At 38.5% G+C, this 72,089-nt stretch overlaps 3 protein-coding genes, 1 long non-coding RNA gene and 1 pseudogene across 5 annotated transcripts in view; all 5 read right to left on the bottom strand.

Moving 5' to 3' along the window:
* LOC149117222 (uncharacterized) overlaps positions 1-4,657 on the bottom strand; it is a 10,082-nt gene extending 5,425 nt beyond the window's left edge. The window contains exons 1-3 of the mRNA XM_089282896.1: positions 4,533-4,657; positions 4,395-4,415; positions 3,805-3,846 (exon numbers count right to left, since the gene is read on the bottom strand). Coding sequence (XP_089139022.1) covers positions 3,805-3,846; positions 4,395-4,415; positions 4,533-4,611 — 142 coding nt within the window. The 5' untranslated portion in view covers positions 4,612-4,657. The remainder of the gene's footprint in view (positions 1-3,804; positions 3,847-4,394; positions 4,416-4,532) is intronic.
* Positions 4,658-11,507: 6,850 nt separating this feature from the next.
* LOC149117221 (uncharacterized) lies at positions 11,508-13,443 on the bottom strand. The gene is made up of 2 exons (XR_016205597.1): positions 13,136-13,443; positions 11,508-12,257 (listed from the first exon to the last, which is right to left on the bottom strand). It is a non-coding gene; the product is annotated as an uncharacterized LOC149117221 (long non-coding RNA).
* Positions 13,444-32,432: 18,989 nt separating this feature from the next.
* Positions 32,433-45,433, bottom strand: LOC110043770 (uncharacterized; annotated as a pseudogene). Its single transcript, XR_016204541.1, has 14 exons — positions 45,229-45,433; positions 45,088-45,108; positions 44,473-44,514; positions 44,105-44,125; positions 43,466-43,654; positions 43,258-43,287; positions 42,681-42,826; positions 36,468-36,555; positions 36,330-36,350; positions 35,753-35,794; positions 35,293-35,313; positions 34,030-34,221; positions 33,291-33,320; positions 32,433-32,582 (listed from the first exon to the last, which is right to left on the bottom strand). The product of XR_016204541.1 is annotated as an uncharacterized LOC110043770 (transcript).
* Positions 45,434-55,888: 10,455 nt separating this feature from the next.
* LOC110043946 (melanocortin receptor 5-like) lies at positions 55,889-57,186 on the bottom strand. Its single transcript, XM_020749454.2, has one exon. It carries the CDS (start codon positions 57,130-57,132, stop codon positions 56,191-56,193), a length of 942 nt encoding a protein of 313 aa, XP_020605113.2. The 5' UTR covers positions 57,133-57,186; the 3' UTR covers positions 55,889-56,190.
* A 4,175-nt stretch (positions 57,187-61,361) lies between these two features.
* LOC149117220 (uncharacterized) lies at positions 61,362-61,926 on the bottom strand. The gene has a single exon (XM_089282895.1). It carries the CDS (start codon positions 61,886-61,888, stop codon positions 61,460-61,462), a length of 429 nt encoding a protein of 142 aa, XP_089139021.1. The 5' UTR covers positions 61,889-61,926; the 3' UTR covers positions 61,362-61,459.
* Positions 61,927-72,089: the final 10,163 nt, after the last annotated feature.

Below are 72,089 nucleotides of genomic sequence, written 5' to 3'. Positions count from 1 at the left end.
ATGTAACCGACATTAAAGCCATTTTACGCATTTCTGTGGCTAAACTAGTAACTGGCTTTTCCAGAATGATTTGAACATGAGCTTCTGCTTGCAGGCATTTTCTAGGTTATTTTTGCAGGGTAAGTGGCGGGGGGGGGGGGGGGGGGGGTCGTGCATTAAAAAAAAAAGAAAAAAAAGAAGACGATATACAGTATCAGATCAAAAGATTATGATATTTGGATAAAAAATTAATAGGATGCAAGACATTTAGGGGAAAAATTAATGGATAGAGCATGTTTAGATCAGATAAAGCGGGACAGTTTTGTCTTTCGCTGCCGGAAGTGCGCAGGAAGTAATGGTGAGCGACGTTTTATTTTTTAGCCGTTTCACTTTTGCATCAGAAAAGAAAATGCTCAGAAAATTACTGAAGGGCAGTTAAGGACGGTGCCTTCTTTTTTGTGGGCAAACGGTCTTTGCATTACGTAAGGCATGGTTTAAACGCCAGGCGCGCGCTTGGGTTGAAACTAGTGACTTAATTAACCCTACCAAGCGTGCGAATTAAAAAAAAAAATCCTATTGTGACCGAAACAAATTTCGCACTAAAATTACGAGCCTGTACTGAAACCGGGATTGCCAGAAAAGCAGCATATCGCTAAGCACTAACTGTAAATGGCTTCCAGCTGAAAAACTAGATTTTATCGTATCCGTAGAAAAAATCAGACTGAAATTCAACTGTAGATGGCATAATGCGCGCGCAAAACAACTGCGAGAGACGTCAATGTTTAACTTGGGAAGTGACAAGAAAAAATGTAACGGACACCGACAAAGTTTTCGAAAGGATGAAACAACTCATTTCACTTTCGAAAAAGGGGTGATTACAGCTACATTTTATGGTATGAATTGGAAGTGGCAAGCCTATTCAACAATGTATTAGTTTTTGGTTATGTGGAAAAGTTATGTAGACTGTATTTTGGTTAAGCCAGAGGAGTGCTGTCAGGGACCCTCAAAGCGCTGCTGCGACGATTCTGTTATTAAATACATATCAAAAGTGGTTTTTATGTTACCACTTACCACGTAGTTTAAAGATGTTTTTTAATATGTTTAGTTTTCTGCATGTAAAGGTGAACTTAAGGAGAATCTGTGAAGAAATATCTTTACCTTTTTTCAGAAAAATGCCACTGTCAACAGTAGCTAATTATCTCGGAAAAATTAATGACTATCCCCAGTTTCCTTTGTGGATTCTAATAACCCTGGCTAAGATCTACTTTTTCCACGATTTCTTAATCTGGCGGAAACACGTTTGTATTTTGTACGCACCATTCGTTATGAGCCTGAGGCACCCCACAGCCGCTAATGTCGTTCAGTTCTGTGATGGAGCACAGCTGCATGTCTGCACAAGACTAGTTTTCAACCCTATGCAGGGCGCTTTAAAATACCCGCATCTATCAAGCGAAGCACTAATGTTGACGCTTAGCCTTTTAAAGACATCATAGATGCGTTTAAGGCACACAAGTTGAATGAGTCATAAGCAATTGGATGAGTTAACAGACACTTGTCAAAAATATCCGCAGCTTGATTCTCAGCGGCTGTTGGGTCTTCTTGGAGGACCTTCTCCTGTCTGTTTCTGAGCTTTGAAGCCATTCTCGAGAGGAAGGATTAAACGTGGCAAGGAGTCAGGAACTCATCACAGATGAACCGCCTAATTCTGGCCTCATCTTTTGAGCGCCTCATCTTCTGTGCTACAGTAATTGCTTTGACTTTTATGGTCGTCTCCTGAGCCGAGAAAAACTTTTCCCCAGTGTAGTTTTTTTTGTTTTTCATTGAAACGAGTGGCCTTTTTCGTCACTTTCAGGGCTCAGCCTTTAGGTTTAGTGTCTTCAGCAGGGACTGGAAGAGTAGAATTTGCTAGGACAGGGTGAACACCACGATTGTCGCTATATCATATTTTGGCCTTGTCAAATAGGGTTTCCGTTTCAGGAACAAGTCAACGTGAACCGTACTGTGAATTGTTCTTCAGTAATTTTCTGAGCATTTCCTTATCTGAGGCAAAAGTGGAACCGCTTAGAAAAAGGAGTTTCAATAAAACGCTGCTTATCACTACTTCTTGCGCACTACTTGTCAGTCCGTTGCCTTTCGCAGCATTTGATGGCATTTCGGGCAGCGAAAGACACAAGTATAACGCTGAACAAAAAAAAAAACAAAAAACAAAAACAAAAAACAAGTAAGAGGCTTTTAATTGGAGTTCTATCCGTATTCTATTTGTAATAAATGAAAATTCTCGTCAAAAAATAATGGCTGTCAATGAGATTAGGATAGTTGTTTACAAATACAGTGTGGAATGTTGTGCCTCGATCTCTTTGCAGACACAAATTAAAGGTTGTCATGTAAGAAATTAAATTTCTTGCATCCTATTAACTTTTTACCCAAATATCCAATATCCTGAAAACCCCTAATAGGGCCTCACTGATGAACTGATAAAGCTGATCAAGATACACAGATCATAATCTTTTGGCCTGATACTGTCTATCGTTTTCTTTTTTTCTTTTTTTTTTTAATACACGACCCCCCCCCCCCCCCCCACAACCCCCCCACCTACCCTGCAAAAATATCCTAGAAAATGCCTGCAAGCAGAAGCTCATGTTCAAATCATTCTGGGAAAGCCAGTTACTAGTTTAGCCACAGAAATGCGTAAAATGGCTTTAATGTCGGTTACATTTTTACTTCCTACCCACCCTACCCCTACCCGTTGGAATGTGCATTTGCCAAATGTAACGCAATCTGTGGAATAATGGCGGGTGCACAATAGATCAAAACAGAACTGAGCTTAAACGAGTTCTTGATGAGAATCCTCGATTAAGAGGAGGATTTTAAAGGCTGCTAACAGACTCCTGAGTCAGTTAGGATCTCAGCAAATTGTTAAACTTCTTGTAAACGGCGGCTTATGAGACGAAAGACATACAATTTTGATATATCTTATGAAGCGGGCTTCAGAGAGTTGAAATCTGCTTAACCGTGGCGATATCTGAGAGTGATTTCGTACACTAATCACCGAAAATGTGCATGGCTGAAACATACTGGAAATATAACATGAGGCATCGTGGAACATCCAGTTGTCGACATGTCGCGAGGTAAGTGGAATATATCATTATTTTCTCTGTGCATCGTTATTTTCAGGTTATTATGCTAATTAGGACGGCGGTCTTTGTTGACAAAAGCACAGCTTAAACTTCTTCTTCTAACATTTTACATTAACTGCCCCAAAATTTTATTGCATGTTTTTACAGGTGAGATATTGCTCTTTAAGTGGAGGGTAGTTTTGGGACCTCGAGTGATGTACTTTTGGCGATATTTTCCTTTAAACTTCGCCTTTTTTCATGGCGCTTCATGAGTAGTCCGAAAGGGAAGAAATTTAAAATTCTGTAAAAAAATCAGGCGATGATCAAATTGCCAAAACAGCCTCTCGATGTAATAAGAAACATTTGCTTGTGTCGAATAACGGGTTTTTACCCGGATTTATAACGTTTTCTTTGTATGGCAAATTGTTAAAAATGTGCCCTAGAATGGCCGCTGAAAGCCCTCTCAGAGGGGCAAAACCAAGATGGTGGCCCCAGCGCTAAAATACGAGTCGAATTCAACTGAAAGTTATATTTTTGTGAATCACTTATCTATGCCATTCATCTGAGAAAGTTTGAGGAATTTGAGTTTTTCTGGTCCAAATGGCCATAGTTGAAATTTACAGAGGGCGCCTCTTAAGGTGTGATATCGCTAAAGATTTCATGGTGTTATTTCTAATTTGTGAGAATGAAACGCGTGATAATAACCTACCATATTCTGGTCCGTCGTTGTTCATTTCCTCGAGTTCTTGAGCTACAAGGTTAATAAGAAAAATGGGGTAAGTTGAACTCCTTCGCTACAAATTTATTGGATGTGTGAATGTGAATAACCGATTCTTTTTCTAGCTTTCTTTAAAGTTCTATTAATGTTTCTTGAGCTTTTGATTGTGGATATTTACTTCAGAACAAAAATGTTCCAGTTTACGAAACCTCCTGTCATTCGGGATGTCGTCGTGTGGGATCTTAAGATAGGCGAGCCGCTTCATTGCAATCCTTTTTCTCTGACTTTCTCTGGTCAAAACTGTAAGCGAAGGCAATTTCGCAGCCTTCCACGTTTTCCGTTTACTGTGGTTTCAGGTTATCCGTCATCTTTGGTAAGATTATAGTTTATATGTTTGTCATTGGAAGCTCTCTACTAAATGGTGACACTTGCGGCCAAAATTTTCCAAACTAAATGTGTTGTTTTATCCGCGCTCAGCAAATTTGACATAGTTCAGCTAATGCCACACACACATACTTTGTGACAAAAATAGTGATGAAAGAATGATGATTATAAGACAACATAAAGTGCTTCTAACTCACCTTCATATTCGTTTAGAGCATCTGCGGAGAATGGCAAATATTAATGATAAGAAAACTCTAAATCAAAAGATACAAAAATAAGAAAAAGCCAAAAAGCAAAAACGAAAACAATTGTAATGCATGAATCTGCTTGTTTACCTTCCTGCTCCTCTCGTAGAGAAAATGCTGCACTGGCCCCAAGAAACAAGACTGTGATGAACAAAATCTTCAATTCCATTGCTGGTAAGTGTTAAATTCAGCTGAAAATGGCCATAAGAGCAGTCTTTGCTGTTCGTTTTATGAGTTTTGATAGAGGGTCTAATATCATGGGACCAAAAGCTAATACTTTAAAACCAACCGTGTTCACTAGCATCGTTACTAGGAGGAAAATAAGTTTTCAAGGATCTTTGTTCGTTAGTGCCAGAAATAGAGCTTTGTGCATTCCAATGTACCTGTATTGAACTTCGCTATCTTTGATAATCTACTTGACTTGATAAATGACGATTTAAGATTGAGCATGTATTACAATCAACAAATATTAGGATTTTCTGAAGGAACTATTTTTTTCGAATTTATGTTCCAAACTTACGTACAAGAAAATTTTTTTATCCTGTCCATAGGCCGCATAATTCAAAATTAAAACATAATTCGAATGTCACTTAGGAGGTGCATGAGCAGTTTCAGTTCTTTTTTTTTTTTTCTGCTTTTGGTTGAAGTATTTTTTTTTTCTCAACTAACTAGTACCTTACGTTTCTGCTCGTAAAAATCACACAATTTTAAGGAAAAAAAATAGCAGCCATATCATTAGCCTTTTCTTTTTTTTTTCTGTGGCAACAAGGATATCTTATGATGTGTTTTATTTTGGCAACTGACGAAGAAAAAAATTGCAAACGTCCTAAGGATGATTGTACATTACGGGTGCACTTTAACTTCAATGACTGTGACGAAAAATGCCACCTCTCATGTTAAGTACCCGGTGGCCAGGTCATTTGAATTTCACATTACTCAGACACAATAATCGCATAATGATAAAATAGTGTTTGTTATCGCGCACTCTCAAAATCGATGTGAGCGTTAAAGGTAGCCTGACCGAGTGGTTAGGTGAATTTGCGTGAAAACTGAAGCTTGGGTTCGGAATTATACTTCTCCGATGTGGCTGTAGACAGCCAAATATTCCGCCCTTACAACGTAAAAATTTTTAACCATGCTATTTTCACTTACAATATTCGTCTAGGGTTTAAAAGGTTTTTTTTTTTTTTTTTTTCTGAACATTCAAATGCGTCATCTAAAACCCAAAGGACAATGACTGCTAAGAGTGTGAATGAGTGACAGGATTAACGATAATTATATAGTCTCTTTGTGACGAAACGTCTATAAGTTGGCAATATTTATTTATTTTTAGGATTTTAATTTAATCCAGAATGAAAAGTTACACGATATAACACATTATGGAAACAACCAGAAGCAATGGATTGCACCCAGCGTTCACACAAAATATATGTTTATCTTCAGAGAAGTCACTCATAGCAAGCAATTTTGTTTGATCGCAACTCTCGTGGTTATCTATAGTCTAGGATTATACGTAAATTTGATTAATAATAACTTCTTCTGTTGCCAACAATGCCACTATCCTCTTCGTATGCGTAAAACACTATAAATATAGTTTAATAACAGAAGAAGTCACGATAATTTAATTTCGAACTGTCGCAGCAAGCACTTTTAAAAAGAACGTCAATAAACGGACGGTGTAATCTAATTGGTGCGAATATAGCTTTGATATGATCAGTTGTTGTATCACAAGAAGCAGTATATTAAATCACGAATTTTTTCCTCTTGTATTAATCAACATGGGTACCGGTGGCTTCGTTTCTCTTTGACATAGTTTATCTAATTGGGGTAGTGAACATTTAAATGAACACTGTCCTGACTGATTATCGAAAATTCTTTTGTTTTAAATACCATATTGTATTGTCAAATGCCACCCAATATAGATGACATGTGCACTGGTTAAAAAGATGCCACACAGCAAATGAAATTCGAAAAAGTACTTTAGGTAAGAAATACGTTGGATCACAAGGATGCCTTGCATTAGATTTGGGTTCACCAAAAGTTTGTTCATTTTTTGACAGGATATCATGAAAGAAATCGAAATCGCCATTCTTGTAAAATTTTGAGTCCTTTTACTTAAGGGTCACTGCCTGTAAATATGGAGAATCCGACGACAGGTCTAAAAATTCGGATTTTCTTTTATTGCGTCAAAAAGACCCTTTTGGTGAAGTATTTTCAGAAGTATACTTTCAAAGTTCCAGCGACTTCACATTTTTGTGAAATCTAGGAAAGTTCGAAATACCGCTCAATCAACCACGATGACCGATGGAATTTATGCAAAATTGCACATTTTCAACAAACCAGTACAGAAAGAAGGGAACTTGCCTGGATTTCATATTCACACAGTTTGTAATTTACACTTTGATCATTCCTCTGAGCTAAAAGTCATCTTGAAGTAAATATGTTTTGTCTACTTCTTGGCCGTTTGAAAACTACAACTATCGCAATTTAATCTACATGTAAAATTTAAATTTTCTGTAAATTTTACATGTTTTACACATGTAAAATTTCAACTGATTTTAGAGGGTCATAACTCTTCTAGTATACGAATCTCTCAACAAATAAAAGGTTCTAAAGGAAGAGCTATGCTATAGGTATACCATATCTAAATGGCTAGTTTGGCCCGTGAAAATTAAGCGCGCTAGACGAAAAACTATAAAGGGTATTTTGACCAATTGCGCCTTTTTTGGCCGGGCGAGCAAGAACTTCGATTTCGCAGTCATCTTTACGAACATAATATTTGATGGGGTCACCCAGTAGTTAACAGTCCCTGTAGTCCACAATCTTAGTGGAGAAAAAAACAACACATCAATTATTGAAGTTGAATTATAAAATTATTAATGGTAGCCCACATGTAAGTATTCATCCACAAAGTGTTATTTTTACCATTAATGCCAGGGGAAGTTTTTCATTGTGAATGTTGCAATGTTGCAGTGGATCTCATTATATTCCTGTATGCTGTTCTTAATACTGTACAGCTGTCATACCTTTAGCCGTATCTTTTTACAGTCACTTTTGGGAAGTGTCTTAAGGCTATGTAGAATTCCAGTATTTTTTAAAAGGTAGACAGTATTAATAGCATATTTTATGAAAAAAAAAATGAACTATTGATGGATGTACGGCATGAAGGCAAATAGCAATGCACGATTATGTTACAAAATACATGTACAAATTCATGCCACCACTGAGTCAATTGTAAACATTGTAATATTTAGATTTAGCCAAGCCTAAAAGTGGAGCTCCTGGGCCAGGTTGCTCAAAGCCTGAGTAAGCTAACCTAGCATTTTGATATGAGTTTTGCAACTTTGAGGGTTTTTTTCTGTTTATAATGTCTGGCCTTCTGTTTTGAGTTTCAATAATCTCAAACTACATAAAACATAAGCAGTGAAAAACATTAGTATACCTTCTGAACAACCCGGCCCTGATCAAGAAGTTAACCTAGCTTGAGCCCACGATCCAATAGAAAACCAGTACTTTGTCAGCGGTCAACTTTTTAAAAAACAGGTGACCTTGATGAGCTCTTAACCTGAGCCCGTGATATGGTCACATAATACTGGTCAGCAGATACCTTGTTTTGACAGCTGTCAATTGACCATGACATGGATGTCCAATATCATACATGTGTGATTAAACTGTGGCCGCCATGTTCCGCGGCGTCAGCTTTGTTGGGTGCACCTGCCATGATCCACACTGCTAGACATGTTGACCATGAAAAAATAGTTCTATGGTTTTCTATTTGTATGCGTGCATGTGGTTCTGTTTCTATAGTTATGGGACTCCGCTCGGTGGCGGCCCCTGGGAGCTCTGCTATAAAGGTGGCTGTGTCATACACTGTTTCACATAAAATGGAAAGAAGCAATAAGTTCATGGTTTATGGTTACTGTATACCTTGAGAGGTGTTTTGCATCCAAGAGAAGTAATGCTCCCCTTTCACACTGTACTGTAGCTACCTAAACCCCTATATCAAATTAAAGCTTATAGAGCTGGTTATCAAATGAGACCAAGAATTTTGAAATAAAATGAATTATCCAGTTATCCAGGCCCCCTAAGGGGAGTGTCCAAATCACCTTTGGAAAGCTACAGGTCAATGCAATTTTTTTGCTAATTTAATATGTTACTCAGATTCTAGACCCAAAGTGCTTAAACATTACAATATGTCTGCATTTTGCCATATTCAATTTCAGTGAACATAAAAGCTACAGAACAATTTTGAAATAGGATTAAAAAAATATATGAAGTGATTGTACAAAAATCACTCTTGGGAAAAAAAAAATTCAAAATAAAATATCCCCTGACATGTTTTTGTTGTTTACATGTCAAATTAGCTACATCGCTTAGATGCAGGCACATGGTAACCCTAAAGACACAGCATTTATGACAGAGTGATTCTAAACTATATCCTTATTCTAGATCTAGACTACACAATTATATCATGGTCACTGAAGACTGCATAACCTTCCTGATCTAAAGGCAAGGACAAGATCAGATCTACTGACTTTTTCAAAAAGAGGAAGCTTGGGATTGCATAACCCCAGATATGCATGTTTGCCAAGATGACTTGACATCCCAATTTGTTTATATTTTGTTTTTGTTTTTTTTAACCAGCACATTCAATGCAGACTGAGGACAACAAAAGAAAAGCCACTAACTGGAATGCAAACAGGTTTAAGACCTAAATGGAAGATCAAGATGTCTATAATTATTTGGACCAGGACAATAAACATAAACTGAGAAGAACGTTGAAGCCACTGGATGGAATGCAAACAATTCATAGACACTGCAAAAGTGTTACTCTTTTCTTTTCAGTCCAGACTGAAGTGTCATCATGTTCAAGATCATATATTTCATGAAAAGGTTGCAAGGATCATATTTGAAATAATTTTCCTAATAGGCCTATTGCAATAGTGGATGACATCACCCCAGCAAAGACAGGAAGATCTTCCAGTGTCATTTGTTGATTGCAATTATACAAAGTAAGTAAGAGAGATACCAAGTAAGAGAGACATGCTAATTAAACTTTGACAATCCTACCTACAAGACAACTCAGAAGACTTGCATGAACTCTTCAGATCACATGAAATACATCAAATTAATGGTTCTTGATCCTTCTCAAACAGTACTCAACAATCAATGACACAAGATGCAACTATGGTACTGACAAACATGATGCCTGTGCTAACCTTTCATGAAAGCATACACATTGCTGATGAAAACTTTAAATAAGCATAAAAGCAAATGACTTATAATTAATTAAATTAGGAAAAAAGTAGACAGTTCTAGAGCTGGTATTCTTGGTTTGCACTGTCGCACAAAAATTAATTTGAATTGACCATTCAGTGGACAAATTCAAGACATTGTGATATTATAGGAGATAAATAAAGAAGACACCTTTCCAAGTTTTAACTCTACAGGCTGTGCATCTTCCCAAGCTTCAGATATTTGTTGAAATATTTTGCGCAAATTTACAGAGCCCAGTATGAAACTGCCATGTTGGTGTACCTCCATTGTACACCAACATTGCAGCAGGCAAATGATGTAAACATCTGGAAGTTACTTTGGATATCTAGGTGGCTGATTAACTGAACTGAACAAGCAAACATCTAAATATTAAGCACTTTTCCTAATACTTTAACTTCTAAAAAGGCTAAAAGCCACGAGATAAGTAAGTATTTTTTGACAAATGCTTCCGTAGCTTCATGTTACGCACCACCATAACTCTGAAATTCAAAATGTGCTTGTTTCCAGACAAAGTAAGTTATTAAGGTGAAAAGTTGTTAAAAGATATAAATTTACACCCCTCTTATGCCTGATGAGGATAAAAACTTTAACTGGTGACTCTTTAGTTTTGGATTTTAGAAAATGATCATGTCACATGCAAATGAAGATTATCCTTGAGGTCAGATTGGGTAAGATTTGAGTCCTAGATTGAATGGTTTTTTTAGCATGAACATCTCAATATTGATTTTATTTCAAACAAATTAGAACCTAGAAGTTCACTAAATAGCTTAATTATTTAAGTACCTGTATTACCTGTAAGGCTTATAAGTTAAGGGAAAACAGCAAGTTCAACTCCTTCTACATGTACATGAGGGAGTTGTTTGACTCAAGAAAATAGCTTTTAGCTTCTGAACTTATTAGCTTGCAAAGAAAGTCATGTCTGATAGCACAAAGCCTAGCAGTTCCTTGGGAAATTCTTTGAAGAAATTCAAACTACAGAAGTACTGTGAGAGATTAAATTTTTTGGGGCTAGCGAGAATGACTTTTAGACAAGTACATCATAGTTAAAGCTTACTGAGAGGATAGGCCAAAAAATTGTTTTTCATTTCTCCACACCCTGCTTATACTTAGTTATACTTTGCGAGATGGTGCAAACCGTTCCAGCAGAAGTGAAGAGCACTAATTGTATCTTCAAGTTAGATACAAAAATCTCCAACTTTACACAAGGGTACACTTATCTATTAACTTTTGATATTTTTGGGGAGATATGGTAGAGATTTAGGAACTGACTAAACAAAGGATATAATGATTAATTATAATGCTGTCTTTCTGCTTAAGGAGGCAATAAGAATGTCACCAAGCACAGGAGACAGTTTTGTTACATGATCAAAATTTCCATTACATTGAAAATGCATGCTCTTTTGTCAATGATCAAATCTACAGGTGGATATACACAACTTCTCCCACTTCATATGAATGTCCTAAATATAATGGGTGACACCTCAGAATGTCTGAAAAATTAACTACCCTGAAAATTGATGCTTGAAGTACAAACAGCCCTATGCATTTTAAGCTTGCTTGCCAATAGGAGAGGAGTGATGTGAGTAAACAATTGAAAATCTTTTATGTTGTACTTTCTGGTTGTGACTCCTGCAAGTCAAAACTACATAAGACAGAAATACCACTAACAGCTTACTTGTTAGGGGTTCAAGCAAAGTTTCCCAATTATGTATTCTTAAAATGCAGGAAACACTATTTTTTAAAGAAATACTATTACAGTCAAACTCACAAAACCGTGAACACCTAAAATATGCCTGGAATGTTTATTGTGTAATAACCAATCACAAGTGAGATCTCAAACCACATAAACCACAGAACAAGGATGTATTGCATAGGTCTTGGAACTATAAATTCATGTATAGTTTTGGTTTTTGCTTTGTCCCAGGATAAACACTCTGTCTTTATATATTACTGAAAGTCCACATAATTGCTATCCTTTTGTATCAAGAACCACATCCAGTATTTTAATAGTTTGTGGGATTTTGAAAAACAAGAATCCCCTGACGCTTACAGTTACTCAAGTAAAGCGATGGTTAATTTGACACAGCTATAAATAGGGATGAATAAAAATTTAAAATTTTGGTGGTTTCGCTAACTTTGGTATCATCTTTGGTTAAACTAGCAACTCAGTTTGCTCTCCAATAACTGCAAAGGTACCATGCACTTCAATTGTACAATTTTATAACAGTGGTTGGCCTTTTTAGGGACAACACATTATAGTACATTGGCCAAAATACAAATAGTCCAAAAACGAAGAACAGTCTAGAAAGTAAATTTAACAAAGCCTGCAATGATCACAGAATGATTAAGCCTTATTATTGTTTTAGTCAAGCAACACATACTTAGTATAAGCTTTTGCTGACAAGGATAGTACAAATCTGGAACGATATTCCCACAACTCTGGTTACCGTTGTACTATCTAGTGAAACCACAACCTGCATGCCTCTTGTATGATTTGTTTGTCAAATAGAACCAATAAATTGTATCCATTTTAGCATTCTGCAAACAGAATATAAATGGACATAAATAAATAAACAAATTAATTATTCAAAATTATTCCATTTAATTACTGTAACTAACATAATAGCCACCTAATTTGTTATAAACTACAACTAGATTCTAACCTGGGACCTACAGAAATTTGATTACCTATGATATTTTGAACTTTAACACCCAACATTTAAGTACATTGTATATGGGAGTAGATTCTTTTTCCTTTATGTTTTAAAGATACTAATTTATGCACTGCATCATTTACTCTGTACTGATGATACTGCTTACAAAATTCCAACAGTTTAGCTGTTCTATATATTTAAATGATTCTGTGGTTATTTTATGAAAGGGCCTGTACGGTCGAATATTCCTTGATGGCCTATGTAATTTAGTAATGTACAAAGATGTTCCGATTTCACTTCCACTTTGCTGGCAATCAAATTGAAAATCCTCAGTGTAAAACGCAGACTGTGGACTGCAAACCGGGGTAAAATGCAGACTGAGAGTAAAATACAGACTGCAGACTACAGACTCCATAAGTACATATCGTTTTATAATAATAGTATCAGGCGCTGGTCTTAAACATGATTATTCAGGCTAATTGCAGTGAAAGACTGTGCTCCGGTCAGCTGAGTCGCGCTCCGGTTAGACTGAATATCACTCCAGTTGGCCTGGACATCATTTAGGTTAGCCTCTAGTTAGCCTGTTTTCGCTTAGGACTCAATGGTCAGTCTACATTTTAGTCTGTAGTTTGCAGTCCGCAGTCAGCGTTTTACACTGACCGAATCAAAAATCTAGTGTAAAATAAGCCTACTTACACTGTAACATTGTAATCAACCCTAAAGCCTACCACTATCAACAATGAAAAATATCAGATGGCTTACCTCTTAATCTTTTCAAGAAAGTACCTATTCTTGTGTCAACATTTCATGGCGTTCAACTTCGAATTTTTCTGTTGCGGATCTTGTTAGACCTTTCGTGAACACGTTGCTTATGATCTGACATGCTTATAACTGAGCGTTAATTTTTCCGATACCTAATAAAAAGGAAAAATCACTTGAAACCTAAAAACTCAGATCAAAATAGTTAAATCCGACGTGTTTTGCAGGGTTATATACTTGCCACGAGCGGCGAATTAATGTCTTGTTCCCAGTGTTCCTCGGCCCCTCTCGAAAGGGGAAAATCCGCTGAGTGCAGGCGCAGGGCATTCTCGTCCCCAGAGCCTCCGTTTCTTTTGGTCACTGGGGACGAGAATGGGCGCAGGGCTACGTGAACGGCGACCCAACATGGGACGATTTGTGCAACGAACGTTCGAAGAGATCTAGATAGAAAAAAGTCGTGGGGGAGGGGGAAGGGGTGGCCTCTTAAGTTCCCCTGAAATCTGCCCATGAATTAAGGCTCAATTTTCGTTTTCATTATCACATCACCTAGACTGCGAGCAGTCTCTCTCGTCCTCGAAAATCCATGGGGAAGAACGCAAAACAAGTAAGCGCGCGAGCGTGACTCATGACTGTGAGCGTGACGCGCGAGCAACGATGCCGCGAGCCGCTAGTAGCGCGGACATCGGAAGACGGCTGCTAGCGGCTCGCGGCATTGCCATTCATCGCTCGCACGTCACGCTCACAGTCACGCTCGCACGCTTACTTGTTTTGCGTTCTTTCCCACGGTTTTCGATATAGCATGCGTGGGGCCGCACACACGAGGAATGGGTTCAATACAGAAAAACCCTTTCTCTGTTCTTCTCACACGTTGATTTATTTGGTGCATACAATTCAGCCCAATAGCCCTTTAAGTTTAATGCTTAGCTTTTTTTATTTGCATTACAATGTAATCCAACGCGGATGCCATGCAAGTTGGATTATAAACAATTTATTGGTTGAGGTTTTTGTGATATCCGGAATAATCAAGGTGGAGGTAAGTGAAGCTGATAACACTAACCGAGCCCTTGATTATTTCGGATATCACAAAAACCGAATCTAATCATTGTTTTCTTATACACTGATTTAAAGAAAATAACGCATTATCGCACCGAACACAGTTTATTTTCGACAAGCCATGTTCTTAGTTCGCTGTCCGTGAACTTGACGTTACTCTTGAAAATCATGCATGGCGCGCGCAACCTACAGATTATTCACTGATCTGCTAGCAGATTAGTGAATAATCTGTAGGTTGCGCTGTTTCCCAGAATTAACTGTAGTTTTTTTTTTTAGCTCTCTCTTATTTAGATTGAAACCCATTTCACGAAGGGGGAGTACCGTCAGCCAAACAGATGACCCTTTTTCCGCAACAAGATCAAGTGCCCGTTGGACTTTCTGTGGGGCTATCCCTCTGATATGTTCTGCCCTGTGTTGGAGCACCGTTGCTCTCTCACTCCTCATTGCCTGTTGTAATGGCTTGACCAAAGAATCGTCCGGCATCTGATGGGATTGAGCCACGATCTGTTGGACCAGCGGGATGGTAACTGACGGAGGAGGATTGCTCAAGATTTGCATCAAGACAAGGGTTTGTCATGCCAAGCCCCCAAAGGCTCCAATAATTCTTGAATATCAGGCAAAGTTCTCAAAAAATAGGTCCATCGGTGCTTGAGGCCAAAGGTGTAAGCAGCATAACACGCTTGAGGCTGAGAAAGAGCAAACTCTGCCAGCTTGGTAATCTCGCTGACCCAGTTGGTCACCTTCTCGCTAATGTATTCCTCTAGATATTCCCGTGAACCTATCACCGCACCCAGATGTTTTTGTCCCTCTACCGTCACATTGACAGCCGTGTCCTTGAACACTTCTTTCACGCTTGCCTCTTTATCTGGCTTTGAGATAATAATAATAATAATAATAATAATAATAATAATAATAATAATCTGTTTAATAAAGTTTATTCGGAATGTAGTTAAAAAAAACCAAAACACAAAAACAAAACAAAAAATAAATAAATAAAGACAAAAACCAAAAAAGAAGAAAGAGAAGATAATAATTCCCAAAAGGGAAATAGCGAACTGGACGAGAGTACCCATGCGAGGCGCTTCCCAGAATTACAAGTGATCATGCATGGGTCAAAATCGGTGTTGCAGATGTTCTTGTTTTAATATTTTGGTTCTGAACACAATATTCACCCCTATAAGGGAATCGAACTCCGCATGGCTCTTATGTAAGCGCGCGCGTCATGTGACGCTCATGTATCACGTGCGAAAAAGCAACAATAAATTAAAACTCTTTAACGGTTTTTTTTTATTGATCTTTTTGTCATATTTTATTGGTCCTAGGCTTAAACACATGTTTGAAGATATTTGAATTCGTCACTACGTCCTACCAAAGTGTTTTAACGCGTTTCAATTAAGTGCGGAAGTTGTTTCCGTGTCTTTGGTTCACTTGCATCATTTTTGCCCGCGCAAGCAATGCTTACTTTCGGCAGGCAGTCATAACAAGCGCTACTGAGTCTTGGAGAACCTTTTGTAAGCCACCTTAAGCTGGCTCAAAACATACAGTGTCCAGCACTTTTCAAGAGGCAGATTTTGACGGGTCGTTATAACTACTCTTTATCCGTTGATGCAACACTTCTGGTATCAAAGAACTTTTCAATCATTGGTGAACATGTTGGTATTATTTTAAGGTATCAAAAATTGTGCTGTTACTCTTAAATTGCATTCTTGTTATCGATAAACCACGTATTCTTGACCTAAGTTCTGAGAGGAAGATTACCGATACCCGGATAATATGGAAACTGTTGCGTGTCTCTATGGTGTCGGCATCTGGTCTGCACTACATTTAGAACGCTAAACTCACTTAAGTGGCAGTCCCGCTAAAAGCGGTCCACTCGACCTCGGGACCAAAAATAATTTTCCTTCATTTTTTGTCAGTGAAAAGGGTTTGACACATATATATAAAAAAGCAATCTGTTCTTTTCCAATTCTTTATTTTTGCTTTGCTACGAGCAAAAATTGAATTTTGGCCGAACTGAGGTCGCCGACCGTGATCAGAAAGGTAAAATTCAACGATTTTGTGAAGCGTGCTACGTCGCCTAAAATGCAGCTCACGAAATTTCGTTTTCATACGAATTTTAAGGTACATTCAGTACTTTGACTGACGAAATATCGAAACTTTTCGAAAAATTCTAAGCTTACCAGCGAGGCTGGAAGACACCCTACTCCGAGGGCCTTGCATCTACTAAAATTTAGCCAAATTTGACGGGGAAAATCTCAAAAGTTGGGTCTAAATGAAGCCTAAAAAGCACATCACAGTAAATTTCATACCTTAATAAACCGTTCTATAAGTTCAAACCGGTGGGTATCTCCTTGTATTGCACGCGGGAACAGATTCAAATCTGCCACAGTCAGTGTGTTTACATAGCCATCGCTCGTGTCAAAGTTCATTTGTATAACCCTAGCACCCGGTGAAACTACGTCTTCTTCCGTTCAGGTTCGTTTGTTGACCTTCTGAGTAGTGGCAAATAGCTTCCTTTAATACTTGTGTACACTCTGGATCCAGTTTTGAGGTGAAGGTTGCGTTAAAGTTGATCCATTCTCAAGACTTGCGAGACTCAAAAAGTAAATAATGGCGCCGGTCTGCACAAATTAACCGTAGCCGTCGTCCTGACCCTTCAATAAATTCTGCCGCAGAGGTAGCACTAGGAGAAGAAAAAAATCGTAAGTTTTCATTTACAGTTTAATGGCAACTGAATCCTGTACTACTGCCAATACTGACAGCTTGACGGCTATACGGCCGAATTTGAAAAACAACAACAACGAACACTTGCCGGTTGTATCGCTGCGAAATGAACCTGAATGAACACGACATGCTCGAATGGAACTATGTTTTGCGATGAATGATGGGCTTTACTTCTGTTTTATGCTTGATGCTTGTCTTTTAGTATCCTGCACAGCGCATGAAATAAACTTCGAGATCCGTTTATCGGGCCGTTTATACAACGAAAGCCGGCTGCACCGGCTTCGTCAAAATGTCACACAAGTTGTAACGTGCAAATTACCCGGGAGGGGGATACTCCCTTATATGGGCTATATAGGTATCTGCATGTGAGGCCCCAAAGGGTAGGGTTTTTCAGCCGTTTGGGTCACAAATAGGGTAGCCATTTTGGCCATTTTGGTTATCAATTGGGTATAGTTTTAGCACTCTAGTTTTGAATTGGGTATATTTCTTAGCAGAAGCTACTTTTTCATCATTATCAATAAGACCTTCAACAAAGGCCCTTCATAACGTATGTTTAGGGCAACTGTGTCAGCCGCAACGGTCATTAAATAGGCTATCGAATTTTTAGTCAGGTTATATATCAGGTAGCAAAAAACGCAGATTTTGGTCATACAGAGGGTAAGGGTTTTGGGAAGGGGACCGCACACCCCCACTCAACTTTTCTGGAAGTACCGCCCTCCCCCCGTCCCCCCCCCCCACCCTTTGGCCAATTACCAGGGGCCGAGGGCAAATCCACTACCCCGCGCGCGCCGATCATTAGATTTGGCAAGATTTTCTCATTTCAATATTGATAATGAAAAGGCCACCCATTAATTATTTGGACTAGTGCAATCTTTTCAGTATGACCGAACGACGACAATCATTGCACCTTTTCAATTTTTATCTACCTTTCCTCGGAAAATATAAGGAGTTGCTAATATATGAGGGCGGGAGAAGCTGACATGGACCTAAAATTCACTTTTCCTTTCCCATTATCAGCCGTTCGTTTTTCATAGAAAACACAATAGAAGAAAATCAAAGGATGGGACCAAGAAACCTTTCAAAAAAAAAAAACGTCCATATCGAAGCGCGCGCAGATGTTGAGAGGCCGATTTCTCACTTTGTGTTTATAGGACTACTACCCTTCCCATTTTTTCTGACGACATCAGATTTATTGGCCATAAAATAGTTTGTCTTTGATTTCTCCGCCTCGCGAAACGTATATTTAAGTAATGGGACATGCACTCTTACTGGTATGGGACTCAAGCGTTGGTGCCCGGGAAGTACTCCCTTATATGGGCCATGTAGGTATGGGCGGTCCCACAGGGTCTGGTTTTTCAGCCGTTTTGGTCATAAATGGGGTATAATTATCCACTTCTTTCAACAGCAGCAGGGACGTCGGAGCCGGGGGAGCTGGCAGGGGGCTTTACCCACCCCAATTTCAAGGAAAAAATACTTGAAAGAATAATTTTACAAATATTTCCAGACCCTCTACAAGTAAGCGCCTATGGCGCTCGCTTGTAAGCCCCCCCCCCTAACCCTCACCAATTCAAAATACGCTCCTCCATCCCTGAGCAGGGGCCCTTGATTTTAAACGATAAGCTCCGACCATGGGATTCAATATCACGATGCTCAAGGCCATGTGAGATCATTTTGAAATTCCCCTCAAAGCCAGAGAGCGGAAGTCTTCTTTAATGAACTTGTAAGCTAAAGAGGACATGGTGAAAGAATGTTATAAATAGATTCAGTAGCTCGTCAATCTCAGTACAGCGTCGACAAGTCACAGTGTAACTGTCACACAAGCCTTTTCTGTTGTAAAAAAACTGTACGGCCAGTGGTGTGGGCTGAACTACGGGCTGCTAGGTCCTATTCAGTGATAGTTATGAATATAAGTCTGTATTAACAATACTTTTGATTCAGGTATGTTAATGGTCGCGATACATGATATCTGTAGAAATGTTATCAAAGATGTATTTTTTCTCGGCTATTCTGATTTCTACAGACACCATGAGGATGTAACACTTGATGTATGCCGGACGCGATATAACACCTTTAATAAAAGCCTATCGCATTTTAGGACAATTACGTTCAAAGTCTACACCCTCGCTTGAGTCCCATACCAGTAAGAGTGCATGTCCTATTACTTAACCATATGTATCGCGAGGCGGAGAAATCAAAGACAAACTATTTTTATGGCCAATAATTCCGATGTCGTCAGAAAAAATGGGAAGGGTAGTAGTCCTATAAACACACAGTGAGAAATCGGCCTCTCAACATCTGCACGCGCTTCGATATGGACGTTTTTTTGGAAGGTTTCTTGGTCCCATCTTTTGATTTTCTTCCATTGTGTTTTCTATGAAAAACGAGCAGCTGATAACGGGAAAGGAAAAGTGAATTTTAGGTCCATGTCTGCTTCTCCCGCCCTCATGTATTAGCAACTCCTTATATTTTCCGAGGAAAGGTAGATAAAAATTGAAAAGGTGCAATGATTGTCGTCGTTCGGTCATACTGAAAAGATTGCACTAGTCCAAATAATTAATGGGTGGCCTTTTCATTATCAATATTGAAACGAGAAAATCTTGCCAAATCTAATGATCGGCGCGCGCGGGGTAGGGGATTTGCCCTCGGCCCCTGGTAATTGGCCAAAGGGGGGGGGGGGGGGGCGGGGGGGGGGGGCGGTACTTCCAGAAAAGTTGAGTGGGGGTGTGCGGCCCCCTTCCCAAAACCCTTACCCTCTTTATGACCAAAATCTGCGTTTTTTGCTACCTGATATATAACCTGACTAAAAATTCGATAGCCTATTTAATGACCGTTGCGGCTGACACAGTTGCCCTAAACATACGTTATGAAGGGCTTTTGTTGAAGGTCTTATTGATAATGATGAAAAAGTAGCTCCTGCTAAGAAACATACCCAATTCAAAACTAGAGTGCTAAAACCATACCCAATTGATAACCAAAATGGCCAAAATGGCTACCCTATTTGTGACCCAAACAGCTGAAAAACCCTACCCTTTGGGGCCTCACATACAGATACCTATATAGCCCATATAAGGAAGTATCCCCCTCCCGGGTAATTTGTCACGTTACAACTTGTGTGACATTTTGACGAGGCCGGTGCATTTTTCGTTGTATAAACGGCCCGATAAACGGATCCCGAAGTTTATTTCATGCGCTGTGCAGGATACTAAAAGACAAGCATCAAGCATAAAACAGAAGTAAGGCCCATCATTCATCGCAAAACACAGTTCCATTCAAGCGTGTCGTGTTCATTCAGGTTCATTTCGCAGCGATGCAACCGGCAAGTGTTCGTTGTTGTTGTTGTTTTTCAAATTCGGCCATATAGCCGTCAAGCTCTCTGTATTGGCAGTAATACAGGATTCAGTTGCCATTAAACGGTAAATGAAAACTTACGATTTTCTTCTTCTCCTAGTGCTACCTCTGCGGCAGAATTTATTGAAGGGTCAGGACGACGGCTACGGTTAATTTGTGCAGACCGGCGCCATTACTTACTTTTGGAGTCTCGCAAGTCTTGAGAATTGATCAACTTTAACGCAACCTTCACCTCAAAACTGGATCTAGAGTGTACACAAGTATTAAAGGAAGCTATTTGCCACTACTCAGAAGGTCAACAAACGAACCTGAACGGAAGATGTATTTTCACCGGGGTGCTAGGGTTATACAAATGAGCTTTGACACGAGCGATGGCTACGTAAACACACTGACTGGGGCAGATTTTAATCTGTTCTCACGTGCAATACAAGGAGATACCCACCGGTTTGAACTTATAGAACGGTTTATTAAGGTATGAAATTTACTGTGATGTGCTTTTTAGGCTTCATTTAGACCCAACTTTTGAGATTTTCCCCGTCAAATTTGGCTAAATTTTAGTAAGTGATCAAGGGTCTCGGAGTAGGGTGTCTTCCAGTCTCGCTGGTAAGCTTAGAATTTTTCGAAAAGTTTCGATATTTCGTCAGTCAAAGTACTGAATGTACCTTAAAATTCGTATGAAAACGAAATTTCGTGAGCTTCATTTTAGGCGACGTAGCACGCTTCACAAAATCGTTGAATTTTACCTTTCTGATCACGGTCGGCGACCTCAGTTCGGCCAAAATTCAATTTGGCTCGTAGCAAAGCAAAAATAAAGAATTGGAAAATAATAAATTACCTTTTTATATATGTGTGTCAAACCCTTTTCACTGACAAAAAATGAAGGAAAATTATTTTTGGTCCTGAAGTCGAGTGGACCGCTTTTAGCGGGACTGCCACTTAAATTTCTTGGATATCTATGTGGTCCGAGGATTGTAGTTGGTGCTCACTGGCTCATCTCTACCTCTTCCTACATGAAACATTAAAAGTACATCAATTGATCAATCTATTGATATATTAAGTTAGCGAGTAAAGGAATTAGAGAAAGTCGGTAAACAGTCCGACGTACAGTAATCCAGTCAGTCGGTCGGTCGCTTAGTAGGTCGTGCGTCCGTCATTTCGTCCTTCCGCCCTTCCGGTTGGTCAGCGTTTCTTCAAAGCCCTGCCCAGCTACCTGGTGCTAGCTAGGTGCTATGTTTTTCTACAAAAAATTGACACAGCTTTGCATGGCTGCGACTAGATGGATGATTGTTTGTACGCATGTATTAAGTCTTGGCCAAACCGTGTCAGTTGTGATTATGGCACACTTACCTCGGTAATGACGCCTTTAGCACTTACACTGAAACCTCCTGTATTTGTTTCTGTTCGGGACAATTCACAGAATATTTTCAACACGTAGTCGTAAAAACTCAAAGCTTTAATCGCCATGCTCGACGTACAGACATCTCCACGGCTTGTCAACTTGATCTACGCCTACGGCAAAAAAATGTTCTGTACGGTTTCGACGGGAAAAGTACAAAACTGCAGCAAAAAACAACACTGTAAAAGTAATCCGCCCGACACGAACCTCTTTCAAAGACAAACCATGTGCGACTGAGTCACGTGATTCGACACAGTCAGACCAACTGTGCACAGTTCGACCCTGAACCAGTGTCAGCTTATAACAGACCTAGATCAATTTCAGTTTATCAGGTTCGGCCGCTAGTCGGCCTCAACAGTTTTTTATGCATCTGAAGGCCCAGCCAAACAGGCATCTGTATCTACTAACTAAGATGAACGTGTTTTAATCACATAAGGCGAGAATATCAAATAAGAAGTTTCATGGTAGTTAGCCTTTTACATGTAATTTCCAAGTTGTTTTATCCTCTGAGCCTGAGTGCACAGTCTTGGAGTGTTATTTGCTTGTTCATTGCTTTCAGATCTGACTTCATATGCAAGATCATACAGCAGCATTCATTGTAACTATAACTCTTTTTAGGTGTCCCCAATTAGCAGCAATGCTAAATTTCATTGACACGTAAATAAAGTTATTATTATTATCATAATCAAAACTATAACAAAATTCTCGAACGTGATTGGCTATCAGCAGCCCGATTTGAGTATTAATTGGACAGTGTATGCACCATGCTTGTAATTGGATAGTACGCGTCATTTTGCGCGCGCTGTTGTGGTGCACTTTGAGTAAACTGCTGTGTTTTTTAGCATTCCTAACGACGTTTATCGTTTAGCGTTTAATCGATGGTCTGTTCGTTTCTGAAATTTTGTCATAGTTTTGATTAATTGGTAACAGGACCGTGTCGTCCAATTCAGTCTGTAATCATAGCCGTGATTAACAAATCTGAAGGGTGTACCACTCTCACCGGAAACAACAACAGCAACACATAAGGCTATTAATTGCTCTCAACAGCTACAAGAACACAACAGCTGGACAAAAAGAGCAGCGACAACAATAATGAAACCAAGATGAAATACAAAGGCTATGACTGCATACCTCCCCATGGTACAGGATCTCCGAGACCTAAACCGAACGGGAAAAAACACACACACGCATCAATAAATTGACATTTAGTTTACTACAGATTGGTGTAAGAGTAAAACGCTGCGGTGTTGTGTTTCTTTGTGGTATGTTTAAGTTATAATGGCAAACCATAAACAAATACCATATAAACTATAACCGACGGCAAACAGTAAGGTTCTTGGCAAAGCGCTTCCTGTAACGGAGTTAGCTATCTAACGCAATTTAACCGAACCATTATTCAAGCCGAATGATCCACATTAGTTCTAGAATGTGTCTTATTTGTCAATGCCTTGAGACAAGAAAGGGTGAACGGTGAGACATGTATATAGTCCTTTTTCCCAGGGTTATACCTCTCAAGGTTTACACGAATTTTCATCCTCCAAGAAAACATTCAGGCAACGCTAGGAAGAAGCAGATTTCCTGCTTCAAATACGAATCTGCTATGAAGAACAGTCAAATATACATGTACCATTCTACACAGCGGAAAAATGAACACGCATGCCTCGTGTCTTATTACGCAGAAAGGAATGGGCGCAATGATATTTCACATCACTCTCAACGGCAACAAGAGCAAACCAGCTGGCCAACAAAAGCAGCGCCATATCTACAGCAAAACAGCAACAAAATGGTTCGTTTCCCAGGCTGAGGTAGTGAGAAGACAGTGGCTGTTTTCTGGTCGAAGACAGTCTCGATCTCCAGGAGGTTTCTTTCGTATATCTTTAATTAAAGCAAAAAGTGGTTTTTAATTTGTTACAGTGCCAAATTTCTTGCAAAAACTCGTCCATCCGTGTCGAATTTGTCAGTGATCGTCCAAAGCTTTTCAGAAGTCATTTCCAAAGCGTCTTCGTCTAATTAACAATGCCTTCAGTTCTGATTAGTAAAACTCGTTTCCGTCTATTGATGGCTTGAAATTTGGTGAAAAAGTTGCTTCAATCCTTTTAGCGTTGAGCATGCGCAGTCATTTTGCCGATGTGTCCATTCCCTCTATCATCATAAGTTTTTGCTAAGGAATTACCCGCTGTGGTCTTATGAAAGCTGTTACAGATTGAAATCCTTAGCAGCCGATCAACCATTGGCTTACCTTTGTCGATCACTTCATCGCTACGCCTCTTTGGATCTTGAGACAAAAAACAAACGAATCAGTTTATTTTCACTACCTAACTCACCTTGCGTATATATCACCGTGTCTTCGTGGATAGAGTGTTCATCAAAATTATGAACAATACAACCTTTCTAGATAGTGCTATATTTGACCAATTGTAATCTACGCAGATTTTTTGCGAGTAAACTTGGGTGCTGGCTATGGGAGCCGGGCTAACCAAGGGAGCACTGTTGGAAAACGTGCAAACCTTCTCTCTCTGAAGCAATGATAACACCACATCCACATGATCAGTAGTGAAATTGCTTCCCCCAGATATTTAAACTATTGTTCAGGTTATCTATTCAGAGCCTCTCACGGCTGGAACTAGCCGATATTTCCGACTCTTCTAACGCTTTAACCTAAACTAAATAAAGATCACAAAAGGCAGCTAAGAAAGAATCCAGACAGCTTAAACCCGGGTTTAGAGGCTGAAGAGCGATATAACTTGCATCGAGGCGGGTATGAGCACCATGTCAAAGATATTAGGTGATCAGAATACTGAGTACGCTCCATGAATTCCATTGTTCTGTTCGTTGTACTTTTGGTAGAGAAAAACCTTCAACGCTAATTTCTGCATCTTTAGGAGACAAAATATATTTTACTTTTACTACGTATATGCTATATATAACACGTATAAATCACAGATTAAGCAACAGAACTTAGAGAAAGGAAATATGACTTTTCCTGATCACATCAACGCGCAAAACAGGTCATTTCGCTGAGCCCTCCCTTTGTCTTAGAGCCAGCTGTCTTCAACGGAAATCTGCGCTACAGCAACGGAGTAATCTACATCTACAAAAACGGTTATGCCATATCTGCTAAACAAAGTTGTATAAGAAATAATCTGAAAGAAATGTATGTCCAAACCTAAAAAGTCCACTCTTAAGTTGTGGCGGCTCTCACCTTCAAGCGACCACAAACAAAAGAGCGATAAAACAAAGCGTCAACCACGTGATACCATGATCAAAAGATGTTGTGAGTTATGATGTTAGAATTTAGCTCTTTCATATGTTATCAGGCCTTTAAAATATGTTACAAACATGGCCAATACGGCATTGGTACAAGTAATATCGTTTGAAGAGTTGAAAAAAATACTTGAAATAATATTACGGAAGATGCTTCGAGACATAATCGTTTGGGTAAGGCTTGTTTCTGACTTGAGTTTTGTGAAGGCAACTTACTCAGCTATTTTGTTGAATGGGCATTGAAAGACGAAAAATAAATATATAAATAAGTAAAGCCAGGGAGATTTCTACCTTGTTTTGATCGTGATCGATGTATGCGTGATATAAATCGGAATTTTACGTTAATTAAAGTAACGATATTCAGTACGTATCTGCTCCGAATATAAAGCAGTCGCTTGCTATCTTATCGTGACGGGGCAGTTTGTGTGCCTCTATGATACCCAGAGCTATTTCGACTAGAGTCTTGCACTCCTGGTAGGTTCATCCGAGCCCGGAGCAGGTTAGGGGTTAGAAATGCAGAGACTAGACAAAGAGTGCTTCGCTGGTCCACTAGTTTTAAGGTTGGGCGCAGGACTAAGAGCTTGTCTTGTAAAAAGCTTGCTGTTACACAAGCCGGACGCTTTGGCAACGAACCATCACAACCTGGAGATGTTACTACTGCCAGTTCATTGGAATGTGACAGTCTACGGTCCAATCACGGCGTCTACTGGCGATACGAGAGGAGTTGATCATGATGATGATGATGATGAAAATTCAGTATAAACATTTCCCCCGAGAATATTGCCTTTTGCACGATCTAAGTGGGGGTCTTATAGTTCCAAAAATAAACGCTAAGCTAGTGGCTTCAAGTCCCAACGAAGGCAAAATTAATATATTAATTTCCTCGTTGGAAAGCAAACGCGCATTCGCATGCCTCTCGATTTTCTTTAATACCTCTATGATCAATTTTTAACAAACATATATCCTAATATTTGTAACAGTTTGTGGACACTGCTCAATGGCCGGCATCAGCATCAAGAATGAAGCCATGGTTTGGTCACTTCGGGAGGAATTGATCCCATAACTGCCCGTAACGCTCTTGGACTTGACATTGTCCACTTATAAACCACGCTACAAAGTGTAATCAACTGGACACAGTAAAGTACTTGTATTTTATTTTTCCGACCCTCCACAATTTGCCTTTCCTTAACTATTTAATTCCTGTTTATAAAGCTTGTCGCTTTTTCTATGGGAGAGGTTTCAAGGTTTATTCAACGAAAGCACCCCCAAGAGGAACCAGCGAAGTCTTTCAGCTGGTTTAGCTCATAAAAAGGTTGACAAACACATAAAAATAGGTACCAAATGGTACATGTATGGGATGCAAACTCATTTGCATTAACGGACACGAGCCGATGACAATGGTGCGGGATTCCACAGGTCTCCCACACTAAAAACTGAATTCGACGAGCTTAAACTTAACATGCAGGAACGATTTTGTTATAAGCGCGAGGATCATGCACTTGAAAAACGTTTTACCAGATATGGGACCGTATTGTTTTCTGGTTAACAGATCACTGAGAGGCTACAGCCGTACAGTGTAGGACATATGTTTCTAACCGATAGCCTAACAAGATTTTATTATTTGCTAAACGGATGCTTTATTTTCCTTGATAATGTTTTGTCGGAAAGTTGGAAGAAACTATCTAGGTTAGTTATTCTAAAATAGGGGTCGAACATCCGGCACAACCCATTGCATGATTGTTGCTGTTTATTTAGTCGTGATGAGCATTATATAGTGTTCAAAATATTTTCTACCCTTTTATTTTTTGGAGAATATATGGAGGCTGAATTTTGGGAAATTTGCGAAGTAATAAAATAAACCCGAGGCTAAAATTTTGAAAAGAATATAGGTTTGGGTGTTGAAAATTTGTACTAATACAATAATGTGTTTTCATAACTGGACCATGTAAAATTCTCGCTATCTCTAAACGGCCCAACTAGCCAAAAAATATAAATAATGATAATGATAATGATAATGATAATGATGATGATGATGATGATGATGATGATGATGATAATTATAATTATAATAATAAAATCAGCCCCAGCCGTATGTTCGATATTTTTCTGAAATCAAACAAGAGTCGACTCCATGGCTGCACTTTGGGTTAAACACCCCCTGTTTAGATCGCTGGGAGTTGGGTAAAAAGATAAAATTTTTGTTTTCCAACAATGTGTTTTATTTACATGTTTTTATTAAATTATATTTTTTTGTTGCCATGTGTTTTTTATCACCACAGTTTGCGTGTTATTTCTTGTTAAGCTACTATGACCAAAGGAACAGAGTTTTTTTCAAAAAAGTTAAATAGTTAAAATACTGATATATCGAACATGGCCTATTTCTTGGGGTCCGGGTACAAAACTTGGACCCCTCCATCTGGACCCCCTGCTGGACTTCTTTTGGACCCCCTTTTGGACCCCATCTGGACCCCATCTGAACCTCTTTCTTGACTCTCTTCTAGACCCTCTCTGGACACCATCTGGATCCCCTTGTGAACCCCATTCTGAACCCCTATTTTTCCTTGAGAAAATATGAGCTCCTGATTAAAATTATTAGACTTAGAACACACGACGAAGAAGTCTACTTAATTAGTGCAGCAAAATGCGACGAATTAATGTATCCATGCAGCATTGTGTCTGGAATATTGACAATTGCGCAAAAGAATCGCAAAGCCACGATTGCGCCATTATCTCTTTACGAAAGCACCGCTGACCAATTTTTCCTCGACGGTGTGAAGAAGAAAATGGAGGTGCGTGTTCTCTAAAATCATTAAATGGCAACAAAATAGTATTTTCTTTCCATACATCTAGACATCGACAGCGAAAATGTCCAATCCATATGGCCGCCATCTTGATTGGAACATTCGTCGTACCTACCATATATAGCTTTTAGAAACCACACAATGTGTTTGAAATTCATATTTATACATTAACAATACATTTTTCAGATGAAGCATCATCCATCGTCAGTTTACAAGAAATTAATTCTCTGTGTTAACATTGTAATTTTTTTTATTCTCGTTTTTTTCTGCTTATTTGTTATCATTAACCTATTTTACCTTGGCTTGTAATTTTAATAATTTTAACGTCGGAATAGGTCTCAATTTGCGCTGAAATAACGATAAATCTGATAAGCCTCCATTTTCAAGGTCAAAGAAAATTAGTCAGCAGTCAAGATCAAGAGAGGATGGTGCAGTATCAACACCTAGAAATACTGTACTTTTATCTTTTTTTACTATTCTTTCCGTGAAACTGTTATTTTAGGCACATCGCTGTACGAGTTTGCTCATTCTTCGCCTTTGTCCTCATCTCACTGTTTAAGTAGACTTCATTATCGTATGTATAATTTAGATCGGGAGCCCATGTTTTCCCGAAGAAACATAGGGGGTCCAGAATGGGGTCCAGATGGGGCTCCAGATGGGGTCCAGATGGAGGTCCAGATGGGGTCCAAAGGGGGTCCAGAAAATGTCCAAAAGGAAGTTTCAGAAGGGATCTAGATGGGGATCCAGATAGAGGGGCTCATGCTTTGTACTGACCCTATTTCTTTTACGATATGAGGGGGGAATTTGCCGTCTTTTAGGAATTGGGCATTTGACACCACATTAGAGTGTTAGTGGGAATTTGCCTTGAAGTCAAGATTTCGCTAGAAATCAATAAGAGACAACAGCGTTCTTTGCGATATTGCGGATAAATTGTGGATGTGTTTCAGGAGTCCGCGCGGCCATATTTTATCTAGCGGTTTTCTTTCGACTACAGACTAAGCGAACGAGGGACACAATTTTACTCTAAGAAATCATGAAAGCATGCCTTTCTTTCCACCTTTTTTGTTGCATTAAACTTTCTTGTTGGCAGTTTAAAACTCAACTCTGTCACGCTCTCTTGTTATCATGTCACCAGCGCCCCATAAGAGCACAGAAAGTTAGGTAAATTACTCAACTGGGTAGGAAATTTGAATATGGACTTCATGACGAGTTTTGGAACATCAAGGTATTATTTCACTTTGAAATGGCGGAGCCCGTAATACGAATTTAAATGATTTGAAAGATCCTAAAGATGGCTCTTTGGCGCGGAAACAATTCAGAAGATATCGAAAGTAACTATGAAAATGATTTCCTGAATTTTCTCGAAATGCGAAGCGATAATTATCGGTAAACGAACGTTCGTGTCGCTTTGCACGTGTTCGCGATTGAAAGACATGTTGCGACTGAATACTCCTCGCTCCCAATGTGTGGCTTCATAGCTCAGTTGGTAGAGCATCGCACCGGTATTTCGCGGAGGTTACGGGTTCGAATCCCGTTGAAGCCCTAATTTTTTTTTTTTTTTTTAGGCTTCTTCTTTCCAATTGCTTAAATTGGAAAATTTACTGCGATGATTATTCTCCACTTTCATCTACAACCGCAGTTCAAATATGATTTATTTCATATATACTTCACATCATGAATACTCTTCGGATTACCAGTTTACGTTTAGACTCTCGCTTATTTATTGAATCATTTGTATTGAGTCAACTTACCAAGCGTACAGCTCAATAACTTTAATTTGGATAACGGCTTCGTTTTGTTGAGTTTCGTTGCGGACTCGAATTTGCATATGTGGCAGTTGCCATGGTGACTGAAAGACGGACTTTCTGTTTACGTTTCGAAATAAAATTATTCTCGGTTTTCTCGATTCCTATTCGGTTTTCATGATGTGTTTCCTCATATTTCAAAGAAAAAAGTTTCTTCGTGAAATTCAAACAGCAGATTAGTTTCACCATATTTTTTAAAGTTTTTCTCACTTTTTTTTTTTATCTTTTTTTTGCTAAGTTCTCTTGACTAAAAGTAATTTTCTTTGCATTGCTGGAAAAACTTGGCTAGGTATTGAATAAAGAATACGATGTGTATTGTTGGAAAGCTGTTTTTGTGGTACCAAACCAAATACATCCTCAAAATAAAGGTTATCAAAACAAAATAGCTGAAAAATATGAAACTGAACGTAAAATAAATGAGGATTATTTAAAAAAAAAAAATGGATATTTAGCCCTGGCCAGAAATCAAATCAGTGTGTAGATAGATTAAATACATAAGTAACCAAAGAAATAATAAAGATTGTTTCGCTCTTTGTAGTCACGAAGTAAAAAGAAAAAAAGAAAAAATATTGACGGTTTTCGGTAAGTACAGAGTTGAACTCTGTGTGGTATAACTTTTCTGACGTGACTCGTTCTTGCTATAACAATGTCAATCACTCGTCATGTGTCATCATGACAAACGGGTTACGGTTAGGGTTGTTGAATCCATTCGAGTGCACGTGACACGATGACGTCAAGTGAAATGGCCTACATTGTAAGCGTGGTCTTTGGCTGTAATAGAGCTGATAAGACTACTCACATTAATCATTTGTTTCAGTTTACAAGTAGCTTACGCACAACTTTTGCCTATACAAGTAATGTGTGAATCATACGGTTGCTTTCAAGCACTTAGCTTTCTGTTCAAGGGAAATAAATATCTCTAAACTTTGAAAATATTGATATTGACAGGCCATTGCACAATTCAGGTTTCTCACAACAATTTTTCAGCTCTTCCACTTCGATGGATCAATACTACCAATCTCTGCTAGTTAACACTACTATGAGAGACACTTTGCATAGATGGCGCCTAATTTTCAATAACAATACTGCGCACATCCTTAATTAGCCTCGTTCTTATATTTCCAGACAAAGTGTTTTTCACATGAATGTGAGGCTTAGGATGTATAGGTATTGTTATTCAAATTTTGGCGCCAATTATTCAAATGGTCTATGGCGCATTAAAACAGAATCAATTAGTTGCCAGGAATTGATAGACTGTGGCGAAAGTGGACTTGGACGTGGAAATGTCCTTCATGCCTGTTCATTGGAGATTTAAAGTGGGGTCCCGAGGTTTATCTGCTATAGCCTAGCAAGTTATCGAAAAAAAATCGAGAATTCACTGCCTTTCAACATCAAGCTTCGAGAGATATAGACACACACCAAAGAAATACAGGAAATATTTCCTCCTCACGTTAAATAAAAGGTGCCTCAAAGGTAGCAAAAATTACAGCATAAAATTATTAAAACGTATCGATGGACGAAGACACAGGAGACAAGACCGAACAAAAGTGTATTTTACCGGAAACCTAGTTTTATTGCAATGCTTTTATTACTATTGCAATGGCTTCTAATTATCGCTCTTTTGGAATTTAACTTTACTTAGTACTAAAGCATCGTTGGGCGTCCAGTCCTTTTCATGGGACGTATCAATACTTAGGGACCTGTATCAAGAGAAAGCTACATGTTAAAATGTTAGATAGATAGATAGATAGATAGATAGATAGATAGATAGATATTTATTAGCAAACTCATTGCAGCCCCTGGAGCGGCTGAATTACGAATTACCTTACAATAAAAAAAGAATTATATTATACAAGGAAAAATATGCAAACTATTTATAATTAAAAATATGGCTCATAATAAAAGTGTTCCTAAACCTATGTGTCTTACAAATCGGTAGCTCAAAGTATCCCCGGGTTCGTGTGCAGTAAGTGGACTCGTTACGTGGCGCCACAGATCATGTAGCTTATGGCATGGGTCTCTCATAATTTGATCAAATAAAGTTTCGCTCAGTGCCTGTCTCCTCTCATACAGTGAAGAGATGCCTGCAGCTACTAGAGCCTCAGCATAAGATAGGTCAGGATATATTATCCGCAGTGCGCGCTTTTGCAGTCTTTCTATGTTATTAGATAGGTACTTCGGCAACGCATGATGGAAAACTGAGCTCGCATACTCTAGGACAGGACGGATGCATGTTGTATAGAACAGTAACACATCCTTCGGGTTGACCTTCGCGCGTTTTAGCTGCTTTAGGAAATACAGGCGTGTTGCTGTCTTTTTGTTATCAAGTCATGATCACGTCATATTGTACAAGTAGAGTCTACCCTCGGAAAAGGTTGCTTTGCAAAGATATCGCCTTGCACTTAAAACACCAATAAATCCTTGCATGTCACCTCCGCTTTTACCAATTATTGACTTTTATTAGGCCACTGCAGTGAGCTAATAATAATAATAATAATAATAGTAATAATAATTTATTGATTTATAGTGCGCTTTTTAACATACCAGGTGATCAAAAGCGCATAGTTAGTACCTCTGTTGTTTTGTTTGTTTGTTTGTTTGTTTGTTTTCTCTTGTTATGTATAATAATATTATAAACTGCAATTTATTTCCCTATTAAAATGCTATTGCTTTTCTTTGGCTCTGTGATAAAGCAGTTTTTGTTTTTGCCTGAGTAGGGGCTAACGTGCACAGGAAAACGAAATTTAGAAATGAATGCGATTATATTGGACTGTACCTAAGTGCCTAAATATTCAAGATGGAATTAAAAGTAACAAATTGATCACCTCCTGAAAATACATTCTCAATAGAACATCAATAGGTTTTTCCTGTCATTTTTAGCATTGTAACTCTCTTTTATAGTTATTCACTTACTGTCGGTTATTGTCGTTGTCAGTCTCATCCCTTATAAGGGCAAGGTGGGACGCAAGTACAAACAACTCGTTTACTTTTTCCATATTTAACTAGGAAGCATTTTCGGATCAACTTCTTTGAACATTTGTGAGGTCTAGGTTTGGGAACTGTAAAAGACAAAACGATAATTAGTTTGTAAAAGCTAACTACTGTTATTTAGCTAGTTAGTTAGGTAGATTGTTATTTATCTAGATTGCTATTTAGCTAGTTAGTTAGGTAGTTAGCAGATAGTTAATGAATTGCTGGTTAAATGATTAAGCTTTTATATATTTATATATTTTATTTGCATAATGGATTGACTAGCACGTATGGTTCGTCAGTTCCCTTCTAGCCTTCCTCACTGCCTTGTTATGTACCAAGATTTTTTTATTAATGTGGTTATTACAATTATTATTAATATTAATATTATTTTGTTTTATCGTTTATGATTTTCTTTGTTATATAACTGCAGTGAAAATTGAATAAATTGAGTTAAATAAGAAATATGTGAATGAAAAAGATAATGAAAAGCAGGGAGAAAGGAAGAGGAGAAGAGGGCAAAGGAAAGGGATGTACTTAACTCCCAGTGAAATGAATTTCTCCTCTTTGCTTAAAAGGTCTTGGAGCAGGTTTACGAAAAAGCATTTTTCTCTAACTGAAACATCTCTTTGTAATCACAGTGAAAAGGCAAAACCAGAAAAGGTGAAATATGAATAATTCACGAAAGAGCCCAGCATATTAGTAGGTGTGAGAGTTTTGCAATAATCCGCACCTAGATTTAGCATGATATTCGGATGCAAGTAAAGTATGCATTTTCTTCGTTATCGTGTACTTACCTTTCCTTGATGGATCTTCAAGTTCCTCAACTGAAGGGACAACAGAAATAAATATTACTCTTAGTTGTTGCTTTTTGCGATTCCCACGGATTAATGCTTTTAAAACTTATCATGAAGTAAAGCAAATAACTTTTGGCAAAACGCTCGTTTTCGAGATAAGGCGCGCTGACGAAAGCATGAATTTTAAAGAGGTTTTAGTTATTTTAAGACAATGTTAGCTTACAATTATCGCATATTAAAAAATTAAATAAGTGAATTTAGATCAGATAAACGTACTCAATTCAACACTGTTAAGTATAATCAGTAAATTGTTGAAGTTGATGTCGTTACTTGTTGCAGAATAGGCCTAGAAAATGTCGCCCACACAAGAGCAGCAAAAGCGAAGTATTTGTAACTTCTCACGGAAATATTTTTCACTTTTTTTCTTTTTCTTTTCTTTTCTTTTTTTTTTTTTTGGTAAAATGGATACAATCGGGAAAGGAATTGATCTACGAAAAGAAAGAGCAACCAAGAGAGTAAATTGAAGGCGAAGTTAACGCACCCGGTGCCAAGTCCTACACTTATATTTCTTCCTTAGTGCGCGCGTATGACGTTGCCACATGTATCTCGTGCCCTGGGCAGAAAGGATACGCAGTAGCAATTATAAGCGACATGTAAATAAGTGTACCCGAAAAGCAATACATGATGTTGCATTCTCCCTAAATCATTTGTTACAATGTGTAGGAATTAAATGACTTACTGGTTTCATCAAAGTTCTCCGCTTCATCTTCTGGACTTTCAAGCATTTCCCCATTCGATTGATTGTCAAATTCAGTCTCGTCCCCATATTTCGTTTTATATCGAATACAACGACAAAGGCGTAAGTAACGATAGCAGTATTTGACTACAAAGCACTTTAGGAAATAGCCTTTTGGGCAGAAAGGCAAACGACCTGAAATAATAAAGAGGAACATCAATTATCAATTGATAGCGGAGCTCCGGCGGCCCGAAGGGCCGCCAAGTGGAGCCCCATACTCATTTAGGAAAGAGAAGGAAACCCATGAATGGATTTTCTCATTGTTTTCATGGCTAGCGGTATTGCTCGTGGGCGCGTACGCACGACGGCGACGACGACGACGGAGTCGCGCAACATGGCGGCCATTCTCCAGCTAAAAGGCTGACAGAAACATTTATGGCCTCCTTTGATATTGGACATCTATGTTACGGTCGATTGACACCTGTCAAAACAAGGTATCTGCTGACCAGTATCACGTGACCATATCGCGGGCTCAAGTTTAGAGGTCATCGAGGTCACGTGTTTTTTAAAATTGACCGCTGACCAAGTGCTGAGGTTTTTTTATTAGATCGCGGGTTCATGTCAGGTTAACTTACTGTAAACGGAGCCGGGTTGTTCGGAAGCCGGTTAACGCTAACCCAGGATTAAAGTTAACAGAAGTATAAATAGTTATTTCATACTAATATTTTGAGATGATTCAAACTCATAACAGAAGGCCAAACAATATACAGAAAACCTCACTGTAAAGTTACAAAATTCAAATCAATGTTTTCGCTTAACCTGGGTTATCTTAATCAGCTTTGAACAACCCGGCCCAGGAGCTCCGCTTTTAGGCTTGGCTAACTCTATATATTAGATTCCTATCTTTAGACGTTTAACATGGTTTGTACTCTTTTGTGCAGTGTACTTGGAATTTACCGGGAAAAGGGGGAGGTGGTGGGAGGCGGGCTGGATACGGCTGTAAATCTCCTAATCACATGATATTGCCTGGGTATTGTATCCTATACTTGATGCCACTTACGTTCTAGTCAAATGACTAACACCAGCTCCTGCTTACGTTAGAAAATGGCAAGAAGTACTTGTGTTGCAAATGGATTAGGACGATGCCGACAAAAATGAGTACTTGATACCTTACATTTTCTACCTCCAATGGAACTATGTGGAAAGGAGTAGAAAAGCGCACGTCTCAATATTCCATACTCGATGTATTAGAGTTTTTGTACTAACCTTTGGTTGGGTCTTCCAGATCTGATGTAGAAACATAACAAAAAAAATAAGCTGTTATCTCTATTTAATTCTTTGACATTCTCGCGCCTTACGAGTAATATATTTGAAACTCTACTCACGTCAACCCAAAGAATGATAAGAAAATTCAAAACATACTGAGCTGAGTTGAGGAATGAAGACAGTTAGTCTTATATTGTTATCATCAGGCTTACTAATACTTTGGTCGCTATCGCTCAAAGAGCAGAGTGGGAATCACATTTTTTTTCTCGTCATAAATGTAGTTTTAATTTAAAGTGTCTTTGATCTCGTGTCTTGTTTTTCATCTTGAATTCTTTACGAGTATGTACTTATTGCCCAAGGTAAGGTAAATGTTGGTAACGCTTTTAAGGTGTGGTATTGCTAACGGTTTCGTGGTGTTATTTCTAATTTGTGACTAATGAAATTCGTGATAATAACTTACCATATTCTGGTCCGTCGTTGTTCATTTCCTCGAGTTCTTGAGCTACAAGGTTAATAAGAAAATGAAGTAAGCTGAACTCCTTCACTACAAATGTATTGGATGGGTGATTATGAATAACCGATTCTTTTTCTACCCCTTATTACCGTTCTATTAATCTTTCTTGAGCTTTTGATTATGGATATTTACTTAGAACAAAAATGTTCCAGTTCTCCTGTCATTCGGGATGTCGTCGTGTGGGATCTTAAGTTAGGCGAGCCGCTTCATTGCAAATCTTTTTCTCTGACTTTCTCCAGTCAAAACTGTAAGCGAACGCAATTTCGCAGCCTTCCACGTTTTCCATTTACTGTGGTTTCAGGTTATCCCTCATCTTTGGTGAGATTATAGTTTACATGTTTGTAATTGGAAGCTCTCTACTAAATGGTGACACTTGTTGCCAAATTTTTCCAAACTAAATGTGTTGTTTTATCGCTCAGCAAATTTGACAGAGTTCAGCTAATGCCACACACACATACTTTGTGACAAAAATAGTGATGAAAGAATGATGATTATAAGACAATATAACGTGCTTCTAACTCACCTTCATATTCATTTGGAGCATCTGCGGAGAATGGCAAATATTAATGATAAGAAAACTCTAAATCAAAAGATACAAAAATAAGAAAAAGCCAAAAACCAAAAACGAAACCAAATGTATTGCATGACTCTGCTTGTTTACCTTCCAGCTTCTCTCGCAGAGAAAATGCTAAACTGGCCCCAAGAAACAAGATTGTGATGAACAAAATCTTCAATTCCATGGCTGGTAAGTGTTAAACTCAGCTGAGAATGGCCGTAAGAGCAGTCTTGCTGCTCGTTTTATGTGTTTTGATAGAGGTTCTAATATCATGGGACCAAAACCCAATACTTTAATACCGTGTTCACTAGCATCGTTACTAGGAGGAAAATAAGTTTTCAAGGATCTTTGTTCGTCATTGTCAGAATTAGAGCTTTGTGCATTCCCATTTATCTGTATTGAACTTCACTATCTTTAATAATCTACTTGACTTGATAAATGACGATTTAAGATTGAGGCAGGTACAATTCACAATCAACAGATATTATGATTTTCTGAAGGAGCTATTTTTTTTCGAATTTATGTTCCAAACTTACGTACAAGAAAAAGTTTTTATCCTGTCCCTAGGCCGCGTAATTCAAAATTAAAACACAATTCGAATGTCACTTAGGAAGTTCATGAACAGTTTCCGAGTTCTTTTCTTTCTGCTTTTGGCGAATGAAAGATCTGACAATTTGCAGGTTAACGTTTTAATGAAGTCGAATGTGGCAAATCTTTTTTTCCAGGTTCTGTAATTACAGTATATTCGAGGGGCATTCTTTCTGCCACCTTTATCGTGAACAAAGTTAATATTGGTAGAATGAAAAAGAAAGGGACTTTGGTTGAAGTATTTTTTTTTCTCTCTCAACCAACTAGTACCTTACGTTTCTGCTCATGAAAGTCACACAATTTTAAGAAAAAAAAATAGCAGCCATATCATTAGCCGTTTTTTTGCCGTAGCAACAAGGACATCTTACGATGTGTTTTATTTTGGCAACTGACGAAAAAGAAATTGCAAACGTCCTAATGATGATTGTACACTACGGGTGCACTTTAACTTCAATGACTGTGACGAAAAATGTCACCTCTCATGTTAAGCGCCTGGTGGCCATGTTAGTAGAATTTCACATTACGTAGATACAATAATCTCTTAATGATAAAATAATGTTTGTTATGGTGTACTGTGAAAATCGATGTGAGCGTTAGGGCAGCCTGACCGAGTGGTTAGGTGAATTTGCGTGAAAACTGAAGCTTGGGTTCGGAATTATACTTCTCCGATGTGGCCAAATATTCTGCCTTTACCACGCAAAAATTTTTAACCATGCTATGTTCACTTACAATATTCGTCTAGGGTTTAAAACGGTTTTTTTTTTGGGGGGGGGGGGGGGGCATTCAAATGCGTCATCTAAAATTCAAAGGACAATGATTGCCAAGAGTGTGAATGAGTGACAGGATTAACGATAATTCTAGTCTATTTGTGACGAAACGTCTATAAGTGGGCAATATTTTTAGGATTTTAATTTAATTCAATATGAAAAGTTACACGATATAACACATCAAGGAAACAACCAGAAGCAGTGGATTGCACCCAGTGTCCACTCAAAATATATTTTTATCTTCATGGCAATCGCTCATAGCAAGCAATTTTGTTTGACCGCAGCTCTCGAGGTTATCTATAGTCTAGGATTATACGTAAATTTGATTAATAATAACTTCTTCTGTTGCCCACAATGCCATTATCCTCTTCGTATGCGTAAAACGCTAAACTTCCCATAGAGAATATAAACATAGTTTAATAACAGAAAATGCCACGAAAATTTCATTTCTAACTGTCGCATCAAGCACTTTTGGTGCGAATATGGCATTGATATGATTGTTGTATGACAAAAAGCAAGATATTTTTAAATCACGACTGTATGAAAGAATTCCCCGCTTTCTTCCTCTCGTATTAATCCACAAGGGTGGCTTCGTTTCTTTTTTACATATTTCATATAATTGGGGCAGTCAACATTTGAATGGACACTGTCCTGACTGATTATCGAAAGTTATTTTGTTTTAAATACCATATTGTATTGTCGAATGCCACCCAATGTAGACGACATGAGCACTAGTTATAAACATGTCACACAGCAAATTAAATTAGAAGAAGTACTTAAGGTAAGAAGTGCATTGGATCACAAGGATGCCTTGAAGTAGATTAAAGTTCACCAAAACTTTAAAACAGAATATCAAGGAATCGAAATTGCCATACTGGTCAGTAAAATCTTGAGTCTTTTTACTTAATATATTTTTTTGCTTTTAGCATTGCTAGCGTTTTTTTTTTCTTTCCATTGCAAGATAATAAAACCATTTTATACCAAGCTTCTATTTCAGCAACGACACCATCCCGCATAATTTTTTAAGAGAAATTTCAGATCCAGAAACTAATTCTCTATTTCTTTGCGTTCTTAAAAATCAGTAAAGAACGAGCCGGAAAATAGCTAGTGATTGGTGAGTTTTCTATTTTTTGTCGAACTCAAGAATTCTAAATTACTGAATACAGAGAGTCGCTTTATATTAGGCTAAAACTATTAATTTCAGTTTCATTTATGCGTTATATATAATTAATCCAGTCAATAATAGCCGAATGATGTACTGGACCAACAATATTAGTTGCTAAACACACTATCTAAAAACTGCGGAAGAAAAGCGACGTAAAACTGTCGTTACGGTCATCCTTCGGAGATCCTGCAAGACCTCTGCGATTCTTGATATCTAGGAACGCTTCTACATTGTTAAATGAAATATATTTCGTTGAAAGAAACACTACAGTTCGTTAATTGTCAGTTAAAGAGTGGTTGGGACCACAGCAGTGTTTTTGTATTGCGCTTACTACTTAGTGATGAATTAAATTAGTTCTTTATTTAAGCAATATACTACTCTTTCTATGGATTACCTGCACAATACACCCACGTAGGATGTTGGGAGAACACTTGAAAAGCTTGTAAATTACGAGCGTTATTTACAAGCTTTTCGAGTGCTCTCCCAACATCCCAAGTGGGTTGATTAAACTACTAATTGGCCATAGAAAGAGTGGTCTATTGCTTTTATTACATAATTATGGAAAAAGTTTGTCAAAGAAAAGAAAATGTATTGTACTGTCGTGATCAAGTTGCCTATTCTCAACAAATTCATGGGATGACGCGGCAAACCAATCATGGCGACTGAAACAATCAAATCACGGACTCAGCGCCGCACACTAAACCCGCCGGGCAAAGCAACGAAAACAGTAAGCACAATCAAAACTTTTATAAAAGAAAAGGAAACGTTTATTGGTGTAAGGCAGAAAGTTTGTTCATTAATTCAAAAGTACTTTGACAGGGAAATTCTGGGATTTGTGACCGGTATTGGCCGTCACGAAAGTAAAAAAGAATAGAAAAGGTTTGCAAGTAGTATAAACTTCATACGCTTCATACGCGATTGAATGACTTTCAAAAGTTACTTGGAAGGTCAGCGGAAACCAAATTTATTTACGCTTAACGTATTGCGCGTGTATTGAGCTTAATTTAACTTAAGACTGTTGAGGAGCTTCATGTTAAATCGAAATAAATTTTTTCCGCTTTTTTAACAACTCAAATGAAGATCAGTCTAGCCCAGCTTTAGTCAGAAATGCGTCCTCTACAGACCGTGGGAAGCACTAAAACCACTTAAAACGTCCTTCTTAACTCGAGTGTTTTGGTGCTGTTTTTCCTTGACAGTTTCCATTTATATGTTAATTAAAAGACTTTCGTATTATTGCTATCTTAGCTACTGAACGCGGAAACTGTTTATCATTCTAGCGCAAGTGTTCTGAGTTCTGTGATATCGGAGACCATGTGTTTACCTATACAATGGAAAATAGGTTTAGCAACTCCACTGAACAATCCGAATGCCATGGTACACTGCCTAACCCATTGGCCGAGACCCGGAGATTTTTGGACAATTCCAGACAATTTTGTTGTCAGTTATCAGCTAAATTGGCTCCAAACTACTCAAAACGACATTTGCCACATGAAAGCCACCTTTTTTTCCACCAATTTTGCACTAAACTTTATTTTTGGCAGTTTAAAACCCTGTGTATATAACCTTTCAACCTTGACACCTTTTTGTTACAACAGTGTCAATCAATCGTCTCGTGATATGATATCGAACGGGTTAGGGTTAAGGTTTAGGCTTTAGTGCTTTAGGGTTTGAGTTTAAGATTTAGGGTTAGGTTTGAAGTATATTGAATCCATTCAAGACCACGTGAGGCGATGACGCCAAGTGAAATAGACCCATCAGAGGCTTACATGCAAGTGTGGTTTTTGGGTCTAATCCAGTCGATAAGACTGCTTACATTAATCATTTGTTTAAGTATACGAGTGGCTTACGCACAACTATACGGGCTGTACAAGTAATGGGTGAATCGTTATTTTCGAGCACTTAACTTTCTGTTTAAGTCTCAAACATATCTCTAGAGTCTAAAAAATACTGATACTGACAGGCCATGGCGTAATTTAGGTAGTTGACAACAGTCAACACTTTACACTTATCGCGCACTAAAACAAAATTAACTAGGTGACAAGCTTGATAGGATTTTGGGATAGTAGACGTGGACGTGGACATGTCCTTTGTTAATTTTCATTAGAGTTTTAAAGGGGTCTGCAGGGTTTATCTGCTATAGCCTAGCAAGCTAGGACCATGTCAGCGAGGTCCTCGTGTTGTAGATTTTATCCAAAAAATAATAATTTACTGCATTCCCACATCAACCATCGAGAGATCTTCGAGAGACCCACCAAACGAATAAATTAAAGGAAATATTTTCTTCTCATGTTAAATAAGAGGTGCCTCAAAGCTAGAAAAAAACATTCAAATGTTTCGATGGGTGAAGTCACAGGAAACAAAAACGAACAAAAGAGTATTTTACCGTAATCCTAATTTTATTGCAAAGCTTTCATTACTATTACAATGTTTTCTAATTATCGCTCTCTTCGCACTTAACCTAGCACTAAAGCATCATTGGGCGTCCTGTCCTTTATCGAACATATCAATACTGAGGAACCTGTATCAAGAGAAAGATACATGTTAAAAGGTCATGTCATACCAAATGGCACATGTGAAATCTATCCTCAAAACATGATGGAAAGGTTGGTTAGCAACGATATCCCCTTGCACTTAAAAATAGCAATAAATCCTCTCATCTTATAGAAATTACGTGTTCGAACATGTCATTTGTAAAAAAAGCTACGCTTTTACTAATTATTGACTTTTATTAGGCTGGATTATTTTTATTCCTATTTTCACGTCTGTGTCTATTTTGTTGTTGTTTTTTTTTGTTTTTTTTTGTTTGCCCGACCTGAACATGCAAAATACCTTTTTGTTTCAACTGGCTGCTTGGCATTTTTAATCCTAAGATTTTTTCAGGTAGATAGTACCCCTGTTTCTTTTTGTAAATAAACTGCAATTTATTTTCGTATTGAAAAGGTCATTTTATAACATAGCGCGCACGCTGTTCTTATCTAATTTCTATTGAGCCATCATGCATGGTAAAAATTTCTTTTTGCGCACGGCCGTGAGTAAATAAAATGACGTGTGCAGTTTCATTGTAGCTGCAAGATTTCCGTCGAATTTAGCTGCTAGTTCCCTTTGTTAAAGTGACGGCAATATGAACATCACTCTAAACAATCCAAACCCTACTTGGAGCCTTTGACTTTTGCCAAGCTAAGGCGTTTGCCGAAAATTGAGTATTTTGACTTTTGTCTATATTTTCATTGAGTATTTTTAATTTTGTTTGCGAACGTAAGCGAATTTTTCATTGATGAAGCGCTTTCGTTCAACTGTCGCTCGACTGATTGTGGCGTATTTTTAAGTAGCCAATAGGATCCTTTGTTTTCCTTCACCGTGCATTGTGAGAACTTTGTAGTCAATCAAAAATAAAACATGTTTTAGTGCCCAAGTTGTTGTCGCTATGTTATAAAAGAATTGCTTCATGCTTTTACCTGTGCATATATCGAGTTATGGGTGCACTTGTAAAGTTTGGAGAGCACTCAAGAAGCTAGAGTTTCCCTCGACTGGGCCTCGAGTAAAGCTTACGCTCCTCTCGTGCTCTCCAAACGTGCCTCGTGCATCCGTAACTCGATATACGCACGCTAGGCATGAACCAATTCTTTAGTCTTTCGTAGGCTCCGGGGAAAAAGAAAGGTTTTTGTTGTTGCCGTTGTCTGATTAGGGACTAACGTGTATTATACTGAACTTTGCCTGCGTGCTTTAAAAATAATTATGATGCAATCAAAAGTTAGAAGTTGATCATGTCCTGTATCTTTTGTTGGGTTGTTCACTTACTTTATAGTCGTTTTCACTCTCGTCTCCATAATGATATGGGCAACGTTTAACGCAAGAACAAACAATTCGTCGGTTTTTTCCATATTTAACTAAGAAACATTTTCGGATCAACTTCTTCGGACATTTTGGAGGTTTAGGTTTAGGAACTGTAAAATACGAAACAATAGTTAGTTTGTAGATAAGTAATCTGTGAATGAAAGAAATGATGAAGGAAGGTATGGAGAAAGCGGAGAGAGGGAGGGGGGAGGAATGCTCTTAAGTTCCGGTGAATTGAATTCCACACTAGGAATCCTTTACTTAAAAGATTTTGGAGCATTTTTGTGAGAAAACATTTGTTTTCCATGTGCAACATCTACTTGATTTATAATAGCAAGTAAAACAACAACAACAACAACACCAAAAAATAATAATAATAATAAAATAAAAAATAGAGCAGGTAAAATATTAATACTTCACGATAAAGACCTGCAGTCAGAAAGTGTCAGGGTTTTGTAATAATCCTAAACTATAGATTTAGCATGGCAACAAAAAGCCCTCGGATGCAGCTAAAGTACTTGCTTTATTATCGTGTACTAACCTTTCTTTGAGGGATCTTCAAGTTCTTGACCTGAGGTAACGACAAAAATAAATGTGACTTTTAGTTGTCTCTTTATGCGTCGGTATTGCAGAAGATACAGTATAGAAGCTTGAGTGACCTGTAATTACGTGTACTCGAAAAGAGAAGAATGATGCTTTATTTTCCCTGAATCATTTGCTACAATGCACAGGAATTACAGTCGACTTACTCATTTCATCAAAGTTCTCTGCTTCACCTTCTGGGGTTTCAAGCATTTCGTCATTCAATCGATTGTCAAATCCAGTCTCGTCCCCATATTTTTTAAATGGAACACAGCGACAAATGCGTAAGTAACGATAGCAGTATTTGACTATGTAGCACCTTCGGACAAACAGTTTTGGGCAGAGAGGTTTACGACCTGAAGCAAAACAGAAGAACATCAATTATCAATTGATAGATCCCTATATTCAGACCTTTAAGCTCGATTTTTAACATGGTTTGCACTTTTTTGTGTAGTGTACTTGGCGGACACAAGCCAACGCCGCCGACGGCGTCGACCACTTGGAAATTACCGGGCCAATGGGGAGGTGGTAGGAGGATGGGGAGGGGGGGGGGGGGAGCTGGGTTAATCTCATGATCACGTAATAGTACCTGGGTATTGCATTCTATGCTTGATTTCACTTAAGTTCTTGTCAAATGACTAATGACGCCAGGAAATGGCAAGAGCTACTTGTTGCGAATGGATTAGACCCACGCTGACAAATATGAGTTCTTGGTACCTAGCGTTTTCTACTTCGAAAGGAATGTGGAAAGATCAATATACAGCCTTAATATACAGTACTCGATGTATTAGCGTTATTGTACTAACCTTTGGTTGGGTCTTCCAGATCTAAACGTAGAAGTAAAACAATACGATAAATAAGTTGCAATCTAATAATATATTTGGAATTCTATACATGCCACCCAAACACACCAAGGTGCGTAAAGAAAGGAAGACAGGTACTCTTGTATTGTTCTCATTAGGCTGACCATGACATTAATGTTGATGTTATCGCTCAAAGAACAGTGTAGGAATCACTTTTTTTCTCATCGTAGTTTCAGTTTAGAGTGTCTTTGATCTTGTAATATTGTTTCACTTTGAATTCTGTAAGGTTAATGTTGTTAAGCTTTCAGGGTTATGCTAACGGTTCCATGGTGTCATTTCTAATTTAAGTTATAAAGCTCATGATAACTTACCATATTCTGCTTCATCGTTGCTCATTTCCTCGAGCTCTTGAGCTGCAAAGTAAATAACAAAATGGAGTTACTCACTACACTACAAACGAATTGAATGTGTGATTATCAAAAACTGAGATGTAGTTTCTAGCTTTCTTTGCAGTTCTGTTAATCTTTTGAAATTCATTCTTGAGCTTTTGATTTCGGATGTTTTTTTTTCAGAAAAGAAATGTCCCAGGTTAGGAAACTTCCTGTCATTCGGGGTGTCGCCGTACCGGTGATCTTAAGCTAGGCGAACCGCTTGATTTCAATCCTTTTCTTTTTTTTCCTGACCTTCTCCGGTCCAAACTGCGAGCGAAGACAAGTTCGTTGCCTTTCTCGCCTCTGTGTGAGAATAATTTGCATGTTTCCCATTGGAAAGCATTCAAGACCTTTCCAATATCTTTTGTTTGGAAATAAACGCCGGGTAACACTTGTGGCCAAATTTCACAAACGGGACTGTGGTTTTTTATTGCCCAGCATACAGAAAGAGCCTAGCCGATGCCACAGACACATACTTAGTATTAGAAGTAGTTATAATTTTAAAAGGAGGAAAGAATAATGACAATGAGACGACAAGACTCGTTGTCAACTCACCTTCATATTCATTTAGAGCATCTGCGGAGAATGGAATGGCAAATGTTAATTATAAGAAAACTCTAAATCAAAAGATACAAAAATAAGAAAAAGCCAAAAAAAAAAAAAAAACTTTTCTGATGCATGATTCTGCTTGTTTACCTTCCTGCTCCTCTCGTAGAGAAAATGCTGCACTGGCCCCAAGAAACAAGACTGTGATGAACAAAATCTTCAATTCCATGGCTAGTAAGTGTTGAAACTCAGTTGAGAATGGCCGTAAGAGCAGTCTTGTAGCACGTTTTATGTGTTTTGGTAGAGGTTCTAATATCATGGGACCAAAAGCCAATACTTTAGTGTTCACTAACATCGTTACTAGGAGGAAAATGAGCTTTCAAGGATCTTTGTTCGTTTGTGTCAGAAATAGAGCCTTGTGCATACCCATGTATTGACGACCTTCACCAGTACTATCTTTAATAATCTACTTGACTTGATAAATGACAATTTAAGATTGACTACGTACAATTTCCAACAAAAAGTATTCAGTTTGATTTTCTCAAGGAACTATATTTCGAATTCAGTTTCTTGTATCTTGTCGATATAGAGACAGCATAATTCCATAATGGAACATAATTCGAACGTCACTTAGAAAGTTAATGAGCAGCTCTTTTCTTTTTGGTTTTAGCTGGTAGCTTAAAAAGATGCCTTAGAATTATCATTTCTAAGACGATTTTTTTTTCGCTCAGTTACCGTAACCGTAAACCTAGTTGAATACAAGACACGAGTACACAGGTTGGAGTAATGTCTTCTCTCGATAGAACAGTATCTTAGGTGTCGTGTCTGTTCGTAACAAATTATACACAACCTAAAGAAAAGAAAATTAGCAGCCATCATTTAGCCATTTCTCTCGCAACAAAAACATCTTACCATGTATATTATTTTGGCAACTAACCAAAAAAGAAATTACAGACGTCCTCTTGATGACTGTGCAATGACGGGGGCACTTTAACTTCAATAACTGTGACGAATGCTTACGTCTTATATAAAATGCCTGGCGGCCAGGTCATTTGAATTTCACAGTATTTAGACAAAATAATCTCGCAACAAGATCTCGGAAAAATATTTTTCGTGGGCACTCTCATAATCGATGTGAGCGTTGAAGGCAGTCTGAGCAAGTACAGGTAGGCTTCAAAACTGGAAGTTGGGATTGGAATTATATTTCTCCGATATGACTGTAGACAGCGAAATATTCTGCCTCTACAACGTTAATACTGATATTGTTTTATTTCTCTCAATAAAGCAGTATCTTAAGTGCCGTGTCTGTCACGTGTCGGCGACTAACGAAAAAAATAAATTGCAAATGTCGTCTTGATGACTGTACACTACGGGGGCACTTTAACTTCAATGACTATGACGAATGCCACCTCTTATGTAAAATACCTGGCGGTCAGATCATTTGAATTTCACAGTTCTTAGATAAAATAATCTTGCAAAAAGACCTCGGGAAAGTTTTTTTCATGTTGCACTGTCACAATTGATGTGAGCGTTGAAAGTAGTCTGAGCAAGTGGAAACAGGCTTCAAAACTGGAGGTTGTGGTAGGAATTATACTTCTCCGATATATATATATATATATGGCTGTAGACAGCGAAATATTCTGCCTCTACAACGTTAAACATATTATGTTCACTTACAATATTCTTCTCAGTGTTAAATTAAAAACGTTTTCTTTGTTTGGAAATAATTAATACGTCATCAAAAATCTAAAGGACAGTGGTCGCTAAGATTGTGAAGGAGTTGTAAGATTACAGACGCGTGTCCTACGATATTTATACGATCCATTCGTGACGAAACGTCTTTGACTTAGCAATATTTCTAGGATTTTAGTGTGATCCAACTGAATATTTACACCCAAACGTACCTTCATGGTGCGTTTCGGCGGCATATCGAGCGAGTTTGGTCGAGACATGGTTCGTATTTTGGCGAGACGTAGTCGAGCCCAAATACCCATGGCGAAACCAAACGAACCTGATATGCCGCCGAAGGGTACCGAAAAGTTATGATTAGGTAATTAGTGTACCCAAATTCGGCCAAGTGAGCATGATATCGTAGCTCTATTTATATTGCAGGACATCGGGACAGTCGGCAGGGCTTCTGATCGGCTAATTACGAATTTGGGTACGGTCAGAGACTGTTACACGATATAACACCCTGAGGAAACAGCCAAAAACGATGGATTGTGCCCAGTAATCACCCAAAATAGCAAGCACTTTTGCCGTTTTGCCGTCAATTGGCAACGTTGTTATCTACTCTCTCTCTCTCTCTCTCTTTCTCTGCCTCTCTCTTTTTTTTTTTTTTGTTGCCCTCGATGTCGCGATCCACTTTCTATGTATAAAAAACTAAACCTTCCATAGAGAACAAAAATATAGTTTAACAGCAGCAAAAGGCAACTGCAATTTAATTTGCAACTGTCGCATTCAGTACTTTAAGAAGAACGTTAATAAATTGAACGCGGATGGTATACTGGCACTGGCACAGATATTTCAATGATTGTTAAATGACAAAGAGAAAGGATTCAGTTCCGACTGGATGAAAGAGTTACTCAATCCCTTAATCTCATAGTTATCAATACGGGTGGCGTCGTTTCTTTTTTCCACATGAAAATGTTTTTTTTTTTTTTTTTTTTTTTTTCTGGTGGCATTACGTACATAGTTTTCAAAAGGGGACACTGTTCCTGCTGATTGTTCAGTTAAAGTTCTCTTGTCTAAATATTATATTGTATTGCCGAATGCCACCCATTATAGAGGACATGTATACTGGATAAAAACATGCCACACAGCAAAATAGAGACAGGCCACTTCTTCCCACTAGGGAAGAAGTATATTGGATCACAAAGGTGCATGGAAGTAGATTACAGTTTAGCAAATGTTTGTTCATTTCGCGACCAGGATAACAAGAAATCATTCTTGTCAAATTGTGAGTCTTTTTACAAGATAATAATAAAGTAATGTTATACCAAGCTCTCTTTCAGCAGCGACACTACCCCTAATATTCAAGTGAAAATTCAATTCAGATCCAAAAACTAGTTCTTCATTTTTTGTTTTACAAAAATCTGTAAAGAAAGAGTCGGAGAATTGCTATACATATAGTGATTTGTGGGTTTTCTATTTTTGTGGAGCTCAAGAATTCTAAGTGACTGAATACACTATTAATTTCAGTTTCACGTACGTATGCTTTGATAATTAATCCAGTAATTCTTAGCCGAATGATATAAGACCTAGACACACTGTTTACTAACGTAAGAAAATAAGGAGATTAAATACGTGTAGAATAAAAATAAAAATTACCGGTCACTCTATATTGTTTAAGAAAAATTGGCGAAGGCAAGTAAATTTAGCTAACCATGGCCAAACCAAATACCTTAGGAAAAAAAAAAAATGGAGAAGTTTTCAGGGTTTAAAAGGTTTTTGATTTCTGTTACTCGGAGGCACCCGCCATATAACCATTAGTAAAATGAATTGAGTAATTGTTAAATCCGTTTGTGGGTATAAAACTGTCGTTTCAGTTATCTTTTAAAGATGCTGTAAGATCTCTTCTTTGATTCCTGACACCTAGCAACGCTTTTAAGGTGTTGAAAGGAAATATATTTCTTTGAAAGAAATATACTTAAGTTCTTCAAGAGTTAGTTGGGACCACAGCAATGTTTTTGTATTGAGCTTAGTATTAGTGACGACTAAATTCGTTCGTTATGTACGCAATAGAACACTTTATCTAATTATTTACCGACTCAATGATAACCCACGGGGGATGTTGGGAGAACACGAAAAAGCTTGTAAGTCACTTTGAGTGTTCTCCCAGCATCCCAAGTAGGTTTATAGCTGGGTTTCACATGACGTCACTAAAATTCAAACTACAAAATTATTGATCTTCCTGAGATTTTACTTTAATGATGTATAAGAGAGCAGCTGAAAACTAATACTCATACAAAATTTTCGTTCCGACTGGGTTCTTGGTTTTGTGATAAATTAGGCTTGAATTTCTAAGCTTTTGCGTGACGCGGCACTTACATGACGACCTAGAGAGCTGTCATGATGGTTAAAAAAGTGACTTATTTCGGAGAATTTGGCTATCTGAACAGTTCATGTCTTAGAAAAAGTATTATTTTAATGTTTTAGAGTTCCTCGAGGGATAAATTCACGCATTTGTAGCAAAATTCAGTGACAGATGTTTCTGTTGGTTTTCGGCCGCCATGTTGGTGCCCATACGGATGGGCACCAGAATGGCGTCTCCGTACAAATCTCTATAAATTTGGGTAAAAAATTTCTCCGCATATCTCGCATAAGAAAAATTGCTGTGACCAGAATTTGGCGAAAGTCTTTGCACATTTACTTTCTTTCATTTCCCAGATTCTGGACTTTATCTCTTGAACGGTTTTGATTTTTATTTTGATCTATTTTGAACGGCGTGACTCTGAAAACCAGCAATTACTCCGGTAAACCCATAGAAATAGTTCAGTGCATGTTGCTTTTATGAAATAACTGTGGAAAACGTTTGTCAAAGTGACGTGATCGCGTTGCCTGTTCTTAACAAATTCATGAGAAGACGCGGCAAACCAGGCAATCACTGAAACTGAAAGAATGAAAGTACAGACCTCAGCACTCACATACGCCGCACACAAAATCCTTAGAGCCGAAGCGACGAAAATTGTTGGCGCTGTAAATGTTGGAGCAAAAGAAGCTAGGAAAGGTAAAAGACTGTACGATAACTTTCAAGATGTTTTGGAAATGGGATAGAGGAATAGCTCTGATTCAGAATTTAACTTTTTATAATGAAAGCAATGAAGTTCATTTTTCTCTGTAGTTTGCCAATTGCTGGAAACTACAGCTTGAAAGATTATTGGAAAATAGATTCATTTACGCTTATCACCGTGATAAGCATGCATTGAGCTAACTTAAAACTGCTGAAAAAATCTTCATGTTAAATCAAAGAAATCTTTTCCCTGCTCTTATAACAACCCAAAATGATCCGTCTAGCCCATGCAGCTTTAGTCAGAACTGTGTCCTCTACAGACCGCGAGAAGCCCTTAACACATCCTTCTAAACTCGAGTGTGAACGGAATCGGCGGCGTAAAATTTTTGCCATGTAAAAAAAGACGAGACATTAAGTGTTAAATCGCAGCAAACTTCTGGTCCTGTCTTTTCATGTGTATGTTGAATGAAAAGATATTAATTCGCGTTATTGATATCTTAGCTGATGAACACGGAAACTATTTATTTTGTCCTCGCTAGTGTTTTGAGTTCTCTGATTCTCTTTAGGTCTGCATGGCTTCCTCTGGTATCAGTCGCTTTGCAGAGTTTGACACTTCTGTAATTAGATATATATTTGCAATCTGCTCATTCCGTGAACAGGTTGCTTACTTGAATTCTACCCCTGACGCTGAGCCCGGCTATTTTGATTAGAACTGTTTACAAATACAGATGTTACTTCTTATCACGGATATCATAGGAAAGGCTGGAAAGTGGAAAAAAAAAACTGTTCTGGATCGACGTTTTACAACACAAAATTAACACAGACAAAGTGACGCAAATAATTTTGTGATTGTCTAATTCGCAAATAGAATTTAAAAAAAAAGTTCTGGAAACAAATATGATGATTTCCTCAAGGAACTGTATTTCATGTTCCAAACTTATGTGCGCGGAAAAGTTTTCATCTTGCCCATAGACAGCATAACTTACTATTAAAACATAATTCCAGCGCTACTTAGGAAAATAAGGAGCAGTTTCAGATCTGTCAATTTGTCGATTTCATGAAGTCGAGTTTCACAAAGGTTCTTCATGAATTTGAAATGAAAAAAAAAAAAAAAAAAAAAAAAAAAAAAAAACAGAACAGCAACAGCAACAGCGAAATTTAAGAATTAGCTTCTCTTTGGGAATTCTCGTCCGCCTAACCTTTTTCGTGTACAAGGGCAATATTAGTTGAATAACAACACAATTTGCAAGAGGAAAAACCACGAGAAACGAAAGTGCATAGGTTGGAGTATATTTGTTCAGGGAAAGTTAATGCGTCAACAAACTAGTACCTTAGGTGTCGACTCGTAAAAAACACACAATCGGAAGCAAAGAAAATTTAGCAGCCAGCATGAAACCGTTTTCTCTAGCAGCAAGTCAGACATCTTACAATGTATTTTACTTTGGCAACACAAAAAGAAATTACCAAGGTCCTCTTGATGACTGTGCACTGCGATTACCCTTAAATTGCTGTGTCTATATAAAGTACTTAGCGGCCTTGGTCATTTAAATTTCCTAGTACTTATATAATATAATCCCGCAAAAAGATCTCAGAAACCGTGTTAATTTGGTAGGGCGCCCTCTCATAATCGATGTGAGAGTTGAAGGCAGCCTGACCGAGTGATTAGAATAACTGGGCTTGGAATCCAGAAGTTGAGGTTAAAATCTAGGTTCTGCTCCGAATTCAAGTTTTCCAATATGGCTCTAGACAGCCAAATATCTTGTCACTACTAAACTTGAAATTTTAATCATTTCAGTTCCATTTACAGTATTCGTCTCTGTGTTTAAGGTGGCTCAAAACAGTTCCGAAGACTTAGATTTTGATGGGTCGTTATGATCACTCTTTATCACTTGATGCTACAACCATGATATCAAAAAACTGTCCAATCATTGGTGAACACGTTGTTATCATTCTTGTGGCGCAATAGGTTACCATAACAACAGTATGACCTCCTACAAACACCCTTAATTACAGCTTCACCGATGTCACGCTTTTCCAATTTTCCATTATGAAATTTTGAAGTTTCATAGACCCTATTCATAAATGGCTGCCAATGTAAAATTCTTTTGCACGCATTTGCATTAGTGCAACTAACCTCGTTTAAGAGCAAAAATTCTTTTGCATCATCAACTCAAAAGCGAGGTTTGTTGGGCTAGTTTTAATACTGACGAAAGAATTTTTAAATTGGTAGCCATTTATGAATAGGGTCTATAATCCTTTGCACAATCGTGGAATAGTGGATTCCAAACTTTGGCGCAACTTGTATCAAATGGGACGTATGACAAATCTATGGTTCGGCTGCTCAAGTTTTCTAGCGAGCTAATGTAGGAGTGATATTTCTTCGTTGTTCCTCTCTTCAGTATAGCTCTTATAGAGTTAGATATCCAATAGCTGAAATTACAAATCAAAATGACTTTCTCAAAGACATCAAATGTCGGGAAAACACACTCCTTATCTTCGAGGTCTTCGATTTGAAAAGTCAGGGGTTTAAGAATGTCACTCATGCTCTTCTTTTTATTTTTTAGCTCTTATTAACCGAGCAGGAGGTCTGTATGGGAGAATCTTGGCCGAGGTCGTGAGTACAGAATTTCTTCCATACAGACCGACTTAGTTCGGTTAATAAGATGTTTCTTGTATGGCAAAGAAGAATTCGTTTAATGTAACTGGTTTGCGAACATTTTGCTTGCGAACGGCGATGAACTTAACTTAAACCTGCCGAAATTTGCTCGTCATCTTTACTTTTTTTTTTTTTTTCTGTCATCAGGCTTTTTGGCACTTTCATAAATGATTCAGCAGAAAATAAAAGAAAATGGTGAATATTCTTGCATTTTAGTTTGCAACTTTTTCACATCAAAATGTAACCGGTCTAGATGCCGGTCTGGATGGGAAAATCTAGACCACAGTCAATATCGATTTCAGCTAATCAAATTCGTGAATTCGGTAGTTCCCAGTCCTTGTGAGACACAGCTATATAATAAATTATAATAATTATGGTTAAAGCGGTTAACCGAGGTTTTCCCGTGAAAATTACACCCTCAAATCAATATGATTCTGAGTTGAGGACTGAATGATACTTTTTTTTTTTTTTTCAAAACCACGGTATTCTGCTTGATCAGGGTCCACCATTATTTAGCACAGGTTGGCATTATCCTTAGCACTGCAATGAAAAATAAATATTAACAAAAAGAAACTTTAACTTTCAGTAGCCATTTTATTTTCTCCTTGTTCAAAAGTGGAGTAGTCGATGTCAAATTTTCTTGCCAGTTCGAAAGTACTGCTGTTTCTTTTCAATGTTTCATGTATTTTTCGAAGGAAATGCTTGTTTCTTCTGCTTGTTAGGGTGTCTATGTAATCTTGACACTTTTTTTGACATTGTCTTGATTCGACGACGTGGAGGACAGAGTCCAGACATAATTACAACGCGCCTTCTAATGAACTTATCTTCTTTATCGGTAGCTCCTATAATATCCCATTTTTACTTCATCCACTTAATAATTTCAATTTAAAAAATGTGAAACGATCCATTTGATCTGTAGTTTTAGTCGATCTAAGTGGTGTGAATTCACTTCGTGTCACTACTAATGGTCTCAACAATTCCTGACTATCCCTTTACTGCTCCAAAACGGTCTGCATCTTTGAGAGAAAGGAGAGGTCGGCGGAAGCCGGGTTACATGTCAGAGCACCCAATTATCTCGAATTTCCCTGAGGAAACACGGAAAGTTCCCATTAAAGGGACACGGTCAGCTTTGGGACCGCACTCACCTGGACACTAGTTTTCTCACTTTGAAAAAAGTTCACCTCAACCTGAAATCAAACTACATCCAGAAATCCGCTTCAATCTTCGCAGTGTTTTGCTTGATTTCCAATCGTTTACTGAAAAGCCTGTTTTTGAGTGTGCTTTCGCTCATCGTATGATATTATTTTTATCATACTTGATTGAAAACAGTATGGATCGCGTCTCTGTGATATGCAAATTAACTATGAAATGGTATCTAATGCGCATGTGCTCCAGCTGACTGTGTCCCTTTAACGGTGAAGATAAATTAAATTATTATTCAACGCATTTTTTCTGTCTTTCCATTGGCCGAGAACCTACCACGTGACTTACAAATAACGGCGTACGAATAATGGTCCGCTCAGGAGTAATGCCGAGTAAACGTGTTTTGTCGATCTCATGCTCTAATGCAAATTATTATCACTTTGTCGCGCATTGTGGTGCATTTTGCGGGCTAAAATGGAGAATTTGGCGGGCTAAAATGTATTTTAGCACGTTGAAATAAACCAATAATTGTTCAGACTGTTTTGTTGTCATGTTAGTGGTGAAAGTAACTAAACAAAAACCATTAGCGAAAGAAATTATCTTTAAGAATAACATGAGAGAGGTCTCCTTGGGAATTGCGCCTTTATGGAAATCTTTTAACATTTATCCTGTCTTACTTTTTCTTAGCTTCTGCCTTGCAAGCCCCTCGATTATCTAAGGAGCAAAGTTTTCAATTTACAGCTTTACAGCTAACGTTGATATATTTGAGGTCGATCCACACTGCCGTAAATTCATTCGAAAAGGCATTCATCGGGGTTTTAAATAAATTGGTGTAAAGAAAAATACAACAAGATAAAATAAAATAAAACTCGACGTACTCAAGTCAAAAACGCCTTTCAATTTTTGTTGCTTTTGCCGTTTTCTCTGAAAATGAAAATTCGGCAGAACTTTCTTTAATTCCGCCAACGCGTCCAAAGCAGTTAGTACAAGCTGCTGTCAGTGCACTTTATCAATTAAGAACGGACAAAGGTGTTTTCAGCTTTCCGGTTGTTTTGTTATCGAAAAGGAAATGATGGGCAGCTTTCCTCTCCTTTCACCTTCGCAGACAAACATGTCTCCTCTATTTTCTTTGGAAATGAGTATAAGTCTAAAACACGATGCAAAGAAAATACACAACTGAACATCTGCTTTCATCCAAATGCAAATCCAAATGGGTCGATCCACCGCAGAGTCAGATGGCTCACTTAGATGTTTTAAACAGCCACCATCCCTAATTCAGTGAACAGCCGGCAAGTGCGTATAACGCTTGGGAAGACCACGCTCGAGCGCGGCAGCCGATCCCTTCGTTCACCGATTCACCAAGTTCGCTCACATCCACCTGTTTTAGAACAGCCGTATTGAATCTGGCAATTATATTCGAATTTAACAAGCGTATTTCCCTCTTTGAAACGCTTTCGAACGTCAGATGGGTTGATTTTACTTAGTCGAGGGAGTCACACTACGATCTTCGATTCCCCAACATTCCCTATTTGAACAGCTTATGACTTCGGACACGGCTTACACCCTTTATATACCAAAACAAGAGTGATGCTACATGTGCTTTAATGGGTGAAACTATCCAAAAAAAAGTTTTTTTTTTGGGGGGGGGGGGGGGGGGTGAGAGGGGAACTAGACATTTTTATTCATCACTCGTTCATGTTTTTGCTGAAACTATAATAACTTTATGGAAGAAAATAGCTAATTTTAATAAAAGGCGTTTCATTCCTGACGCTGTTTACAAAAACTTTCCCACGCCATATTAACGTGAATGCAATGAAATATGAGCCTTGCTTACGAGCAAGTCGTAAAATATTTCGTTATAACAATGTTTAAATTTCGCGAAGAAATATTTTTATGATTTCCATTCCAATAACTTTATCGCCGTTTCTCTACAACAACAGGTTATTTGTTTTCCTCATCTTTGGTCAAATAAAGCTACAGAGTATGGGCGTCAAACACATGAGCTTACACACTTTATTACTGATAAAGACGGAAGACTGAGCTATCTTAAAAGAAGGATGTTTACATCAGGAACGTGTCTTTGTTATGTTAATAGCAAGTTTTAAGACGTTAACAATAATTGCTTGCCACGCTTACCTCGAACGATTTAACACGACAATTCAATTCTCTAAACATACAAAAGTTCAGTTTTTTTGACCAATAAAACGGAGCTTCACCACTTCAAACATGTGCAAAAGCACGCTTCACCGATCAATTTCAATGCTACAGTAATAAACTCATTTTTCTCATTTTTTTTTTTTTTTTTTTATGACTCAGTGCCCTCGGAAAGTATTCATTTTTGTTTCAGAATTGCTCAATCATCTCACCGAGATCTCTCTGCTTTCTGACTGTGTTTTGAAGGAAACACGCACTAATCTTAATTGAAATAAATTTGAATTCTTTGTAATGTGGTCTATACAGAGAAAAATTGCAATTTATTGTTTTTATCTCTTTATTTACAGCTTTAATCAAGTTTTCATTCGAGACATTTTGCTTTAGTTTCAACAATAAAAGAATGTTACTGACGGTTACCATACTGCGGTCAAAAACTCGAAAAACAATGGCAAAGCACTTGTCTGATTGTGTTCTTCACTTCTTGCCTGACTTCCTTTAGCTTCCAATAGTAAAGAATCGGATTTAATGACGAGTTTAACAAACCTAAGGTGACTGCATAACTCCAAGCATTAACCATAGATGAAGATAGTCCATTATGAGCCCACAAAGCCGCCACTATACAATAGGGTAGATAACAAGCGACCAGCGTCAGTTGCAGCCATATTGCACTGGACAATGCCTTTTTGTATCGCGCTATGTTCAGTTGATTTGTTTGGTTCGGTTGTTGAACATGGTCTTGTAACTGAGTTTGCTGATGACGGAGGGTGAAGAAAATCTTTGTGTAAGAGAAGATCGAGGTTACAAGACATAGTAAAATAAGTATAAAGCCATACCGTAAGGTTATGAGGGAATTTATAAGCCAGGTTGCTGAAGAGGCAGTGGACACAATCCAAAGGGAAACAACGATCACCCAGGTTCGCTTTAAAGTTACAACTTGTCTGTATCTCAGCCCCAACAACAGGGCGAGAAGTCTGTCCACGCTTATTGCAGTCAGTGTCCACATAGACGCGCTACCCAGTGTATATCCTGTTATGAAATGTGCCACTAATGCGTAGCGACAAATATTCCAATGTTCATTCACTACAGATATCCAAAAGGTAATAATGACAGGCTCTGAAATAAGACCAACAGAGAGATCAGTTGTCGCGAGACTACGAAGCAAGAGCTTGGATGGCGCATGTAGTGAGGACTCCTCGTGAAAAGCAATCAGGATCAGAACATTCCCAAGGGTTGCACTAATGAACAGAAAGGAGTTTAAAACTGAAAGAAACATCAAGTGGCCACGTAGTCCAGTAGTTAAACCAGCGGAACGTAAAAGTTGTTCAACTGTTTTCTGCGGTCCATCATCAGTTAAGTTTGCTGTTCCCATATCGATAGTCACAGATGTAGTAAGTTAATTAAACGCTTGAAATAACGAGACAGAAATTAGTTAACGAAGAGTGCCGAAATTTTTAGAGCAGTAAAGCGGCTTCTCAGTTAATATCTTTTCCTTCTCCCTCACTCCGTTCGTACGAAGGAAAATCATTTTCCTTCTCCAGAACGCTGAAGCATAACACAAATACACAAGACTGTAAGGCAGGCAGAGTGAGAGCACCTGCCCGACGATGCTTTAATTCATTTCACACTAAGCTAGGCAAATAAGTACAAACAATGTGAGGAGGGGAAAACTGGCTACATCTTTACGACTGAAAAAGCCTAAGTAGGAAAATATTTAGTTAGTTGTAACCTACTTTCCAGAGAATCTTTAACATGCATATTCTTAGCTTTCTCTGATTTCCATCGCCCGTGAAGCATTAATAACCTATCAGAAGCACCTGATTTTATAAGATTGTCTGCTATAAAGGTAGCACCGCCTGATCTAAGGCTAAGTGTACTATAGGGGATGGAGTTAATCCCTATAGCTGAAAGCGATTCTTTAATTAGCTCTCTACACCTAGTATAACTTAGTCTCCTAGGGCCTAGAGTATACAATTTGCCCTTCTTGACAAATTTAAGGGTTCTAAAAATGTGAGCAGATGAACTTAGATCAATACTTGCTGTTGAAAAATAACGGGCTAATAATGAATGAGGACATGCAAGACCACCACTTTTAGAAATAAACACAATATTGCCTTGCCTATATTGATCAGTTTTGCTATGCTTAACATTAATCTCTAGATGATCATCAAAAACTACAATATCCGAAGCCTGTATATCTAAAAGCTCATTAACCCTGAAGGGGCCATAAAAGCCTAAAACAAAAATTAATGCTGTACGTAAACCACTAAGATTACAGCCTTCATAAGCAAACTTAATACAAATTCGACGTATCATATCAGGAGTAATAGGCTCCTTTTTTCTGACTGGTCTGCTAAATACACGTTTAATAGCCTCCACAATCTTGCGAGATAGTACAGAATCAACTCGATTACCTTGTATCCCGTATGGAATGAGATCATGGACCCATTTTAACGCACAAAACGCAGACAAAACAACAGCATATGATTTTTTGGTTTCGTGAAGATTAGACAGATATTCAGATATAAGTAAACTATCACAAGGCAAAACCAATCTTAGGCCTCTGGACTTCATATAAAGACAGAAAAGCCTGTATTGAGCGACATACTTTTTAACAGAAGAATTAGCCTTAGACGATAAAACTTGCTTCAGCATTAAACGCCTTTTGGCAACACAGGTCCGTCCCCAAGAAGTGGCTTCAGTCAAATCCTAAGGAAGCAAAAATACTAAGAGATAATATAAAATAGAGGGAAGGGGATGTGCTTATGCCGATTTAGCACCGGCGAAAAGTTTAAGAAAAAATCCATAGCCAACCGGCCAAAGTCCGCTGTCCATAAAGACAAACGGCTAAAAGAGTTCGCTGCCATCCGGCTAGAACCTGATGCCAACCGGCTCCAAGGACTGCCAAAAAAGGCTTGAAAAAACTGTAATACAATAACACAGCGTGTATAATATTTAAGTACGATCCAGTTGGTTTGTGATGACGCTGTCAGAAAAATTAAGTTTGACAGCGATGATAAAACCATTCCAACTTGACGAGCCTAACAGCGAGTTAATGTTGCGCCCTAAACGCAACGCTAGCGCACCTTCGAAGAATGCGTAATCAACAACAAAATTCCAAAACCTATTGACCAACAGTGGCCAAAAAGGAGCAGACGGCCAATGCGGTGCAATTAACGTTCCACTGGCACGAGATCTAAACATGAAAATGAGAACTTTAGACAAAATTGGAATCGGTGGTACAAGGAGACAATTTTCGCCTCGTCAGTCCTGGAAAAGCGCATCCACACCTGACGTCGCAGGGTTCCAGAATCTTGAAAAATATTTTGGAACTTTTTTGTTGTAGTGAGCGGCAAAACAATCCACAGTATATGGCCCCTAAAGACCGTCTAGCTGCTGAAAAAACTCGGGGGCAAGTTCCCAATCGTCATAATCAATTATCTTGCTGAGGTAATCCGCCTTATCATTGAGAGATCGGGGCACCCACTGAATGTCCAAAACAATTCCCAATTTAAAGCATAGCGAAAAAATATCAAAAGCTAACTTGTGAAGATTAAAGTGCATACTACCAACTTGCGCAATTCTTGCGGCCCCCTGGTTATCGGTAAACCACTTGACTCTTGAATTAGGCAGAAAAGGACTGAATGAACTAAGGACGAATTAACTGTACAGCTAATAATTCACGGTAAGTGGAACTCTCCTGACGTTCAGCCTCAATAAACATCCTATGAGCACAAATATCTTTCCCGTCAATATGGCCAGCGCAAGCAACATCACTTGCATCTGAATAAATAGAAACAAATGGAGTGACCGAATCAGACACGCTTCTAGTGTTAACGGAACGAAGATTGTTCTTCCAAAACTCAAGTTCAACTACACAGTATCTATGAAGCAAAAATACACTATCCCAATCTTGGGCGGCAGCCACAGACATCTGACAATGCCTGGTCATAATTCGAGCGAGGTTTCCTAAAACGGGACTCAGATATGATTTTTCCAACAATGGAAGGCAAACTTCTTGCTGATAACGCACGAGGTTGTAGGGCGCTGTCAATGTGGGACAAGGCCTTATCTATTCTTACTCGGTAATGCTAATGTTTCCTTGAACCCCATCCCAAACAATACCAAGCCAAACAATAAATTGTACAGGAACCCAGACTGACTTGTCGTCATTAGATATGAAGCCCGCCGCGGCAAGGTCTGATCTAAGAATGTTCGAATGAATTTGGCTCAACGACTCAGTAGACTCAACGTCAAAACCATCATCGAGGTAAACAACGGCACGTATTCCCTGAGATCTCCAATGCTTTACTAAAGGTCTGAGCAACTTGGTGAAAATGTAAGGCGCCGAAGATAAACCAAACGGGAGAACTGTAAACATAAAGAAACTAGGTTCCCCATCAGACATCACCCAGATAAAACCGAGGAATAACTGGTGTTCTGGAAAAATATCCAAATGATGATATCCACTTTTGAGGTCAAATTTGGTGAAGTAGCTACCTTTCTCAAAATAGTCTAGCCCAACTCTCCAGTCCTCGAACTTGAATTTTTGCTTAAAAACGTGGTGATTGATGTACCTTAAATCCAAAATCAAACATCTTTTCCCACAACTTTGAACCGAAACAGAAAGCGGATTGATAACGTTGAGGCAACTCTTCGGAACTTGACAAACTCTTCCCGAGGAAAGCAACTCAAGAATAGCTGAGTGAACGAACTCGGAATGTTCTAAACCAGAACGATTATTGCTAAATTCTGTTGGAGGCGGAGAAACATAAAACGGAATTTTTTAACCTTCTCTAATACAGTCGATGATAAAAGGTGGTGCGCCAATCTTCTCCCAAAACAGAACATGAGCTTTAAGTCTCTCCTTAACACCTGGCGGAACTGTACCAGGGACCAGTGAACCAGACTCTAACTCAAAAGAAGGCAAAAACGAATCTTCCACCTTAATGATATCTTCGAAACATCCGACCGCATCATCATGTTCAAATAGTTGACTGTCGCTCGTCTGGTCTGCGGGATTGCTCTCCAGATGTACTGCCTGAGCCAAGTCTGGTTGTGTTTTTGTAATTCCCGAATCCAGGACCGTCGCTGAGCCTCCCGCAACTTAAACTCCAATGACCTCTCTTTCCGCATCTGAAGCAGATGTCTGCTGGAGAAGGCATTCTACGGCCTGAAAAACGAAAAAACAAAGAACGCACAGCAGAAAACCTTCACTAAAGAAAAAATAAAAACGTGGAAAAAATAAACAAAACAAACAAGAAAACTACAAGCACCGTCGAGTAGTGTCGCACTTGATGAATACATCAACCTATTCACTCCTTATATATATTCCAACTGGAGTCTCGAGAGACTCCACGTGCTAACACAAGATGTGTTAGCATAAATCACATGCGTGCTCACGCTGAACTTCCGAAGGAAAATACATTTTCCTTCTCCCTCACTCCGTTCGTACGAAGGAAAATCATTTTCCTTCTCCAGAACGCTGAAGCATAACACAAATACACAAGACTGTGAGGCAGGCAGAGTGAGAGCATCTGCCTGCCACGTTGAAAAAACAAAGAAAGGGCAAGGAGCATACCTCGAAAAAGAGACCGGTCGTCAGCAGCACGAGAAGAATGAGCGCTGAGGGGAGTCTTATTCTTCTCGGATTTCTTAAAAGCATTTTGCTTCTTCTTCTTCAAAGCCCTCTCCGGCGCCTACCTGATCCTCTTCTCGTCGTCCGAATCACTAGCTAACTCCTCCGCCTCGTATTCCTTCACCGCAAGCCAACCTGCTTCGCTCTTGTCTGCCAGTTTTATGATCTTCTGACGATGTCGCAAACTTTTTCTTAAGTCCTCAACCTTTTCAGCAGCTTTGTCGACGTCGCGCAAGCCAAGAAAATTAGCGGCTTCGTCTACCGTCGCCTGAAGTTCGGAGTTAAACAGGAACTGGTCTTTGTTGCCTTGGAACTTAAGCTTGCCGGCCTCAGACGCTCTTTGCAATTTTCCAGTTTCACTTGACGATTGCGAGCTTAATCCCGACGAGAGATTTTCAATCTTGTGGTCAAGGTACGTTTTAAAACGTTCGAAAACGTCCTCCGTAGCAGACTCTTTAGGATTCTTCGAAATTTCGGGACTCGAGGGCATCTCAAACACGATGAAACAAACAAGAAAACTACAAGCACCGTCGAGTAATGTCGCACTTGATGAATATATCAACCTATTCACTCCTTATATATATTCCGACTGGAGTCTCGAGAGACTCCACGTGCTAACACAAGATGTGTTAGCATAAATCACATGCGTGCTCACGCTGAACTTCCGAAGGAAAATACATATTCTAACGAACGAATTTAAACACTTTTTATAACCCCTTCTTATTTCCTCATACACATCCAATAGATGAATATCGAATGATTGACAGGTTTAAAAGATGAACGCTATTTTTAACACCTTATTATTACCCCAAGCACGTCCACATACATGCGAGCGTACGGACGGCAATCCTTATCTACTTCGAACACAAAGCTGTTAGCACGGAGTTCGCGTTGACTCTCGCAGCCTCTTCTACACCAGTGGAGGGAAGTGTTAAACCACACGTTGCGTAGGAGGCAAAGTAAAGGCTTCACCTTTTGTTATTTTATGTCTCTATTGTGTGAACGGTTGTTTAAGAACCGTTCAATTGCATTTCTTATGGCCAGTAATGAGGAGCGACTGTATAATTTGCCATCCTTCGCCCGGGCTTCGGCGTCAAATCGCAGAAAAACCTGGTCCAACTCCATGTCACTCAGCTCGGAAAACTTTTATCCTGTCACTCCTCTGTCATTACACCAGTCTGAAAAAAAAAATTACACTGAGCCTATTTTTATTCATATCGTTAAAGCGATGAAAATTGCATCCTCTAATCAATGTATCTATGAGTTGGGTACCGAATAATGCTTTTGTTCAAAGCCATTGTACATGTCTTCTGCCTGATCAGGGTCCACCATTATTTAACACACGCTGGTATATTATTCTTAGCACAGCATAAAAAATATATATATATTAACAAAAAAACCCTTAACTTTCAGTATTTTTTTTGTCCTTGTTTAAAAGTCCCGTATTCGTAGTCAAATTTCCTTGCCAGTTCGAAAGCATTGTTGTTTCCTTTCAATGGTTCACTTCACACTTCTTCTGCTTCTTTTAGTGTGCCGATTTTCTTGCCACTTCATTGACATTCTCTTGATTCGACGACAGCGGACGGAGTCGAGACATAATTACCACGCCCCTTTTCAGAAACCTTTCCCCTTTATCAGAAAACATAAAATGAATAACTACAGAGAAAATGTATACCTCAAATCGAAGGGGATAACCGAGAATACGTAACTTACAGTACAGATCCAGAATACGATATTTGTGAGACCTTTATTAAATCTCTACGCCGTCTGACGGGTTCGAAAACGATTTTTATTCACGCGGAACGGCTTCAAAAGCGCAAAACGAGTCAATTGGAAATCATTGTTAACTCGTTAACACGTTTTAATGCACAACTTAAAGTAAAATGAATTTTGAAACTTTTATTTGCTATGTTAGCATACAGTAAAATACAATCAGCTAAATTGACCAATCATAGCGCGCGTAGTAACTTTAATAAAATTCGATATTACCATCAATGAAAACTCCGATTTTCAGTTTTTTAGCTTCAGCTTCTCGAGCTATACCTCTTACTAGCCGAGTTCGAGGTCCGTACTGTAAGTTACGGACCGACCTTTTTCCCCTTCGATTTATGGCCCAAGCGTAAAGCGCGCGGGTCATATATCGAAGGGGAAAAAACGAGGATCCGTAACTTACAGTGCGGACCGAGAAGACGAGGTTAGTAAGATATTTATTATATCTCTACTGTGTGTCTGACGGGTTCGGGAACGATTTCTATTCACGCGGACTCGGAAAGGCTTCAAATTTCTTACGCAACTCGAAAGCAAAACGAGTCAGTTTGAAACTGTTTTTAAGTCGCTAGCACGCTTTATCACATAATTTAGCATGACGGGACGCACGGGGCTTCTACTGTAAGTACCGCAGAGAAATGGTAGGAAATTTTCCTAGCATTCCTTACATACTCTCACTAGGGTTCTTCGTCTTGCGGCCAGGGAAGGCATCATAATCTGTTTCAGTGACATGCCGATGATATTAAATAGAAAAATAAACCAGAAAGGGCCGATGGAATATGAGACAAGCTTTAAAGTGAAGTCACGGTAATAATAGTCCTTTAAAAGTGAATAGTGCGTTCGAGTCATTCCCGATGCTTTCAAACGATGGCGGACTCCACCGACGCCAATAATCTGGAACAAAACAAGGTCATTATATATCGGATCACGCCTAAACACACGTGATGAAAGACTTGGGCAGGAAAAAAGCGTGGGCGGACAAAACCGGGGAATGCCGATAAATCAAGTAATCCCCCGAAAACGAACGAATTACACAACATGAACCTTCCTCTGCTTCTCTCCCTGAACCAAGTTCAGATCTACAAACTGAACTTAAAGATACCAAAGTGCCTACGAATGGAAGTTAAGTGCGGCGAGCAGACGTAAATGTCTTTTTTACGCAATGAAAGCCATCACAATAAACTCTGAGCTTGCATCGAGATGCTTGTCTGGGCGTAAAGGAGCGTTTGATTAATCAATCTAACACAGATCTTAAGGAATAAAAACCCAGATGATCTAGAATACTTGTCTGAGTATGTCATTGGCAGTGGGAGCCACGTGCAGTATTGTCATGCTCGGCAATTGAAGTTATTGGGTAGAAAATATCGCACAATTACACAGCCGAGGGCAAAAAAAACAAACAAAAAAACAAAAACAAAAAACAAAAAACAAAAAACAAAAAAAAGCGCGAGGAGAAACTTAATACATGGCGGTAAGTAACGACCTCCGAAAGAAGTGAGCCCACCCGCCATCCCCTGAAAATAGAGGAACTAAGGCTCAAAAGTATAATTATTTTTCCAATCAATAACCTAAATAACGTACGATAAACTGATGACGATTCAACTAGGGAAGGTATAGCTTATTCCAGCAGGCGTCATGAAGCGCCCTGGTAAAACAAACCCCGCAAAATTTTCATCAAGTAACAAGGTACTAACAGAACCTTGTCTTCAAATTGAAATTACTAAAATTGACAACTTTGCATCATTATTAACAGAGCGCATAAAAAGAACGTTTAATCATATTGAAATTATAAACTCGACCAGAGCAGTTAAATATTTGTAAAGGAGACTAACGTAGCAGTGCATCAGAAACAGTAAAAATAGTTTAAGGTATCTTACATCACGGTCTACATATAACGTGTCCACTCATGTGCCAGCAACATAAATTTCAACTGATCGAAGAATTTCTAAACGATTTATAAAAACGCAGTGTTTCTACGAATTACACCCACAGCCTTAGAGGAATACAGCCCTGTTCTGATAGAATTTAGAGATGCACATTTAGAGCTGCGCCACACTCGCGTTTTAGGTGCGGGGATCCCAACCAATGCTTACTTAACTTTTTTAAAAACTCTACTTTTAGCCCTCCACCAAATCTACAAACGTGCATTTCGCTTGTGGAAAACTATTGATTTGCGCAGTGTTTGGGTTGGACATTCTTGCTAATATCAACTTTCTTTTCTCTCGTAAGTTCTCGCCCGTTTAGAAATGCGCCATACTCGCGTTTTAGGTGCAGAGCAGTCCCAACCAATGCTTACCTAACTTTTTAAAAATGCTACTTTTAGCCTTGCTTAAAATCTACACACGTGTATTTCACTTGTGGAAGTCTATGGATTTCGACAGTGCTTGGGATGGACATTCTTACCCATATCAGCTTTCTTTTCTCTTGTAAGTTCTGGCACGTTTAGAGATGCGCCACACTCGCATTTTAGGTGCAGGGATCCCAACCAATGCTTACTTAACCTTTTACCGATGCTGCTTTCAGCCCTCCCCCAAATCTACACACGTGTATTTCACTTGTGGAAGCCTATCGATTCATACAGTGCTTGGGCGAGTGATTCTCGCCCATATCAACTTTCTTTTCTCTCGTAAGTTCTCGCACCTTCAGAGATGCGCCACACTCGCGTTTTAGGCGCAAGGATCGAAACTAATGCCTACCTAACTTTTTAAAGGTGGTGCTTTTTGCCCTCCCCCAAATCCAAACACGTGTATTTCACTTGTTGAAGTCTTTTGATTTGGACAGTGCCTGGGCGAGAGATTCTCGCCCATATCAACTTTCTTTTCTCTCGTAAGTTCTCGCGCGTTAAGAGATGCGCCACACTTACATTTTAAGTGCTGGGATTCCTACCAATGCCTACCTAACCTTTTAAAGATGCTGCCTTTAGCCCTTCTTCAAATCTACACACGTGTATTTCACTTGTGGAAGGCTATCAATTGGGACGGTGCTTGGGTGAGCGATTCTCGCCCATATCAACTTTCTTTTCTCTCGTAAATTCTCGCGCGTTTAGAGATGCGCCACACCCGCGTTTTAGGTGCAGGAATCCCAACCAATGCTCTTTTTGCTTTTTGAAGATGCTACTTGTAGCCCTCCCCCAAATCTACACGCGTGTATTTCACTTGTTGATGTCTTTCGATTTGGACAGTGCTCGGGTGAAAGATTGTCGCCCATATTAACTTTCTTTTCTCTCGGAAGTTCTCGTGCGTTTAGAGATGCGCCATCACTCGTGTTTTAGGTGCAGGAATCCCAACCATTGCTTATATAACTTTTTACAGATGCTGCTTTTAGCCCTGCCCCTTATCTACCAACGTGTTTTTCACTTGTGGAAAACTATCGATTTGCACAGTGTTTGGGTGAGAGATTCTCTCCCATATCAAATTTCTTTTCTCTCGTAAGTTCTCGCGCGTTTAGAGTTGTGCCACACTCGGGTTTTAGTTGCTGGTATCCCAATCAATGCTTACCTAACCTTTTAAAGATGCTACTTTTAGCCCTTCCCCAAATTTACACGCGTGTATTTCACTTGTGGAAGTCTTTCGATTTGGACAGTGCTTGGGTGAGAGATTCTCGCCAATATCAACTTAAGGTTACAGTATACCTTCAGGGGTGTCCCGCGCGCAAGCGATGTAGCGCGTGCAGTTTAAGCTGTAGATACCTAAACCCCTATATCAAATTAAAGCTTATGGAGCTGGCTATCAAACCACACCAAGAATTTTGAAAGAAAATGAATTGTGGAATTTTTCACGACCACTAAATGCGAGCGCCTGAATCACCTTTCGAAAGCTACAAGTCAAAGCGAATTTCGTTTTTCGCCAATTTAATTTTTTCCTCGGTTTCAGGGCCCAAAGCGCTTAAAAAACGTGACTGCGTTTTGGCATATTCAATTGCAGTAAAAAGTTACAGAAAATTTTCGAAATAGGATTTAAAAAATGTGGAGTGATCGTACAAAAATCGCTCTCGAAGAAAAAGTATTTCGTCATTAACAATTCCCAGACACGTTTTTGTAGTTTATATGTTAAGCTAGCCACTGTCCAAATTTAAGAGCAATTGAACAAATTCCCTTTGAGTTATAACTCTTTAAAGTGTCTGCTTCAAGTGAAAAAATTTATTCGAGAAAACAGCGCTAAGAAAAATTCTCTGCTTCGCAAACAAACTTCGCCCACAAACGCCTTCAACTGGGTTCTCAGATAACTAAGCCAATCAGTGCAGGGAAAGTTTACTACCGTTAACCTCCTGGTGAAATTTACGCGCGAATCTCTAAAAAACTCTTGTGTTTCGCAATGCGCTCAAGGAACCGAAGGCAGAGAGATAATTTTTCTGTAGCTCGGTTTTTCTTGAAGCTGGTCTGGCAAAATGGGGAAGACTAAAAAGGATACGAACGTTAGAGTGGCTGAGCGAAGGAAACAAACAAAAGAAAGCGCCGAGGGCAACTGTGTGTGGGCAACTGTGCATGGATAATATTTCAAATGGTCTCAATGAGTCCGACGATTCGTCGATATCGGACTCACCAGAAGAGTCTCTGTCAGCATCCCTGTTATTGCTGTCAAGTTCCGAAATTTTTACAGAACCTTTCTTTTCTCTTACCACGAATATTTGCCCGTCTTATACGATAACTATAGCTTCATCCGCGTGGCGAACTTTCGCTTCTTCACCCATTGATGTATTTTCATTCGTTCTTCGCTGTTTTCGCTTTTTCGAACCGGTCCATGGTTTAAACGTGGTCTATGTTTACTTATAACTTAATAGAGACACGCCTGATACCAAAAATGCTGGGTAGTCAGAACAACAATGCTGATCAACTGAGTAGTCAATTCGTGACATCCATATAGGTAATTCCGGCGAAAATCGTCTCGGTTGATTGCATACGCGCCATAGGGCTGTCAATCAAGAGGTAAACTTTTACTTCCAGTGAAAACGTAAAACCGCCATTTCTCCGCCAATATTTAGCCTTTTTCAAATTTTTTTTTCAAAAATTAGAGATTATTCTTCAACCACTATTTTGACCCAAAAATCCAAATTTGAAGAAAATTGCCGACCCGAAGGTATACTGTAACCTTAAGTTTCTTTTCTCTTGGAAGTTCTCGCCCGCTTAGAGATGCGCCACACTCGCGTTTTAGGTGCGGGAATCCCAACCAACGCTTACCTAACTTTTTAAAGATGCTACTTTTAGCATTGCCCCAGCTGTACACACGTGTTTTTTACTTGTGGAAGAGTATCGATTTGCATAGTGTTTTGGTTGGAGATTCCCGCCCATATCAATTTTCTTTTCTCTCGTAAGTTTTCGCGCGTTTAGAGATACGCCACACTCGAGGATTAGGTCCAGGTAGAATAAAAATAAAAATTATCGGTAACTCTACATTGCTTAAGAAAAATAGGCGAAGGCAAGTAAATTTAGCTAACCATGGCCAAACCAAATACCCTAGGAAAGAAAAAAAAATAGAGAAGTTTTCAGGTATTACGTTTAAAAGGTTTTTGATTTCTGCTATTCAGAGGCACCCGCCATATAATCATAAGTAAAATGAATCGAGTAGTTGTTAAATCCGTTTGTGGGCATAAAACTGTCGTTTCAGTTATCTTTTTAGAGATGCTGGAAGATCTCTTTGATTCCTGACACCTAACAACGCTTCTAAGGTGTTGAAAGGAAATATATTTCTTTGAAAGAAATATACTTAAGTTCTTCAAGAGTTAGTTGGGGCCACAGCAATGTTTTTTTGTATTGAGCTTAATATTAGTGACGACTAAATTCGTTCTTTATGTACGCAGTAGAACACTCTATCTAATTATTTACCGGCACAATGATAACCCACCGGGATGTTGGGAGAACACGAAAAAGCTTGTAAGTCACGAGTCGTTAGGTGCGTTTTTTTGACGCTCTTTGAGTGTTCTCTTACCATCCCAAGTAAGTTTATTGCTCGGGCAAACCCATAGAGAGAGTTCAGTGCATGTTGCTTTTATGAAATAACTGTGGAAAACGTTTGTCAAAGTGACGATAATTAATTGCACTTTTGTGATCAAGTTGCCTGTTCTTAGCAAATTCATTAGAGGACGCGGCAAACCATGCAATCACTGAAACTGAAAGAATGAACGTCCAGACTTCAGCACACACATACGCCGCACACAAAATCCTTAGAGCCGAAGCGACGAAAATTTATGGCACTATAAATGTTGGAGCAAAAGAAGTTAGGAAAGGTGAAAGACTGTACGATAACTTTCAAGACTTTTGCGAATGGGATAGAGGAATAGCTCTGATTCAGAATTTATCTTTTTATAATGAAAGCAATGAAGTTCATGTTTCTCTGTATTTTGCTAAATGCCAGAAACTACAGCTTGAAAGATTAGTGGAAACTAAATTCATTACGCTCATCACGGTGTTAAGCATGCATTGAGCTAACTTAAAAATGCTGAAAAAACTTCATGTTGAATCCAAGAAATATTTTCCATGCTCTTATAGCAACCCAAAATGACCCGTCTAGCCCAGCTTTAGTCAGAACTGCGTCCGCTACAGACCGCGAGAAGCGCTTAACACGTCCTTCTAAACTCAAGTGTGAACGGAATCGGCGGCGCAAAGTTTTTGCCATGTAAAAAAAAAAGATAAAACAGTAAGTCTTACATCGCAACAAACTTCTGGTGCTGTCTTTTCATGTATATGTTGAATGAAAAGATATTCGCGTTATTGATATCTTAGCTGGTGAACACGGAAACTGTTTATTTATTCCTCGCTAGTGTTCTGAGTTCTCTAATTCTCTCCAGGTCTGCATGGTTTCCTCTGGTATCAGTCGCTTTGCTGAGTTTGATACTTCTGTAATATTAATTTTCAATCTGCTTATTCCGTGAACAGGTTGCTTACTTGAATTCTAACCCTGACGCCAAGCCCGGCTATTTGATTAGAACTGTTTGCAAATACAGATGTTGCTTCTTATCACGGATGTCATAGTAGGCTGGAAAAAAAAAAAAAAACCGTTCTGGATCGACGTTTTACAACAAAAAATTAAAACAGACAAAGTGACACAAATAATCTTGTGATTGTCTAATTCGCAAATAGAAATTAAAAAAAAGTTTCGGAAACAAATATGATGATTTCCTCAGGGAACTGTATTTCATGTTCCAAACTTATATGCATGGAAAAGTTTATTTCTTGTCCATAGACAGCATAATTCACTATTAAAACATAATTTCAGCGCCACTTAGGACATTAAGGAGCAGTTTCAGCCCTTTACAAAGTATTCACAAAGTATTTTTTCAAGGTTCTTCATGAATATGAAATGCAAAAAAAAACAAAAACAAAAACAAAAACAAAAACAGCAACAGCGAAATTTAAGAATTATCTCCTCTTTGGGAATTCCCGTCCCCCTAACCTTTTACGTGTTCAAGGGCAATATTAGTTGAATAACAACACAATTTGCTGGAGTAGAAACCTCGAGAAACGAAAGTGCATAGGTTGCAGTATACTCGTTGAGGGAAAGTTAATGCGTCAACAAACTAATACCTTAGGTGTCTACTCGTAAAAAACACACAATCGGAAGCAAAGAAAATTTAGCAGACAGCATGAACCGTTTTCTCTAGCAGCAAGTCAGACATCTTACAATGTATTTTATTTTGGCAACACAAAAGGAAATTACCAAGGTCCTCTTGATGACTGTGCACTACGATTACCCTTAAATTGCTGTGTCTATATAAAGTACTTGGCAGGCAGGTCATTTAAATTTCATAGTACTTAGATAATGTAATCTCGCAAAAAGATTTCAGAAACTGTGTTTGGTAGTGCACACGATGTTAGAGTTGAAGGCAGCCTGACCGAGTGGTTAGAACAACTGGGCTTGGAATCTGGAAGTTGAGGTTAAAATCTAGGTTCTGCTCCAAATTCAAGTTTTCCGATATGGCTCTAGAATGCCACATATCCTGTCACAAGTAAACTTGAAATTTTAACCGTTTCAATTCCATTTGCAGTATTCGTCTCGGTGTTTAAGGTGGCTCAAAACAGTTTCCAACACTTAGATTTTGATGGGTCGTTATGACCACTCTTTATCACTTGGTGCTACAACCATGATATCATAAAACTGTCCAGTCATTGATGAACACGTTGTTATCATTTTTGTGGAGCAATTGGTTACCATAACAACAGTATGACCTCCTACAAACACCCTTAATTACAGCTTTAGGGTCTTATAATTCAAAAACGGCACGGTGATTTTTTTTTATATTATCAACTTTTGATAAGTATGATAAGACGCAACTTTTGGCAAAGTTTTAGGTAGGGTTCAGAGCCACCTTAACTTTTCGAAAATTTAAGGTCGCTCAGAATCCTACCAACTTCATACCTACTAAATACTTCATTTCGTTAGTTGTCAAAGACAGAGTAATTACTGTAGGACCACAGCAGTATTTTTGTATTGAGCTTACCTATTCTTATAAAAGTACTTAACGTTATTAATGAGAAAAAATTTTACAATCACTCTTACAAGTTTGACAAGAAAGGATTTTAACTAATACCTTTTAGCAGCAGTGGAATAGTAGACCACTTCGCCGATGTCACGCTTTTCCAATGTTTCCATTATGAAATTATGAAGTTTCATAGACCCTATTCATACATGGCTTGCAATTTAAAATTCTTTTGCATGCATTTACATTAGTCCAACTAACCTCGTTTGAGAGTAAAAATTCTTTTGCATCATCAACTCAAAAGCGAGATTAGTTGGGCTAGTTTTAATACTTACAAAAGAATTTTTAAATTGGCAGCCATTTATGAATATACCCTATTCATAAATGGCCATTTATGAATAGGATCTATAAGAATCCTTTGTACAATCGTGAAATAGTGGACCCCAATCTTTGGCGCAACTTGTACCTAAACGGGACGTATGACAAATCTATGGTTCGGCTGCTCAAGTTTT

This window comes from Orbicella faveolata, unplaced genomic scaffold (genome assembly GCF_042242905.1).
Source record: "Orbicella faveolata isolate gen_17 unplaced genomic scaffold, um_ofav_v1 contig_12, whole genome shotgun sequence".
Classification (NCBI taxonomy): Eukaryota; Metazoa; Cnidaria; class Anthozoa; order Scleractinia; family Merulinidae; genus Orbicella; species Orbicella faveolata.
This window is presented reverse-complemented; position numbering and strand designations above follow the sequence as displayed.

Excerpts from the sequence above, each read along its gene's own strand:
- LOC110043946 (XM_020749454.2), bottom strand. The coding sequence starts at position 57,132 with ATGGGAACAGCAAACTTAACTGATGATGGACCGCAGAAAACAGTTGAA.
- LOC149117220 (XM_089282895.1), bottom strand. The coding sequence starts at position 61,888 with ATGCCCTCGAGTCCCGAAATTTCGAAGAATCCTAAAGAGTCTGCTACG.